The following is a 72,089-nucleotide window of genomic DNA, read 5'->3' on the forward strand; positions in this document are numbered from 1 at the left end:
AAACAAAGAACTCGCAACCAACGCAATAGAGGGGTTGTCAATCCCTTCACGGCCACTTGCGAAAGTGAGATCTGATAGAGATAATATGATAAGATAAATATATTTTTGGTATTTTATAATATAGATGCAAAAAGGTAAAGATGCAAATAAAAGTAGATTGAAAGCTTATATAATAAAAGATAGACCCGGGGGCCATAGGTTTCACTAGTGGCTTCTCTCAAGATAGCATAAGTATTACGGTGGGTGAACAAATTATTGTCGAGCAATTGATAGAAAAGCGGATAATTATGAGATTATCTAGGCATGATCATGTATATAGGCATCACGTCCGTGACAAGTAGACCAACTCCTGCCTGCATCTACAACTATTACTCCACACATCGACCGCTATCCAGCATGCATCTAGAGTATTAAGTTCATAAAGAACAGAGTAACACAGTAAGAAAGATGACATGATGTAGAGGGATAAACTCATGCAATATGATATAAACCCCATCTTTTTATTCTCGATGGCAACAATACAATACGTGCCTTGCAACCCTTTCTGTCACTGGGTAAGGACACCTCAAGATTGAACCCAAAGCTAAGCACTTCTCCCATGGCAAGAAAGATCAATCTACTAGGCCAAACCAAACTATTAATTCGAAGAGACTTGCAAAGATAACTCAATCATACATAAAAGAATTCAGAAGAGATTCAAATATTTCTCATAGATAAACTAGATTTGAAACCCACAATTCATCGGATCTCGACAGATACACCGCAAAAAGAGTTTACATCGAATAGATCTCCACGAGAGAGGGGGAGAACATTGTATTGAGATCCAAAAAGAGAGAAGAAGCCATCTAGCTAATAACTATGGACCCGAAGGTCTGTGGTAAACTACTCACAACTCATCGGAAGGGCTATGGTGTTGATGTAGAAGCCCTCCGTGGTCGATTCCCCCTCCGGCGGAGCGCGGGCGAAGGCTCCAAGATGGGATCTCGCGGATACAGAAGGTTACGGCGGTGGAAATTGTTTTTCGGTGGCTCTCTGGATGGTTTCGGGGTACGTAGGTATATATAGGAGGAAGAAGTAGGTCGGTGGCCGCTCGTGGGGCCCAGAAGACAGGGGGCGCGCCCACCAAGGAAGGGCGCGCCCTCCACCCTCCTGGCCTCCTCGATCTCTTCTTGACGTGCACTCCAAGTCCTCTAGATCATGTTCGTTCCAAAAATCACGTTCCCGAAGGTTTTATTCCGTTTGGACTCCGTTTGATATTCCTTTTCTTCGAAATACTGAAATAGGCAACAAAAACAGCAATACGGGCTGGGCCTCCAGTTAGTAGGTTAGTCCCAAAAATGATATAAATGTGTAAAATAAAGCCCATAAACATCCAAAAGGGGTAATATAATAGCATGGAACAATCAAAAATTATAGATACGTTGGAGATGTATGAAGGAGCCAGCCGAAGGGGAAGGTCACACTGCCCGTGACGTTTGGAGGAGAGTTGAACTATAGGATGGAGAGGATCGTCTTTGATGTGGCCGAGATCCCCTTGCCCTACAAAGGGATCCTCGGCCGCCCGGCACTAGCCAAGTTCATGGCGGCGTCGCACTACGCCTACAAGATGCTGAAGATGCTCGGGCCGTTAACCATCATCTCCGTCCCCTCTGACAAGAAGGACGCGCTGATTTGCACCGACCAACTCTACTGGGAAGCAGTTGCAGCAGCTGCCGCCAAGGCACTTGCTCCTGCCGCTGAAGCCCCGAGACGGAAGAAGAAGCCCGACAAGACCTCTCCCACCCACTCCGGCAAGCGCACCTCTTCGGAGTGTTGTGCTACCATCGAGGACGTGCCAGAGAGCACCATCGGCAAGAGCAAGAAATCCAGAGCTGAGCCACCGTAGACCAAGAAGGTGTCCATTAGGGAGGATGGCACGGGAGGGGCTTTCACCATAAGCTCCACCCTCGACAGCAAATAGGAAGGCGCGCTCGTCACCTTCCTGCTGGCGAATGTCGGCGTGTTTGCATGGCAAGCATCCGACATCCCCGGTGTTCCCAGGGAGGTGATTGAGCACCACCTAGCTAGCTGTCCTCATGCGCGGCCCGTCAAGCAAAAGGTCAGGAAGCAGGCTCTGGAAAGGCAGGAGTTCATCACAGAGGAGATCAGGAAGTTGGAAGCAGCAGGTTTGGTGAGAGGAGTGCTCCATCCGACGTGGCTGGCCAATCCGATGATGGTGCGCAAGGCAAATGGGAAGTGGAGGCTGTGTATTGACTACACGGATATCAATAAGGCTTGTCCCAAGGACCCCTTCCCGTTGTCGCGCATCGACCAGATTGTTGACTCCATGGCCGGGTGTGATCTGTTGTCATTCCTCGACCCCTACTCGGGCTACCACCAGATCTTCATGACAAGAGAAGATGAAGAGAAGACAACATTCATCACCCCATGTGGTACGTATTGCTTTTTACGGATGCCTTTTGGGTTGAAGAGTGCTGGCTCGACGTTTGCAAGAGCGGTCCAAATTGGTTTTGAACCCCAGCTCCATAGAAATATGGAGGCATACATGGATGACATAGTGGTCAAAACCAAGGACAGGGCAACTCTTGTACAAGACCTGGAAGAGACGTTTGCCAACCTGCGCAAGATCAACCTCAAGCTGAACCCTGAGAAGTGTGTCTTCGGCGTCCCATCCGGCAAGCTTCTTGGGTTCTTTGTGTCGCAGCGCGGGATTGAGGCAAACCCAGACAAGATCAAGGCTACTGAACAGATTGAGGCGCCCAAGTGGACCAAGGATGTGCGTCGGCTCACTGGCTGCGTTGCCGCCATGAGCCGATTCATCTCCAAGTCCGCCGAGCGCTCTCTCCCCTTTTTCAAAATGTTGAAGAAGGCAGGCCCAATGGAGTGGACCCCAGAAGCCGAGGCGGCGTTGCAGGATCTGAAGAAATACCTTTCCTCCACGCCAGTACTGGTTGCGCCTAAACCACAAGAGCCATTGCTGCTGTATCTAGCGGCAACGAATCAGGTGGTCAAAGCTGCACTGGTGGCGCAGAGGGAGGTCGAGGAGGAGGCAGTGGCGATGGCAGAACCGGTGGATGGCAAGCCAGAGATTCCCCCGGCAGGGCCTGATGCCGGCAAGGCAAGGCCCCCCGCAGAGTCCGACGCCATCGGGGCAGTGCCTGCGCAGTCAAGTGAAATGGTGCAGAAGAAGAAGATGATGCAGCACCCGGTTTACTTTGTCAGCTCCCTCTTGCAGGGGGCTAGGTCGAGGTACTCCGGTGTGCAGAAATTGCTCTTCGGCCTCCTTATGGCCTCGAGGAAGCTGCGTCATTACTTCCAAGCCCACGATATCACCATCGTCACCCGCCTCCCGTTGCAACGGATACTGCACAACCCAGACGCAACCGGAAGGATTGTGGAGTGGGCCTTGGAATTGTCAAGCTTTGGGTTGAAGTTTGAAAGTACTTCAACCATCCAGAGCAGAGTCCTGGCGGAGTTCATTGCAGAATGGACCTCAACGCCTGACGAAGAGATCCCGGAGACCGCTCTCCCCGGCAAGGAAGCAAGCCGTGACTGGATCATGTACTTTGATGGGGCTTTCTCGCTGCAAGGCGCCGGTGCCAGTGCTGCTTGTCGCACCCACCGGAGAGCACCTCAAGTATGTGATCCATATGCACTTTCCCAGGGAGATGTCCACAAAGGGCTGCTTGCCAGTCTCAGGATCGTGGCGGACCTCGGGGTGAAAAAGCTCATCATCAAGGATGATTCACAGCTTGTCGTCAGACAAGTTAACAAGGATTATCAGAGTCCGTTGATGGAGGCCTATGTAGATGAGGTGAGGAAACTAGAGGAGCGCTTCGACGGTATACAAGCAGAGCACGTTCCCCGAGCGGAGAACAACATCGCTGACTACCTGTCAAAGCGCGCTGCATTCAAGCTACCTGTGGAACCAGGTACCTTTTTTGCTTCGGTTAACTCAACCATCCGTCGAGCCATCAACAGAACAGAACAAGCAGAGGAAGTCAGGCCCCGGCAAGTACTTTCCCGCCGAGCCCCCAGGGGCTGCTGGCAAGGGTGTTGTCGTGGATCCTGAGCCTGCCGAGGGACGGCTGGCTCCAGCAGGACGCCAAGCCCTGGCCGTAGAGATGGCTGCCCCCATGGCGGAAGAGATGCCTTTTGTCCTTGCCGTCGAGCCCCAGGCTCCAGCATGGGCACAACATACCGTCCATTTCCTCCAGATAGGGGAACTTCCTGAGGAGCAAGAAGAAGCGGAAAAAGTAGCCCGTCGGTCTGCCTTGTACTAGTTCGTCGATGAAGTCCTGTACAGAAGAAGACCGAACGGTGTGAAATTGAAGTGCATCCCCTGGGAGGAAGGACTGGAGCTGTTTGCAGAGATACATGGAGGAATATGTGGCTCCCACATAGGATCAAGGGCCCTTGCCGGCAAGGCCTTCCAGCAAGGCTTCTTCTGGCCCACAGCCCTTCAGGATGCAACGACACTAGTAACCAAGTGTGAAGTGTGTCAGTTCCATTCAAAGAAGCTTCATCAACCAGCTCAAGCCCTTCAAACAATCCCTCTCTCCTGGCCATTTTGGTTTGGGGGCGCGACATACTGGGCCCCTTCCCCCGTGTTGTCGGGGGCTTTCAGTACTTGTACCTTGCAATCGACAAGTTCACAAAGTGGCCGGAGGTTGAACCGGTGAGGAAGGTGACAACACAGTCAGCCGTCAAGTTCTTTAAGGGACTAGTCTGCCGTTTTGGTGTGCCAAACAGAGTCATCAGCGACAACGGCACGCAATTCACAAGCCACACCTTCATGCAATACATTCAAGATCTCGGTAGCAAGGTCTGTTTTGCTTCTGTGGCCCACCCCCGGAGCAACGGCCAAGCGAAGAGGGCAAATGCTGAAGTGTTGCTAGACCTGAGAACGAAGACTTTTGACAAGCTGCACAAGAGCGGAAGGCGCTGGATTGATGAGTTGCCGGCGGTTCTTTGGTCGGTCAGGACGACGCCAAATCGAGCCACCGGCCAGACATCCTTTGCCCTAGTATATGGGGCAGAAGCAGTTCTCCCCACGGAACTCATATACGGGTCACCTCGAGAGCTCGCTTATGATGAGCTTGAGCAAGAGCAGTTGCGGCAAGATGACGTAGCGCTCCTTGAGGAAGATCGTCTTCGGGCGGCTATGAGAGCAGCACGCTACCAGCAGGCCTTGCGCCGCTACCATAGCCGCAAGGTCCATGCCCGAAACTTTGAGGAAGGCGACCTTGTTCTTCGACGCGTTCAGTCGGCCAAGAATTCCAAGAAGTTGACGCCGAAGTGGGGAGGCCCTTATCGGGTAATACAAGTCACCAGGCCCGGCGCAGTCCGCCAGGAGACCGAAGATGCTGTCCCAGTGGGCAACTCCTGGAACATCGAGCATCTTCGCAAGTTTTACCCATAAGGCGCGGCTTGTCGGGCCTCCCGGCAAGCCACCTTTTGTACAAGATTTGCAGGCAAGGCATGTAACCCTCTGTACAAAGCCAGGCGCAGACCCTGATCATAAATAAGCGAAGCGCTGGCGCCCTAAGTTATAGCATGCATGCTAGGTTAAGTCTGTTCCTCGGTTAGGGTTGATAGTGCTTAGCGGCGACTAACCCCTAGCCTAGAGGTCGAGTGTGCGTCTTTCTGTCCTCTTTGGTTCGCAGGGCACGTGGACATATCTCTTGAGCTGCTTGGGAGGAAGAGGATGGACCGGTGCTCCGGCCCCGGCAAGCCAGACCGCCGGGGGCTAAAGACACAAGGATTCAACCACGGCAAGCCAAGGTTGCCGGGGGCTGCGGATTCAGATAAGTCTTTTATCCCCTGTTATGCACTTCCGTATAGAACTGGGACATATGAAACCTCATTTATATTCTTAAAACCACAGTGCTCCCCTTTTCCCGTACCCAAGAACTATCCCCTGGGTCGGAACTTGGTCGTAGTCGCGGTGGCAAGAGAAATGGACGAGGGGCCTAACCCTGCTTCGCCCTGCCTCCGCCAAGAGCGTGAGAATGGTCGACCAAGGCGGGGGGACGGCAAGGCCTGTTGCCGGGTAACAATGTTTATCTTAAAAGTAACAAGGATCCGTCCTTGGCATGGGCCTCGCTCACGCACAAAGAACCCAGCAAACAACCTTTTTCATTAAAAATGTCCCATACAGGTACAGTTCATACGGAATAAAAAACATGAGCAAGGGGATTACAAGTCTTAAAATTAACAAGTGCCCGTAGGCTTACAAACTAAAAAGAGATAAGGTGCCCATAATCCCTTTCTTGTTCCTCTCCTCAGGAGGTGAAACAAGACAGCAGGAGGGCGAAAGGAGCGCCTAGGCGAGGTACGAGAAGCAGAAGGCCCCAAGAGAACATCCCGGTGGCCATCCCGGAGAGAGGCTGGTGATGATGATGACGGGAGAAGAGCTGGAAGACGAGGCGGCAGGACCGGAAATACGCGACGAAGGCGTCGGTGCCCGCGTACTCCGACTTGAAGGCCCGCCACCCGCCTTCTTCGCCTTCTCCGGGCCTCCTACGCCAGCCGCCCCAGGAGGTGACTCCGAGAAGTCCAGGGGGGCCGATGCAGATACTGCTGCTGCCGACATCGCCCCGGGACGGCGAGTCCGATACCTAGTCGGACCCGTCATCCTCCCGCCTATTATCCTCGTCGTCGCTATTGCTGTCCTCCATGTCGCTCTCGCTCGAGGAGGAATCTTCATCATCGGAGGAGCTCTCCACGCAGCACTTTAGGCGAGTTCCAAGATCTCCGAAGACCTTGACGGAGAGCAGGCCGCCCTCCATTAACTTGAAGTAGAGGACGAGCCCCACCATCAGGCTGTGGATGCGAGCAAATGTCTTCCATCCACGACGGAGATACATAACATGCGGAGTGGGGAAGTCGACGTCGACCCGCGTACCGCCGGTCCCGCAGCCCCTCATGTGCAATCTGAGGGTCTGGGGCGGATCAAGCTCCATCTCCTCAGAAAAGGGGGTGGGGAGACGGAGACGACGACGCGGTGGCCGGCGCAGCCTGATGAAGATCTCGTGGGACCCCGACGTGACCCTCCATCGCGGGAGGCACCGCTGGCGGAGGCACGGCCGCCGCGCCACCTCGTCCCCCTCTCCCCTGACCGTCGCGGCGACCTCGGCTACGCCCCTCCCCCTTCCTCTCATGGCTGGCTCCGCCGCCACAGGTTCGTGGGAAGGAGGGACGCGCTGATGAGCAGCAACCCTCGATGCCACCGTCGAAGGCCCAGTGCCTCCTCTCGCCATGGCAGGTGGAAGAAAGAAGCAAAGATGAAGGAGGATGGATACTGAAGAATGTGGGATGGCGCCCTGCCTCCACTCTTTATAAAGGGGCGGGGTCAAGACTCGGCCGCCCCACTCAGCCAATCCAGCCAGCGGAGGCGCGGGGAGTTAGGACCGACCCGCTGCCCCAATCAGCGACGGCCCGGTTTCCCGCCTCCGCAGCTCGCCACTTGCATGAAGGACGCGTCGCGAGCGAGCAGGGTCGAAAGGACGGGTGACGCGACCGCTCCACGCCCCGTGATCAGGGGGCGTGGGCGCCTTGAAGACTGCGACCCGAGTCCATCCAGTAAATGAGCCGTGCCTCCATGCCTCCCTCTTTTTATGGGGAAGGTGCGAGCCGCCTCTTTACCGCGATGTGACGCATGCATGCAGAAACCGCCCCACGCATGCACCCCACATCACGCATCATCCTCCATGATGCGCGTTCAACGCGGGTCATGGAGAAGCGTAGCGGACGAAGAGTTACTGCGGTGAAAATCCGCCCCGCCTGCCCGCGCACCGTTCTGGGCCTGGCCCAATAACGTGTCGCGCTTATGTGTGGCCCAGGCCCGAGGGCTCCTGTCGGTGTACAAAAGTAGGGGCACACCTTTGTACCCCTTTACTTGTGCACGGGCAGTCGGAGCCGCATGCCACGGCCACACTAAGCAGGGCACAGGAGGGGAGCCAGAGAGAAGCCAAAGCACAAGATGGCCAAGGCAACGCCAAGACCAAAAACACCGAAAAGCAAGAGGGCGAGGTGGACTTCCCCGGCAAGGCCCTTGCCGGGGCGGCCTCCGCGGCCCCGGCAAGAGCCTTGCCGGGGCAACTTGCCTGGTGCCAGCAGAGTGAGCCACCCTTGAGCCCGCGGGTTCCAACCCAACCAACTGTGTTGGAACTAGGGCTCGGGAGGCACCTCCGTGGTGGCATGCAAATCTTTGTCAAGATCATAAACATATGAGATCAGATGAGAACCAGAAGACGGCGACCTCGGCGGGATCCTTGCCGAGGAGATCCACAAGACCCCCGGCAAGCGCCTTGCCAGGGATGACTGCGACGCCACGGCAAGACCCTTGCCGGGGCCCCGGCAAGGCCCTTGCCGAGGGCGTCAGCGGGGCCACAACTGTCACAGCCCCAGATCACCCCTTGCTTGATTTTTCTTGCCTCCATGCATCATGTTTAAATTCAAATGAAATTTGAATTGAGGAATTTTCAAAGCCTCAGAGACCTTTTAAAAAAGATCAACATTAAAATCTTCTCAAAGAAGCCTAAGAAAACGTTCCTGTTAAACCTTGAAAAATATTGGCAAGAATAAAATTCAAACCAATATTTTTGGAAGGTTTAACATATTTATTTTGGGCCTTTGAATTAATCCAATAAATATTTGAATTGGATCTATATTTGTTATATAATAAATATATGTTCAATAATTCTGGAAATTGTTGTGTAGCTTTGGATAAGTCCATTTGGTTTACACAATTATTTTCATGAATTTTGAAAATGGTTTGGTCTTTGAACTAAATCAAAACAAACTGAAAAAAATAGGAAAACAGAAAATAGAAATAAAAGAGAGAGAGAACGACTACCTGGCCCACCTACCTGTGGCCGGCCCAGCTCGCTGGCCCAGCCCACCTCCACCTCCCCTGTCGTCTTGCTCCCCAGGCCAGTAGGCAGGGCGTGTGGCCGCCGTGCGTGCACACGCGCCCCGGCCACCTCCTTCTTGCCACTCTCCCTCGACGCCCTGGCCTTCTCTGGTGACTCCACGCAGTCGCTTCGACCCTTCTCACTCTCCCTGTGCTCCTCCCCCCCTCTGTTTCTTTCTCCCGCGAATGCCCGAGCGCGCCGTCGCCACCGACGAGCACCACCGCGCCCAGAGCCACTGCCTCGCCTCGTAGATGTGCTCCGAAGCTTCGCCTCGACCCCCTCTTCCTCCCCACCGAGTCACGCCCCGCCAAACGCCCCGAAGCGTCGGCCCCGACCTCGTCTCCATCGTTCGGCTGCCGAGATCGCCGACGACCTCCCGCCTTCATCAGCTCCTCCCCGACCTCGCCGACCCGCTCGTCGTGACCGTGGTGAGCTGTTGGCCGTTTCCCCCCTCTCCGTTCTCTTCCTCGCATGCCGTGGCGACCGCACCAAGCTCGACCGCACCCGCCGCCGCTGGCGCCCGCCGCCGCTGGCGCCCGCCGCCGACGCGGCCCCGGCAACCAAACAGCCCGGGCGTCGTGTCCAACATGCTCGCCGCCTCGCGTAGTTGCCGTAGGTGCCATGAACGCGCTGCCACGGCCACTGCAGCCCCGTAGCCACAAACACCCGAACGCCAGCGCCGCCCCGAGCTCGTCTCCGGCGAGCTCCGTCCGTCCCCGCTGCTGCCGCATGCCGCTCTGGATGCGGGCGAGCCCCAGCTCCCCGCGCGTGCCCTCCTCTGCTCGATTGGGCGCCGGAGGAGCAATCCCGAGCCCTTCCGCCGCGTCTGCTGCCTCCGGCGGCTAAACGCCGGTGATTTAGCCCCGGTTGACCAGGGATTTGACCCCCCTGGGTCATTGACATGTGGGCCCCGGCCCCACTGACATTTTGGTTAGGTTTAACTTAAGGCTAATTAACTATATTAATTAGCTGAGTCGATGACATATGGGTCCCACTGTCAGGTTTGACCCGGACCAGCCCCTGTTGACTTGCTGACGTCACAGTGACGCAATGCTGACGCAGTATTACATTTTCTGGATTTATTTTTAATCAGGAAATCCCAGAAAATGTAGCAAACTTCTAAAAATCATAGAAAATAATCTATAACTCAGATTGAAAAGATTTATATATGAAAAATGATCAGAAAAATCCAATCTATCCATCTGTACTGGTTTCATGCATGTCTAGACAACTTAACCTTGCTGTTTAGTTCAAAACATGATAATGCACTATTTAAATTCATAAGATGAGTTTGGGGTTGAATCTTTGGTTCAAAATGGCTCAAACCCATCTGGTTGTAGTTGCATTAGCCCAACACACTCATTTTGCTATGTCATGATCATGCATCATATTGCGCATTGCATTGATTGTGTTTCCTTCTCTGTTGCCGGTAGTTGTCCCCTCTCGATAGCCGTGATTCCGAGATGAGTTCGATGACACCGATGAAGAACAATAATATCTTCAGAAGTGCCAGGCAAGCAAACCCCCTTGTTCATTCCGATACAATCCCACTCTCTCGCTCCTGCTCTCTTTTACTGCATTAGGACAACAACGATTCATCTGTTACTTGTTGCGGTAGTTGAACCCCTTATCCTCTGCATGACCTGTCATTGCCACAGTAAATAGATGAAACCCACTAGCATGAGTAGGAGTTGTTTGAGCCCTGATGTGCCTACTCATTCATGCTTGTTTGTCATGCCTGCTACTGCTTAGAGTTGAGTCGAGTCTGATTCATCGGGGATGAGTTGGAATGGTGATGAACATGTCCTACTGTGTGTGAACACGATTTGGTAAAGGTAGCGGTGAGAGGCCATGTAGGAGTACATGGTGGGTTGTCTCATTGAAGCCGTCCTCAGGAACTGAGTTCTGTGTTTGTGATCCATGATACAGTTACTACCATGCATTGGGCCCGAAACCAATGGACCCTCTCGGCTTCTTAATCACCCTTGTCCTCTGTCCAGGAGTTGCAAGTAGTTTCTGGTGTTTGTAGTATGCTGGAGGCCATGGGCAGCGCTGACCGGAGGGGTGGGCTCTGATGCGGTAGGCACGTGGCACGGTGTACCGGGCGCCCGTTTGGTGTCTCGGGAACCCTGCACACATCGTTTGGGGCCGTATGTGGAAACCTCGGCCGGACTCCCTGCGGATGGAACCTGAATAGGCGATAAACCTGGACTAGAGACTTGAGTATTTAGGTAGGTTGTGGCCCACACCCTCGCTGGGCTTCCGCTTGAAGGTTGCCAAGTACATGTCGTGTAAACGGCGGTAAGTGGTGAGAGCGTGTGTGTCGAAGTACACCCCTGCAGGGTTAATATGATCTATTCGAATAGCCGTGTCCGCGGTAAAGGACTTCTGGGTTGCCTATAACAGTTCATAGACAAGTGAAAGTGGATACTCTAAAATGCGCAAGATAAGCGTGAGTGCTATGGATGGCGTTCTCGTAGGGAGACGGGAGCGGATCCATAGTGGAGTATTGATATGGTGAATATGTGGACTCGTGTGCGCCACCTCGAAAGAGTTACTTGCAGTCGTAGTTTAGGATAGCCACCGAGTCAAAGCTGGCTTGCTACAGTTAAAACTCCACCACCCCTTTTGTTGATACCGATGCATATGTAGATAGTTCTGATGTAAGTCTTGCTGGGTACATTTGTACTCACGTTTGCTTATTTTATGTTTTGCAGAGAGACGTCAGTCTCGCTAGTAGTTCCGTGTGGACTTCGACGTTTAGCTTGATACCTCAGCTATGATCTTGTGCCCTCGGCAGGATCTAGTAAATAGTCAGGCTTCTCAGCCCTTTTCATTTGTACATGTCTGTACTCAGACATGTTAAGCTTCCACATGTGTTTGACTTGTATGCTCTGAATGCTGGGTCGAGAGACCCATGTTTGTAATATCTGGCTCTTCGGAGCCTAATGAATAAATACTCTGAGTCGTAGAGTCTTGTTGTGATGCCATGTTGTATTTGCACATATCGAGCATATTGTGTGTATGATTGAAATGCTTGGTATGTGTGGGATCCGACAACCTAGTTGTGTATCCTTGGTAGCCTCTCTTATGGGGAAATGTAGTCTTGTGCTCCATGAGCCATAGTAGTCCGCTACAGCCCGGTTCACCGGAGTCCTGCTAGCCCAGCACTACTGCTCCGGAACACCTTACTGGCCGGCATGTGATTCACTTCGTTCCTGTGTCTGTCCCTTCGGGGAAATGTCACGTGGTGACATCCGGAGTCCTTCCTAGCCTGCTACAGCCCGGGTTCCCGGAGTCCTGTTAGCCCAGTGCTACAGCCCGGATTCACACGCTGCTGACCGACATGCTCGATGTTGATTCATGTATGCCTGTCCCAGTAAGTTAGTGCCACTTTGGGTTCACAACTAGTCATGTCGGCCCGGGTTCTCTGTCATATGGATGCTAGCGACATTATCATATACATGAGCCAAAAGGCGCAAACGGTCCCGGGCCATGGTAAGGCGACACCCGTGGGAATACCGTGCGTGAGGCCGCAAAGTGATATGAGGTGTTACAGGCTAGATCGGTGTGACTTAGAATCGGGGTCCCGACAGCAGCCAGGCCCGCGTCGACCAAGACTCCACCATCGTCCCCAAGCAGCTGCTAGCTCAACCAGCTGGGCAAGCACCTGCGTGGCGACGGGCGGCCTCTACGCCAACTCAGCAAGCACCTACGTGGTGGCATGCAGATCTTCGTGAAGACCCTACCACCGTGCCACCTCAGCTGCCTGCCTGCCTATGTGGCTCCGCATGCTCCGCTGGCCTGGGCGCGTGTCGAAGCAAGGCGAGGCGGCAACGGACGAGACGGGCCTCGTTCCCGTCCCCAATAAAGCTAAGGGACACCTAAGCTACGCATTAAATGTGTCTTGTCCTATAACACGAGCGATAAGCTCACAGTACTGTAGGCCTTTCCACCTCCTGTGTGCCACTGTGGCAGCCCCTTTCGACTATAAAAGGAGGCCCTTGGCATAATGGAGGGGGATTCGGCTCTTTTGAACTACACGGCCACCATAGCTAGGTCGAGAGCTCAAGAACTCTCTCAAATACACACCAAAGCAGGACTAGGGTATTACGCATCCTAGCGGCCCGAACCTGGGTAAACGATCCTTGTGTTGACTGCTAATCCTGCTCTTCTTACAACCCCGCGCCCCGGCAACCGTAGTAGGGATTCTTGTGATCCCATAGGTGTCGTTTCCCACCGACATTAGATCATTGAAACTTTTTATACCAACCTAAGGCAATTCGCAATGGATCGTTTGGAAGAATTCAAAAGAATGGCATACTCAGTTTGGAAAGGAAACTACGGTTATAGGACAACTAGGCAAATGGAAGGGACATTCCAGTTGATACCAAGGATATAACCTAGTGAATGAGTGTTCTTTCAAGAACTTGAGCATTTCCATATTCATCAAGGTTTTACCAACATCTATAACAAAATCTTGGAAACACTCCATACTACCATGATGAATAGGGGTGGAGGATGCAGATACAAAGGAAGACAACACTCTCTCAGATTTCACCTTAGCGAGGCCAAGGAAACGAAATCTGGATGATCTACCGAGAGACATTTAGCACTCGCTTTTAATGTTTTCCTTGATGTACTAGATACCACGATCATGTTTAAAAACAGCAATATAGCCATCAAGTAAAGGTCGGACTTCGGGATACAAAGGATCCATAAGGAACAACTTCTAGAATAAGTCGCACGAAATCCTCATGGAGAAGATGGTCAAATAGCTAAATCAAGATACTAAAATGATAGATCTTCCGACTAGGTGTGTCGGCCAGAACATTAACCTTGTCGGGACCTACATCACAGATCTTGGAAAATTTCCAATCATCATATCTGTCTGAGATTCAGATCTGGTTGGTAACAGGATATTTCAGACAACATGTATGGAAAGGAAAGTTTGCAACACAACTCGACGAGGCGACGTTGCGAGATTCTCAGGATATGAACTATGGTATCAAGCTCCAAAATATTAGCAGGTTCTGCTACACACATGTGAACACGCTGTCCCAGACAAGCATGGCCACGTAGTAGTCGTATGATATAACATTACCGAGTTTAGGTTGGGAACCATCATCGAGGATAATGAAGTCCTAGCATAAGTCATGATTCTTAATAAAGAACTTCTTCTCCCTGAGCAAATCAATCAGTGTCTTGGTGTGCTAGGGAATACATATGGAGTGGAGGTAATTAATCTACCAAACCATATAATACATTCGCACATGCATAACTGACTTGGGATGGTTCCGAAGGAAGCAAAAATAAGCTTTCTCAAATTCACGGCGGCAACTTGCATCGAATGCACGTGAATTAGAGGAAGTCTCCTCTTTCATCCGAACATATACCTCGTGAACGGAACACAAAGGCATTGCTTACAAAGTTTCCAATGCTAGCTTTAATGTTCAACGCAAATCATGGAGGAGATAAAAATGTTGCTGATGGCTCAACAACAAGTCATCAAGATTCCTATGAAGAAGGAATTCCACAACTATGTGAACAAGGCGATAGCATTGGTCAGAACAAAAGATATAACGGAGTATGCTCTAGGAAAAACCACGAGTAAGACAACATTACGAACATCATTGGTTCTGATTTGATTTGAGGATAGCCCACAATCAAATCAAAGTTTTGATAAGACAATAGGTCCAACAACTGATCACAGGGACCAATCGATGAAGATATCATCTTTCTTCAACTAACACACAAACACAAGGATATCCCTTTGGAACGAACTAAGTTAGGCAAGCTTTTATCTTCCAACTCTCCAAGTTGTTATTTAGCTTAACCAACTAGCTCAATGGTATCGAACACAGATTCTTGAAGAAAGGGGTGGCTACAAGAAACCAACTTGATCACAAACTCAACATAGCGGTTAGGTGACAACCTGGTAACAGTTCCGAGAAGATATTCGGAAAATCACGAACCACCGATATGTTACTAAGCTCGAGAACAATCTTGATTTTCAGGGCAAGACGATGTGTCCAAGAGAGTGATGGATTGACACAATCCTATCTCATTGATCGAGGAGTGCACCAGGGAAAATGGACTAGGTAGCACGATCAATCTTAGAATGATGGTTCAGTAACCAACACGCTAAGAATGGAATTATCGTTCATTAAGTAGCAAGCAACACAGTTGCTAGGGGTATTGATTTCACACATCACGATTCACTTGTCAGCATTCCTGTTTCAATAACACGGGAACTGAGGAATGAACAATGATGGCAAGAACTATCACTGCGTCAAGAATTCATAAGAGGTGGTGCAATTCTCATGACATTCTTGACATAAGACGGTAATACTTCAGGGTAGAACAGAATCAAAAGCTGGGTTGGCATTTGATTTGCGGATTACAACTGCTTTGACCCAATCTTGGAGATGGATAAGTGTCGGAGTAAATGGCCACGGGTAGCCTAACCGACTGCCCCTGGCTCTTCCAAAAAATTATCAGGCCTTTGGGCCTTCAAGCACTCCAAGCATTGGGCCGCCTTCCCTGGCCGGCTACCTCTGAAGCCGACTCACGGAAGGCGACCCAGCCTCAGCAACCTCCCCCCAGGATAACCACGGGGTGGCCGACTCCAGGAAGCCGACCATAGAGGATGCTGACTTCCCGGAAGCCGGCCACGAAGAACGCCGACTCCAAGAAGCCGGCCAAGACCGCAACCACCAAAGATACGCCCACATAACAGTGACAAGACGGGGTGTGGCCACAGTGCGGCCCACTACCCCCGAAGCCCGAGGCAGGCATGGCCACAGGACGCCATACGGGATGGCCATCTCCCGTCCGGCTCGGCACTGTAGCCATGCTGGCCTCAAAATCACCCAGGACGGACGCCAGTACGGCCCATGGGCGGCGGGCCCCTTTAGCCAGAGAGAGGTGCGAAGGTGGCCCGGCCTCCCCCAGTCGGCCGAGGGCGTAGCCGGCCCCCAGAAGCCGGCTACCCCCTCCCTCGAAGTATGTGCCACATTAAGGAGACAAGACGAGGTAAGGCTACAGTGAGCACCCTCGAGGCGGCAAACTGTAGCCACGCTTACCTCGGCGAAGCCCTCGTCATCAGGGGCGAGGCTACAGTAAGCAGCCGCCGACAAGACCCTAGGCGGTGGGGCCGGCCTATCGACCAAGAGGCCGGCAGCCGGGGGGACCCACCAGTCGGCGGGCCCCAACAGCTGGTGGAGAAGCCGGCGAGCGTAGACACTGACGGCTGGGACCAGTGCCCAGCCGGATTACAATTGTACCCCCGGGGGGTAGGCCTATATAAACCCCCCGGGACACCCATGCAAAGGGTTGGCTCCCGAGCACTACACACACGCCAAAGGGAGAGAGAAGCAAGAGCTAGCCTTGTTCTTCTTCTCCCTTGAACCCAACAGCTCTAGGAGCGATTGTAGCTACTCTTCCTGATCCAGTGATCATGCGGAGACCCCGCAGAGCAGGACTAGGGGTGTTATCTCCTCGGAGAGCCCCGAACCTGGGTAAGATCCGCCGGCGTGCATGTCTTCGCCTCATCCCGTTTCCAGGCACCGGCGACGTCTTACTGGCACCCACTATGATAAGCCACCCGTTGGCATATGTCGCACCTACCACCCGATATTTGGTGCCCACCGTGGGTCCAGGTGCACCGTCGTCCAGAGACCTATTCTGGATGGGAACCCTCTTCGTCCCCCGCGAGCGCAGCCAGCCTGCTGCGCCCGATGGCGTTTGCTTCGACGCGCTGCAAGGCGTCGACGACGCCTGCGCAGCGAGCTGCCTCGCCGATCTTCTCGGCAAGACTCGCATCTCCGACGAGCCTATGTCCGATGCAGGCACGGCTACCCCGAGAGATGCCTCGTCAGCCTCCTCGACCAGCTTCACGTCTCTAGCGAGCTTGCTGCAGATGTGGAGTCGGTCGGCTACACCGACCCGATGCTCGTCGACTCCGACACGGCATCGCTCGATGCCTACCCCTCCGACGTGGTGGTCTTCGACGACCCTCTCCCTCGAGCTGACAGTGGCAGCAGCGCTGTCACCGAAGTGTTGGTCATCATCCACGTCGCCAACTCGGGCGAGAACGCCCACGACGCCCTGCAAGCGGCGATGCATGACCTCTCCGTCCCCATCCCGGCCGACGCCGACGCCGAGACCCTGGAGGCACGCCGCCTCGCCCTCATCGCGGAAGGCCAGAAGATAGCCTCCATGAGACGCCTCACCGAGGCCCACCAGCGCGAAGTGGACCGCGCCGCCTTCGGTACGCCGCCGCCTCGCGGCCCGAGCCGAGCCGGCTTCGTCCAGAAGCGCGGCGCGGCTATCGCTAGCATGCTGGGGGCAGATCGCCCCGTCTACGCCACCCCGCCCGAGAATCTGCGAGCCGCTCAGGCGGCTGCACAAGAGCTCAATGGGCTGGGAGCCGATGAGCTCCCTTACATGACAAGACGGATCCAGTAGCTGATCAACGCAGCTGCGGAACGGCACGAAGCCGGCGCTCGTGCTGATAGTCATCCCCCACGCCGGGAGCACGCCGCGACGTCCCGCTCGCCGACTGCGAGCGGCGCCCGCCAGAAGAAAGACAAGGAGCTGTGACACCCAAAATTTCATTTGGATTTTTCAAAAATTTTATTTGACTTGAGGGAGGTGATTTAAATTTTTCCTTCAAAAGAACCCTCCCTTTCAAAATATTTTTTTTGGCAAGAGTTTTATTTGGATTCACCCAAGACTTGATTTTTGGTCTTGGAGGTTTTCCCTTTTTATTTGTACTCAAAACCAAATGCTTTTCACTTAGGAAAATTTCTTTTGAAATCTTTTAAATGGCACTATGGTATTTTTGAGTGATCTTTCCCCCTTTTCAAAAATCCCGCTTGCCATGACCCAAGTGGAAATCCACTCTCCTAAACCTTCCCTCATCTTTGGATCATGATTTGCATCAAATCCAGCAAGTTGAACCTCCCCATATGATTATTTTTCCATTTAAATCTTATCAAAACAATTTCTGCCTTCTATTCTAGCTCTTGGAGATTTACAAAGGAGCTACCCTTTCTGTTTTGATTTTTGCCCCCTAACCAATTTCCCTTCCTAGTCCTTTGAACCCTCAACCAAGATCCATGAAGATCCACTGGGCTTCAGTTCAAATTTTTCAAACTATACTTGATGCAAGTTTGGACCAGATTTGTCAAATTTGATGAATTTCATTCAAATCTTTCTCCAAAAATTCTGAGTAAAATCAGGCAGCCTCTGGGTGCATTGAGAGGTCACCTCACCAAGTCCCAGCCCCAGGAAAAATTTTCTTCACACCAAATCATTTTGTCGAACACCTGCAGAGCATTGTCAATGTCAACTTCAGAGATTCAGAAATACAGTTCAGTGATCTACTGTCGTTTTCTTCAGAACATGTTCTCGATCTCGACAGTGTCGTGTTGACGCCTTGCTCCCCGTCCCCTCCCCCTTGTCCCTGCGCCGCACGAGCGCCTGGATGTTTGCGGGCGTCGGCGACGTGCTGGAGGAGGTGCGCCGCCCCGTGACCGACGCCAGCGGCGGCTTTGCGGCCGCCAGAGAGAGGCGCGGCGCAGACGGCGCCACCCAGCGCTGCCCAAGCCACCGGAGGCCGCCGCGTGGCCACCCACTCCCCAGTGCGCGCTGCCACCCTCGTCGTGAACCGCTGGGCGCGGAGCGCGCTCTCTGCCGCTGTCGTGCCCGTGCGGCCACCCCACCGTGGACCGGCGCCATTACGCCAAGACCGACCAGGATTAGCGGGGGAACGACACCAGTACACCTCACTGATGCTACCTGGCCACCTAAACCCCTCGCCAAGCCATTGCCTCGCCGTAATTGCTCGCCGGAGCAACCCCGTTCACGGCCACCCCCTCGATCCGCCTATAAATAGAGGTCCCGAGCTTCAACTCGAACCCACACCACCTCTGCACTCCACCAAGACCCTGCCTAGCCACTGGAAGAGCTCCGAGGGAGTCTCCTTCCTCGACTCCGGCTGCCGCGACCCGCCACGGGATCCAGCTCGATTCGCTCCCGTGCGTGCACCTCTGCCTCCCGTCTCTTGCCAGTAGCTCTCTAGTGCATCCCTCCTCCTGACCCGCGCTTCAATTCGGAGTTTGCAGCACACGACCGGAGTTCCCCACCATCGCCCGAGCCGCCGTCCGCCGGAGAAAGTGTCGCCGTCGACGTGGTGCTCCCCGTCGGTCGAGTCCACCACCCACCGACGCGGAAGGACATGCTGACGCTCTTGGTACACTCCGATCTCCCTGTCTCGCCGTGGTTCGACGCCGGCGACCACCACAGTCTTCGGGCGCCGGCGAACTTTTTAAACCTGACATGTGGGACCCCCCCCCCCCCTGTCAGCCTCTATTCTCTTCTCCCTCGAAACGTTTTCTGTTGGCGCCTTTGGGCAAATACGTTTTCCCTTTTGAGCTGGCGCGTTTCTTTCCGAAGCGTTTTCTGTTTTCTCAGTTAAGCCCCTGGAACTTTTCTGTTTCATTACAGATGAGTCCCTGGACAGAAACCCTTATAGCTTTTTAATAAAAAGTGATTTTTGAGTGATTCTTTTTCTGACAATCTTATAATTTTGTCTAGTTTTTTATGGGATTTATTTGGAAATTTTTTGGAACAACTTTTATGCACGCATTGGTTTTCACGTTAGTATGCTTCTTCGCTATACCGTAGGTTCCGGAAGAGGTGACGGAGCCGCGAACTTCGCCGAGCTAGACTCCGACTTCTCCGAACCAGGCAAGCATGTTTGAACCTTTGATATGATGGGTGTTTTGCATGTTTGCGTGAAAGGTTGTGCGTGGCATATGAGTATCGGTGAGTATCTCGTTGCTTGTGAGGCAACTACCCGTGTGTTCCAAAGTTACTGTGATCTCTGATGAGTGATGGCCTAATCATGTGGTGACATGAAGGGCAGCAAGGTGGTACTGTTGTAGCATACCAGCCTTGCTTCATCCGGCAAATTCCGACGTTAACGTGGACGGAGTCACGTTATCGTTCTTCCCCCTTCCGTGCTACCACTGGTTTTCTGCCAGAATGCGGTTTAGTAAGTTGGTAACCTCTTTCCGTGTACACACCAAACAGAGGGGCCGGGATGATGGTTCCATGGCCCTGGATTAAAGCCAGTCATCCGGTCAGGGGGCATGGGTGTTTCCGGTTGGGACCGAGAGGGGGGCACCCCTTAGAGCGCGCGTATAGAAATTTGATCCCATGCCACGCGAGGTTGTAGCCTCCCCGTCTCAAGGTTTTTCTTGAACGTTGCCGAGGGTGATTCCTGGCTTCGGAAATGTTGAATGGGTGTGTACTGGTTAGATGTGTTTCTTCCAAAACACCGTAAACGGAACTAGTCCCCGTGACTACTGAAATCCATTGGCTGTGGTTAAAGTACAAACTCTGCAGAGTCAAATCCTTCCGATTCATCGTATCCATGGTCCAGTAGCGTGATCAGCGTATCCATGTCTATGTCGTAACCTCGTGGTACATGCTTCTTTCCGGTGAGCGAGCACGAGTAGCGAACTTAGCTGAACGCTATTCCTGTGGATGGACTAACCCTGTTGTTTATCTCATGTCTGATTATTCTCTTGATATGATTTAAGATTCATGAGTTACTAAGTTATGAATATAAGCCCTTTATGTGATGTCGCTCAGACGTCTGACTGTGGCATGTTTGTCTCTTACTTTCAATATAAGCCCTTTATGTGATGTCGCTCAGACGTCCGACTGTGGCATGTCTGTCTTTTATTTTCTGTTATAAGCCCTTTATGTGGTGTCGTCCCGACGCCCGACTGCGGCATTATTATTCTTGCAGTTTCCTCTCGAGGAGTCATTCAGACCCTCGTTTGGCACCGGTATTATTATTCTTGCAGTTTCCTCTCGAGGAGTCATTCAGACCCTCGTTTGGCACCCAGTATTTATTTTGGGATTTCGGGAGGACTACCGCCCGACTTCTCTGTTATTTCCCCATGCATTATTGTCTCTATGTCTGAACGCACTTGTTATTCTGTTCATATGCTTCATGTTTACATTTGTTATATCTTACGTCCGAACTGACTTGCGAGTACTTTCATAGTACTCACCTGCCTTGTTGATTTGGCCAGATGTTGACGAAGGCGATCTCATGGATGAAGAGTTTGATAGTGAGTCCGACGCCTAGAGGAATCCCAGTCAGTCCTGTGCGATCCTGGATATTGGTCACTTGTATCATATACGCTTCCGCCACCCGCAATAAGTCTCCTCGAGCTTCACTCCAACGCTCGAAGAGTTGTTAGTTTTCAGGAGTCATATCACCCGCTCCGCTGTGATATTTCCACCACCGTTGTTATCGTGAGTTAGTAGTTATGCCACCCTATCCGCCGTTATGTTTATACGGCGTGCATGTAATAAATTGTTGAGCAGTCCCCGCTCAACCTTGTATTATATTCAGTACTCCTGGTATTTTTCTTCTGTGACCAAGATATTGTCTACCACTGAGAAGGAATTCTTCTTTACTGGTCCGTAAAAGGGATTGGTCTCTCAATAAATATTTTATTTAAAAACCAGTCGTGACAGGAGCCGGCTACCAGCCGCAGCCGGACTCGCATCACCATCGAGCGCGACGCGGAAGGCCGCCCTCGAGCGGTAGAACGCCAAGGGGATTTGCCTCCTCCCCTGCTTCGAAGAGAAAGACCTCTCACTCCGCCGCCTATCAAGCACCCGACTCTTGGCGACCGACTAGGCCGCCGAGAAGGAGTCGGCGAGAACGACGCCCGCCACCGGATCGACCGCCTTGCTCGATCCCTGGCTCTAGAAGAAGATGATGATGTCGGACCGCCATGCTTCGGCCCCCGCATCCGCGACGAGCCCTTCCCCAAAGGGTTCTCGCTCCCCAGAGACACGCCCAAGTACAACGGCTCAGTGAAGCCGGAAGATTGGCTCATCGACTACTCCACGGCTGTCAGCATAGCCAACGGCAATCGGCGCGTCGCCGTGAAGTACGTCCCCCTCATGCTGCAAGGCACGGCGCGCACATGGCTCAACAGCCTCAAGGCCTACAGCATCAACAGTTTGCTGGATTTCACGAAAGTCTTCGTCCGCAACTTCACCAGCACCTACAAGCGGCCTCCCAAGCCTCGCCAGCTCTCCCTCTGCATCCAAGGGCCCAACGAGTCGACCCACGACTACCTCACGAGGTGGGCCGAGCTCCGCAACTCCTGCGAGGGGGTGCACGAGGTTCAGGCCATCGAGTACTTCACCGCCGGGTGCCGAGAGGGCACCCTCCTCAAGAACCGTCTCCTCTGCGACGAGCCGGCTACCCTTGACGAGTTGCTGGTCATCGCGGACAAGTACGCCACGGCCGACTCCTCGATGAAGACCAAGCTTCGAGTAGACGCCTCGGGGAAGGTGATTGCTCCGGCTCCCAAGACGCCGGCTGGCGACCCCAATCGGCGCCCCTACCAGAATGATCACAAGCGCAAGGCCCCCATGCCGACTTCCACCAGTCGGCAGGTGGCCACAGTTGAAGATGAGCAGCCCGAAGAGCGGCCCGCTCCCAAGAAGAAGGGTGGCAGGCCGGCTTGCCAGCCGGCTTTCTCTTACAAGCAGACTCTCGACGCCCCCTGCAAGTTCCACAGCGGCGCGAAGCCGTCCAACCACACAACCCAAAAATGCCATTGGCTCACCCGCATCTCCAAGGGCGAAGGGTTGTTGCCGCCTCTGCCTCTCGGCCCGCCACCTCCAGCCCCTCAGCAGCCGGCGGCTCGGCCGGCAGTCGGAGCCATCCAAGACGAATTCCCTGAAGAGCACGCCGCCTACGTCGTCTTCACCAGTCAAGCCGATGACAAGCGTAGTCGGCGCCGACAGCATCAAGAAGTTAATGCAGTCGCCTCTAGCGCCCCCGAGTTCATGCACTGGTCAGAGAAGCCAATCAGCTGGAGCCAGGCCGACCACCCAGAGGTGATGCCGTCCCCTGGCTCCTATGCACTGGTCTTGGATGTTACCCTCGCGACGGAGAGGCGAGCTGCCCGATTCTCCCGCGTCCTGATAGATGGCGGAAGCAGTATCAATATACTGTACCGCGATACCATGGAGAAGCTGAACATCAAGGCGAAGCAGCTCATGCCAAGCCGAACCGTGTTCCATGGTATCGTCCCCGGCTTGTCTTGCTCCCCAATCGGCAAGATTAAAATGGATGTTCTCTTCAGAGACAAAGATCATTTTCGCCAAGAAGAAATCTGGTTCGAAGTAGTGGATCTGGAGAGCCCCTACCATGCTTTGCTTGGCCGACCTGCTCTGGCCAAGTTTATGGTTGTGCCCCACTACGCCTACCTGAAGATGAAGATGCCGAGCTCAAAGGGGATCATCACGGTAGCCGGCGATTACATGAAGTCCATCGAGTGTGCCATGGCCAGTAGCCGGCTGGCCGAGTCCCTCGTGGTGGCAGAAGAGAAGAAGATGCTGGAGCGGGTTGTGGCCATGGCCGGCAAGCAGCCGGCCCTGTCCCCCAACCCCAAAGATTGTGATGCGCAGGGCTCCTTCCAGCCTGCGAAAGAGACAAAGAAGATACCTCTGGACCCGAAGAACCCGGAGAGGTTCGCTGTCATTGGGGCGAACTTGGACAGTAAATAGGAAGGCGAGCTCGTCGACTTCCTCCGTGAGAATCGAGACATTTTTGCATGGTCCCCGAAGGACATGCCGGGTGTCCCGAAGGATTTCGCCGAGCACAAATTACATGTCCAACCTGATGCGAAGCCGGTCAAGCAACCCCTCCACCGACTGTCAAAAGAGAAGCGAAGAATCGTGGGAGAAGAGATAGCCCGGCTCCTTGCCGCTGGCTTTATCATGGAAGTGTTTTTTCCAGAGTGGCTTGCCAACCCAGTTCTGGTACTGAAGAAGAATAACAAGTGGCGTATGTGTATAGACTACACCAGCCTGAACAAGGCCTGCCCCAAGGATCCGTTTGCTTTGCGACGGATTGATCAAGTGATAGATTCCACAGCCGGATGCGAGCTGTTGAGTTTTTTGGATGCCTACTCAGGGTACCATCAGATCAAGTTGGACCCAGCTGACCGCCTGAAGACTGCCTTCATCACACCCTTTGAAGCTTTCTGCTACCTGACTATGACATTCGGCTTGAGGAATGCCGGTGCCACTTTTCAGCGTTGCATGCAGAAATGCCTCTTGAAACAACTCGGCAGAAATGCCCACGTCTATGTAGGCGACATTGTGGTGAAGACAGAGAAGCGCGGTACCCTGCTGGAAGATCTCAAAGAAACATTCGCCAACTTGCACCGATTCCAAATTAAGCTCAACCCCGAGAAGTGCGTGTTCGGAGTACCAGCCGGCCAGCTGCTAGGCTTCCTGGTCTCCGAACGCGGCATCGAGTGCAACCCCCTCAAGATCAAGGCCATCGAGAGGATGGAGATTCCCACCAAACTGCGAGATGTGCAGAAGTTCACCGGCTGCTTGGCCTCCCTGAATCGCTTTATCAGCCGACTAGGAGAGAAGGCTCTCCCCCTGTACCGACTCATGAAGAAGTCCACTCACTTCGAGTGGAATGACCAAGCCAACCAAGCCTTCCATGAGTTGAAGAAGATGCTGACCACTCCGCCTGTCCTGGCGGCGCCGACTGAGAAGGAGCCCATGCTCCTCTACATTGCCACGACCAGCCGAGTAGTCAGTACTATTGTTGTGGTCCAGCGCTTGGAAGAAGGCCGAGCCCAGCTCGTCCAGAGGCCGGTGTACTACATAAGCGAAGTGCTATCCAGCTCAAAGCAGAACTACCCGCACTACCAGAAGATGTGCTATGGGGTATACTTCGCCGCCAAGAAACTGAAGCCCTACTTCCAAGAGCACCCCATCACGGTCGTGTGCACCGCCCCGCTCGCCGAGATCATAGGCAGCCGGGATGCATCCGGCCGGGTGGCTAAATGGGCCATTGCACTGGCGCCCTACACGATCTTCTACCAACCCCGCACCGCCATCAAGTCCCAAGCGTTGGCCGACTTCCTCGTCGACTGGGCCGAGACCCAGTACCTATCGCCGGCTCCCGACTCTACCCATTGGCGGATGCACTTTGACGGGTCCAAGATGCACACCGGCTTGGGAGCCGGCATCGTCCTCACCTCTCCCAAAGGCGACAAGCTCAAGTACACGCTGCAGATCCACTACGAGGCGCTCGTACATGGGCTCCGGCTAGCCAAAGAGCTCAGCATACGCCAGATCCTATGTTACGGCGACTCAGACTTGGTGGTCCAGCAGTCGTCTGGCAACTGGGACTCCAAGGACGCGAACATGGCGAGCTATCGATTCCTCGTCCAGCAGATCAGCGGATACTTCAAAGGGTGCGAGTTCCTTCACGTGCCAAGGGCCGACAACGACCAAGCAGATGCCCTAGCACGGATCGGCTCCACCCGAGAAGCCATACCGTCTGGCGTCTCCCTCCAGCGCCTCCTCAAGCCGTCCATCAAGCCGTCTCCAGAGTCGGACTCTATCTTCGTACCGCCTGCGCCAGATGCAGCCGGATCCGACTGGAGGAACCCCGCAAGCGGCACGGGGACTTCGACAACTGGCCCGGGGACTGCGATAGTCGCACCCGGCCCGAGGACTTCAGAACCCAGCCCGGGGACTGCAACGACACAAGAAGCGGTGGCCGACTCCAATTCAACGCCACCCAACCCACCCACCCGAGTCATGGTGGCTACACTAACAGAAGAAGAAGTCACAGCTCCATCATGGGCCCAACCCATCCTCAAGTTCCTAGTCAGCAGAGAGCTACCGGCTGATGAGGTCTCAGCAAGACTAGTGCAACGACGAGCTGGAGCATATGCAATCATCAACAGAGAGCTTGTGAAGCGCAGTGTCACTGGAGTCTTCCAGCGCTGTGTCGAGCCAGAAAAAGGAGTGGCAATCCTCAAGGATATTCACCAAGGCGAATGCGGCCACCACGCAGCCTCAAGATCACTTGTGGCCAAGGCTTTCCACCATGGCTTCTTTTGGCCGACTGCCTTGGAAGATGCCAAAGAGATAGTCAAGAGCTGCAGAGGATGCCAAGTTTTCAGTTCCAAGCAACACCTGCCGGCTTCTGCACTCAAGACCATTCCCCTCACCTGGCCCTTTGCTGTCTGGGGACTGGACATGGTGGGCCCTTTCAAGACAGCCCACGGCGGCTTGACACATCTACTGGTTGCCGTGGACAAGTTCACCAAGTGGATCGAAGCGAAGCCAATCAAGAAGTTGAACGGGCCGACTGCCGTAACATTCATCACCGACATCACTACTCGGTATGGCGTGCCGCACAACATCATCACCGACAACGGCACGAACTTTGCCAAAGGAGCACTGGCACGTTTCTGCGCGACGCAGGGCATCCGACTGGACTTAGCGTCCGTTGCCCACCCGCAGTCAAACGGCCAGGTCGAGCGAGCAAATGGACTCATCCTCTCCGGCATCAAGCCTCGACTGGTTGTACCACTGGAGCGATCAGCCGGCTGCTGGCTCGATGAGCTGCCGGCTGTCCTCTGGAGTCTGCGCACTACACCCAACAAGTCAACCGGCTTCACTCCGTTCTTCCTTGTATATGGTGCCGAGGCTGTCATCCCAACCGACATCGAGTTCGACTCGCCTCGGATCACCATGTACACGGCGGAGGCCAAGGAAGCAAGAGAAGACAGCGTCAACCTACTGGAAGAAGGCCGGCTGTTAGCACTCAGTCGGTCCGCCATCAACCAGCAAGGGCTGTGCCGCTACCACAACCGCAAGGTCAAGCCAAGATCCTTCCAAGAGGGCGACCTTGTGCTCCGACTGATCCAGCGAACAGCCGGTCAGCACAAGCTCTCGGCCCCTTGGGAAGGCCCCTTCGTCGTCAGCAAGGCACTCGGCAATGACTCCTACTACTTGATCGACGCGCAAAAACCAAGAGCACGCAAGAGAGATGACTCTGGCAAGGAGTCGAAGTGACCATGGAACGCGAACCTCCTGAGAAGATTTTACAGTTGAAAGCAGTATGTGTCATGCTACCCTTTTGTATTAAGTACAAACCAACAGGCCCCCTGAACAGTACTCGGGGACTGCCTTTATTTTTCTATGAATGACGAGTGTCATATCCATGAATGTATCATTACATTTAAATTCTCGTCTGGCACCGGGTTCGACTAGTCGACCCGGGGACTGGCCGCCTTGAGCTATATTAAAAGTTCCACCAGAAGTCAGACAAGTAGTGTGCCGGCTCCCGAATCCTCTCTTGTTGAAAGTCGCAGCTCGAAGAACCGACTGTCCGACTAGCAAGAGACAAGGCAGAAAGGATGCCCACACGAAAAACGGCTAAGGACTAACGAACTTATATAGTGAAAAGACGGCCTCCAACCAGGCTTGCCAGCTGTCAGAACATTCGGCTGGCCGGCTTCCTAAACACTTAGCTCTAGTCCAGCAAAGCTAGAGTACTTGCCCCCCTCAATTGGCCAAGCACTCCTCCAGCTACAGATTGCAGAGCAACTGTTTGACTGGGGAGGCGGCAACCAAGGGAGGGCGGCAAAGGAAACAGCAGAAGGATGAAAAGCAAAGTATAAGGAAAAGCCAAATACATGCATAAGTTATATATACATATAAAAGCCCCCAACTGGCCGGCAATCGACATAGTTCGAATACACCCCCAGTGGGTGGAATTGTGCAGACTTAACAGAATATTGTTCCAAAAGTGACAAGACAGGAAAACAAAAGATGGCAGACTAGACTAGGGCGCGGTGCGGGAGACAGGCTGGTCGGTGGAGACGGCGTCGCCGGCTGAAGGAGTGGCCGCCTAGCGGGTCTCGGCTTGGTCACCACCAGTGGCAGGCGACGCACTCGCGCGTGACGTGGTGCTGGAGGCGCGGTCAGGCTGAGGCTGGTCGGCTGCTCCACCAGCCGGCTCGGCGTCTTCACCCTCCTCCTCCTCCTCCTCTTCGCCCTCATCGCTGGAGTCGATCTCCTCCGCTGAGTCTTCACCGTCTGCCGGGTTCAGCCCGAACCACTCCTCCGGCTGGGCGACACCGTTGTCATCTACCTCAGGGGCGAAGACGCTGGTGTCGGTGTAGTCGGCGATCGCCAAAGCCCGCCGGATGATAGCCGGCCGCGCCGGCTCCAGCTCCGTGTCGGCTTGCTGCCGCCAGGTAGCCAGCTGATCCAGGCTCAGGCCGGGGTACCAGGCCTTGACGCACTCCAGCGCCCGCCTGGCGCCGGACCGAGCTGCCGAGGCCTTCCAGGCTTCGAAGCGGCCGACTGCCACCTCCAGCCAGTCGGCAGTTCGACTGGGGGTGCGAGGAACCACTTGGCCGGGCCAGAGGGCGGCCAATACTTGCGCCCCGGCGCGCTGCAGCCGGCAGAGCAGTCGGTGAGCCGGCTGGAGACGGGCCTGGATCACCAAGAGCTGCTCCTCCAGCGAACGGCCAGCGGTTGGCGAAATCTCGAAGCCAGCCTGCCTTCGTGCTTGGCGGCGGGCCTCGATGATCTGGTTGGCGGCGGTAGAGTAGCCAGGGAAGTACTCTGGGCAAGAAAGAAAGAGAAAGAAGAGAAAACACCAAGTCAGAAAACGAGCCAAAAGCGGCAGATGGCAAGAAAGGACGAAGAAGTAGGCGGCTTACCGTCGACCAGATCTTTGATCTGACCATAGCCAGTGATCAGAGTTTGCCTTGCTTCAGCCCAGCCAGCCGCCTCCGTCTCGTACTCGGCCTGGAGGGCGGCTTCGCGGTCCTGCACCGCCTTCAGAGCCGCCTTGTGGCCCTCCTCCTGGTCGGCCAACTTCTTGGCCAGGCGGTCGCGTTCCTGCACCAAGGCGGCGAGCTCGGCATCCTTGGCACGAAGGGCAGTCTGAGACTCTCCCAGCTGTGCCCTCAGACCGGCGTTGGCCGCTGCAGAGATGGCAGAAAAAGAAGAAATAATAAGAGGAAGTCGTCAAGGAAGATCCGACCCGACTGCTCAGCAGTCGGCCTGAATCTCGGGGACTACACCCAGTGGGTGCGCTGACGCGCCCCCACGTGAGATAAAGAACAAAGCACTTACCCCAGCTCTCAGTAAGGCCGGCGGTCTTCTGGGTCAGCTCCCGAGCCTGGGAGTTGAAGGCGGCCGCATGAAGATTGTGGTAGTCCTGCAAGATAGACAGAAGATCGAAGTAAGAACAAGAATAGCAAAGCCAAATCCACTAAGAAGTTCCAAGCCGCCTGCTCAGCAGCCGACTCGGAACTCGGGGACTACACCCAGTGGGTGCGCTAACGCGCCCCCACGGAAGAAATCAAGATCAAGAAGAAGCAAGATAAGAAGACTAACCCGGATGGCCGCCCGCGTCGCAAGGAACTCGTCGGTGTATTGCCTCAGCGCCGTAGCCTGGGCTTGGAGCCGGGTCCGGACGTCCTGCGCGGCCACGTTCATCACGGCCGTCCCTCCACCCGGCGTCCACCCTGAGGTGGCGCTGGCCGCCTCCACATCCTGGGCCGACAAGCTGGAGCCCACGGCCGGCTGCGGCTCCGACGCCGCCTTCTGTGGCTCTGACGCGGCCTTCCCCGCGCGCCGACTCGGCGGCATCTGGACTGCCAGCTCGGTCCTCGCGGCAGGCTCGCCCCCCGCCGACTGCGCAGACGGCAGATCAGGCCGGCCGCCTTGAGCAGTCCCAGTCGGCGGGGTCAGCACCGGCGCCCTCTCCAGGATGACGACGTCGTCATCCCTCTCCAGCCCTGGCTGGTCGCCGCCGGCTCCTTCTGGCGAGGGCTCCGGGGCCCCAGGCGCTGCGACGCGCAGTGGGGTGACCAACAAGGCCCCCTCCGCCGTCGCCGCAGCTGCAGCCTCCGCTTGGGCCTTGGCTGCGGCGTCGGCGCGCGCCTTCTCCGCCTCCTCCTCCTGCGCCGCCTGGGCGGCGGCCGCCTTCTGTGCCTCCGCCTCCCGCGCCTCCTGCTCCTCCCGCGCCTCCCGCGCGTTCCGTTCTGTCGCCTCCTGAAGGTCGGCACGGGGGTCCACGCGGCGAGTGGTGCTCCCAGATCCCCTCGGCGACTCGATGACGGAGGCGGCAGCCGCCCGCTCAAGCGACAATGGAGCTCTGGTTGTTTGGAGGAAAAGACAAGGGTTCAGGAACCACCAGAGAAAAGAAAGAAAAAAGAGTACATGAAGGAGTTTGAACTTACGTCGACACCGTCTGCGGTTGCTTCACCGTCTTGCGGAAGCGAGCCGCCTTCGCGGCCGCCTCCTCCCGCCTGGTCACCACCGCCCCGCCCCTGGGCTTCTTCGTCCGACTGCCGAACAAACCCTGGGCGGCGCGACGCTTTTGCCCGCCGCCCCGAGCAGGCGGTGTAGCGGAGGAACCCACGCCGCGGCCAGATGCCGGCCGACGGCGCGGGACGACTTCGGCCTCGCCATCGTCCGGCCAGTCGTCGAAGGTGACTCCATGCCCGGAGCCGCCTGCTTCGCCACCGTCTTGGCCACCCCCCGGCTCAGTGTTGTCGTCCATGGCGGCCGCCCCCAAGTCGGGGTCCTCCAGATCGTGCTCCGTCCGGTCGGGGACGAATCGGCGCTCCGCGTCCGACCCGCTTGCGGGCCGAAGAAAAGGGCTCTGCCGAATACAAGCCGACTAGTCAGAGTTGGCCAAAGGAACTCGACGACAAAACTAAGAAAAGAGAAAGAGACAAGGAGAACATACCGTGGGCGGCGGGTTGGCCCGGCTATATGGCTCCTTGCCGAACTGCCACTCTTCGGAGAGTTTGCAGTTCGCGAGGTAGTTCACCATATAGGCCACCTCCTCGTGCGGCATGTCCTTGGTACACATCCGGCGTGGATCGAGCTGGCCGCTCATCTGACAGATCAGATGAGGGCGGCTCTGGAGCGGGAGTACCCGGCGCGTGACGAAGGCGGCCAGCAGGTCGGGCCCCGACAAGCCCTCCGACTGGGTCATCGCTTGCACTCGGGCGACGGCTGCGGATCCAGCCGGCGTCAGCGTCACGGCCCGGTAGGACCACTGGGGCCGCCTGCCCGCCGGTGGGCCGGCTACGTAAGCCGGCAGGTTGACGTAGTCGCCCTGCGGGGCGATGTTCCTGACGTAGAAGTACGACTTTTGCCATAACTTCACCGACTGGATCAGCGTGATGATGGGGAAGGGGTTGTCGGCAACCACCCTCCGCATCGTGATGAAGGCGCCAGTCTGAGCCGGCACGCCCTGCGAGCGCGTGCCCTCCCCCCAGAGCTCGAGGGTGGGGAGGACGCCGAGGTAGCCTTCGCACAAGGTGACGAAGGCAGACAACAGCACCACCGCGTTCGGGGTGAGGTGGTGCGGCTGGAGCTGGTAGAACTCGAGCCAGGAGCGAAAGAAGGCGCTCACGGGCAGGCCGATTCCGCGCAAGAAATGCGAGCGGAAGACCACCCGCTCGCCCTCCCGCGGCTCCGACGTATTCTCCTTCGCCGGCGCGAGACGGACCTCCACCTTGTCCGCGCTGGGCAGCCGCCGCGTCTTGCGGAGGAATTCGACGTGATCCTCTTGGACGTTGGAGGCGTCCCAATCCCCGCCGTACTGCTCCGTGGCGGGAGGCATGGTGAAAACGAGCGCGGCGGGGGAGGAACGAGTGGTGGAAGAGCGCGGCGGCGAGGCGCTGTTGCAAGAAAGGGCAGGAAGAAGAAGATGGTGGAAAGAGGAGGAGCGTGTGAGATCCTGCCGCTCTCCCCCCTCCCCCTACTTATAGCTTCGCCAGGTGAAGCCGGGGAGGCCGAACGTGCGGTGAGACGTGGGATTAACTGCACCCACTCCCCCCACGCCTCGCGATTATTACGCCCTAAAGGCGTGCCGAAACTGCCACAAAGAGACGTGGGGGCGGTTTCGGGCTGCAGAGAATCCGCGCCTGGGCCCGGGCGTGGACGTGGCGGGCCCCCGCCCTGCGGCAACGTCCCGTCGCGCGCGTGGGCTGGCAGGCTTTTTGGCCGAGAGAGGCCACGTGGTTCGCAGGCGGCAAGTGGCCGGCCCGCGGCCCGGTGCACGCGCTGGCGAGCTCCCGCCCTCCGACTCCGGAATTTTTGGCCAAGACGGCGCGCCTAACCAAAGCCGGCTCACAGCTGCCGACTTGTCAAGATAGGAAGCTGATCGAGCTTCTCAACTCCTACCCAACCTCGAAGCCCAATCAGCTTCAGGGACTACTGTCGGAGTAAATGGCCACGGGTAGCCTAACCGACTACCCCTGGCTCTTCCAAAAAATTATCAGGCCTTTGGGCCTTCAAGCACTCCAAGCATTGGGCCGCCTTCCCTGGCCAGCTACCTCTGAAGCCGACTCACGGAAGGCGACCCAACCTCAGCAACCTCCCCCCAGGATAACCACGGGGTGGCCGACTCCAGGAAGCCGACCATAGAGGATGCCGACTTCCCGGAAGCCGGCCACGAAGAACGCCGACTCCAAGAAGCCGGCCAAGACCGCAACCACCAAAGCTACGCCCACATAACGGTGACAAGACGGGGTGTGGCCACAGTGCGACCCACTACCCCCGAAGCCCGAGGCAGGCATGGCCACAGGACGCTGTACGGGACGGCCATCTCCCATCCGGCTCGGCACTGTAGCCATGCTAGCCTCAACATCACCCACGACGGACGCCAGTACGGCCCATGGGCGGCGGGCACCTTTAGCCAGAGAGAGGCGTGAAGGCGGCCCGGCCTCCCCCAGTCGGCCGAGGGCGTAGCCGGCCCCCAGAAGCCGGCTACCCCCTCCCTCGAAGCATGTGCCACATTAAGGAGACAAGACGAGGTAAGGCTACAGTGAGCACCCTCGAGGCGGCACACTGTAGCCACGCTTACCTCGGCGAAGCCCTCGTCATCAGGGGCGAGGCTACAGTAAGCAGCCGCCGACAAGACCCTAGGCGGTGGGGCGGCCTGTCGACCAAGAGGCCGGCAGCCGGTGGGACCCACCAGTCGGCGGGCCCCAACAGCTGGCGGAGAAGCCGGCGAGCGTAGACACTGACGGCTGGGACCAGTGCCCAGCCGGATTACAATTGTACCCCCGGGGGGTAGGCCTATATAAACCCCCCGGGACACCCATGCAAAGGGTTGGTTCCTGAGCACTACACACACGCCAAAGAGAGAGAGAAGCAAGAGCTAGCCTTGTTCTTCTTCTCCCTTGAACCCAACAGCTCTAGGAGCGATTGTAGCTACTCTTCCTGATCCAGTGATCATGCAGAGACCCCGCAGAGCAGGACTAGGGGTGTTATCTCCTCGAAGAGCCCCGAACCTGGGTAAGATCTGCCGGCGTGCATGTCTTCGCCTCATCCCGTTTCCAGGCACCGGCGACGTCTTACTGGCACCCACTATGATAAGCCACCCTTGGCATATGTCGCACCTACCACCCGACAATAAGGTACTGGAGTTTGTTTCTCCTAGTCATTCCGAGATAGAATGGCTTGACGGAACACAAGAATAATAGGCATCGCTGAACGAATGCACGCCTACTCTTGACTATCAATTGATAGACGAAGGTCAGAAAACAACTAAAGAGGGACAACTCAAAGGTACATACGATTTTCGAAGTTGTGGGTGCATAGATTAGCATGTCGAACGAGTTCAACATATTTCTTACGGATAACCCATGTAGAAAGGTAGAACTGGTAGAGTCACAACATAGAATCAAGAACTCATCAAGAGCACTCTGGTTGTGATATATCTTTCAGTTCAACGAGGAACTTCTGCCATAAGTAGTTCATGGTATTTGGAAGAGGAAAATACCACGGACCTCGAGGACTATCACAAAGGTTACTAATATCCTAAAGGAACTAGCAAACACTATCAACACGAGGTAAGTAGAGTGAATCTCGGGTTCAAAAACCCAGGAACAGAATGCCAACTAACTAAATGGCATCACGGGATGCTTTCAAGAATAATGGCCAGAATCGTCACACGGGGAATACAAAACATGGCTAGATTACTATGTGATCCTCTAAGACGCCTAGGGTCATCATAATAGCTCCAACTTATATACTAAGGCAATGAAGCACCTCAACTCACCGATTAGTGTGGTTAAACTGGCCCAAAGGGACATCGGGAATGGGAGGAAGGGATTTTCAAATGCATCAGACTAGTAAGAAACCTGGGATGACCCAGATAGCATAACGGCTGTAAATGCTAAAAAAGATTGGGACATTCTGCAAAAATGGTGGCATAACCACTCAGAATCACAATATCAAGGTTCCGAGATCAACTATCAACATACTGAAGTAGTAGAAACTGAACTGAGGCTTGGAACCAACAATCCTATAAGAGTCTACGGACTAGTAACACGTGAACCTGATAGAAAGAATAGAAAGCCTACTTCTTAATCCTCGTAGAAGAGAAGAGGATGACTCAGATCAGAAGGGCATAAGGTAAAGGAGTAAAAAGAGCCTTACGTTCCCTTTCACTATCAATTCCCTTGTATAACTAAAGCATTTCTAGACTCAACTTCAACCAGTTTGGCTTGGTAATCCTACAGGCAGTCAGGCTCTGATACCAAAGTTGTCAGGACCCCGATCCTAAGTCACACCGATCTAGCATGTAACACATCATATCACTTTGCGGCCCCACGCATGGTATTCCCACGGGTGCCACCTTACCTGGCCCGGGACCGTTTGCGCCTTTTGGCTCACGTATATGATAGTGCCGCTAGCATCCATATGACAGAGAACCTGGGCTGACATGACTAGTCGTAAACCCAAAGTGGCACTAACTTACAGGGACAGGCATACATGTCCCAACAACGAATGTGCCGGTCATCAGTGAGTGAATCCAGGCTATAGCAGCTGGGCTAATAGGACTTCGGAGAATCGGGGCTGTAGCAGGCTAACAGGACTCCGGTAGACATCGCGTGACATTTCCCTGAAGGGACAGACACAGGAACGAAGAAGGAAACATGCCGACCAGCCTAAGTGTTCCGGAGCAGTAGCAAGATACCATGGCTCCGTGGAAGCACTAGGAGACATTTCCCCATAAGAGAGGCTACCAAGAATAAACAACTAGGTTGTCGGATCCCACACATACCAAGCATTTCAATAACATACACACAATATGCTCGATATGTGCAAATACAACATGGCATCACAACATAACTCTATGACTCAAAGTATTTATTCATTAGGCTCCGAGGAGCCAAGTATTACAAACATGGGTCTCATGACCCAACATATAGAGCATACAAGCAATAAGCACATGCATAAGCTTAACTTGTCTGAGTACATACAACTACAAATGAAAAGGGCTGAGAAGCCTGACTATCTACAAGACCCTGCCGAGGGTACAAGATCGTAGCTGAGGTAACAAGCTAAACATCGAAGTCCACGTGGAATTACTAGTGAGACTGAAGTCTCTATGCAAAAACATAAATTAAGCAAACGTGAGTACAAATGTACCCAGCAAGACTTACATCAAAACTATCTACATATGCATCAGTATCAACAAATGGGGTGGTGGAGTTTAACAGCAGCAAGCCAGCTTTGACTCAGTGGCTATCCTGAACTACGACTACAAGTAACTCTTTTGAGGTGGCGCACACGAGTCCACATATTCACCAAATCAATACACCACTATGGATCCGCTCCCGTCTCCCTACGAGAACGCCATCCATAGCACTCACGCTTATCTTGCGCATTTTAGAGTATCCACTTCAAGTTATCTATGAACTATATAGGCAACCCAGAGGTCCTTTACCGCGGACGCGGCTATTCGAATAGATGATGTTAACCCTGCAGGGGTGTACTTCTTCACACACGCTCTCGCCACTTACTGCCATGTACAGGTCATGTATCTCGGCAACCTTCAAGCGGAAGCCTGGCGAGGGTGTCGGCCATGACCTGACTAACCACACAAGTCACTAGTCCAGGTTTATCGCCTATTCAGGTTCCATCCGCAGGGAGTCCGGCCGAGGTTTCCACATACGGCCCCGAACGATGTGTGCAGGGTTCCCGAGGCACCAAACGGGCGTCCCGGTACACCGTGCCACATGCCTACCGCATCATAGCCCACCCTTCGGGTCAGCGCTGCGCACGCCCTCCAGCATACTACAAACACCAGAAACTACTTGCAACTCCCGGACAGAGGACAGGGGCGGTTAATAAGTCTAGAGGGTCCATTGGTTTCGGGCCCAACGCGTGGTAGTAGATGTTCATGGATCACAAACACAGAACTTAGTTCCTGAGGACGGTTTCAATGAGACAACCCACCATGTACTCCTACATGACCTCTCACCGCTACCTTTACCAAATCGTGTTCACACACTTAGCTCACACACAGTAGGACATGTTCATCACCATTGCAATTCATCCCCGATGAATCAGACCCGACTCAACTCTAAACAGTAGCAGGCAGGACAAACAAGCATGAATGAGTAGGCACATCAGGGCTCAAACAACTCCTACTCATGCTAGTGTGTTTCATCTATTTACTGTGGCAATGACAGGTCATGTAGAGGAAAAGGGGTTCAACTACAGCATCATGTAACAGATGAATCGTTGTTGTCCTAATGCAATAAAAAAGAGCAGGAGCAAGAGAGTGGGATTGTATCGAAATGAACAAGGGGTTTTTGCTTGCCTGGCACTTCTGAAGATAGTATAGCTCTTCATCGGTGTCATCGAACTCATCATCGGAAGACATCTATCGAGAGGGGACAAATACCGGCAAACAAGGAAGAACACCATCAATGCAATGCACAATATGATGCATGATCATGACATGGCAATATGCTATGATTTGAGCTAATGCAACTAGCAGCGATTTGAATGAAGTTGGTTTGAACCGGTGGTTCAAATTCAAACTCCACATAAGACATTTAAAATGCCATAAGTTCAAATTGTCATAAACAGTGGTTGTAAGTTGTTCAAACATGCATGAAAATGCCATAAACAGATTCTTTGGATTTTTCTGATAATTTTTCATATATAAATTATTTCATTTGGAGTTACGGTTTATTTTCTATGATTTTTCAAGGTTTAGGTTATTTTCTGAAAATAAATAAATCATTTAGATTTATGTAAAATCCAGAAAACATTACTGCGTCAGCAATACGTCACTATGACGTCAGTGGTCAACTAGGCGGCCAGGGTCAAACCTGACACATGGGACCCATCAGTCAATGACTGAGGGGTTAATTAAGGTTAAAACTAATCTTAACCAAAACTAATAATGGCCTGGGGCCCACTGGTCAGTGACCCAGGGGTGATTAGTTGGGTCATTAGCAGCTAATGGTGGCGCCACGTCAGCTGCGCCCGGTTAGACAACGGCGACGAACCAGAGCGGCGGTAGCTCGACGGAGTTGCGCTTGGGGCTGCCGCTTGCTGCGATGAGGGCATCAGAAAGGAGCCCTTGCTCGCCCGCATCCAGGGAAGCACGCGGCTGGGCGTGGGGTGGCCTGGTTCATCGGCGGCGAGCTCATCCGCGGCGGCGAGAGCACGGGGATGAGGCAGGCGAGGCTCCAAGCCACGGGGCCGTCGGATGAAGTGCTCTACGGGCTCCTGGGAACTCCAGGAGTTCGACTACGCACCCAGATGCGACTGGAACGAGCCCTGGCCGCGTCGGCGACGTCACCGGCGGCAAGGAGCTTACGGGTGCAACGGGGAGTTAAGCTAGGGGTTGAGCACGAGGAGGGGAACAGTGGGGAAACAGAGAGAGGCTCACGACGAGGAGGATGGTGCAGACGGCGGGGCCGGGGATGCGTTGGTTGCCACGAATCAATGGTGAGGTAGGTGGTGTTCGGAGGTTGAGGATCAACTCGGGGACGACGCTACAGGGCTCCCTCGGTCGAATGGGTTGGTGCAGACGACGCAGAAGGCGATGGCGGTTCCTCTGGACGCGTCGACAAGGCGAGGGGGAGGCAGTGGCTACGGCAATAGCGAGCGGCGGCGACGACTATGGTCGGACGGCGCTCGGCAGCGAGAGAGGGGGGGCTAGAGGAGGGGACGAGGACAAGTGACGAGCGAGAGGGACCGGGGTGGCGCGTGGCGGCTCCTGGAGCCTCTCCTTCGTCGGCAGAAGCAGGAGGTGGCCTTGCGAGTGGACGTGCGCGGCGAGCACGCACCCCTCATCCTCCTGGCGGGAGGTTGGGGATGACTGGCTGCGGCGGGTGGGCTGGGCCGCCAGGTGGCTGGACTGCCAGGTGGGCTGCACAAGAGGTAAGCCGAGGTAGGTTTCCTTTCTCTCTCTCTTTTCTTTTTTTTCAGTTTTTCTATTTATTTGCTCTGTTCTAATTTAGTGAAAAATACTAAATCATTTCATCAAATCCTCGAAATATTTGTGGGCACTTTTAGAATTATTTCCAACAGCCCTCAAATGATATCAAGATTATTTGGACATTTACAATACTTTATAGAATTTAATTATCCAAATTCAAATACTTATGATTTAATTCAAAAATCCAGAGTGTCCTAGAGAAGTGTGCACCATTTTTGGCAGAGGTTCTAGACCAATTCAAAAATGATGAACATTTATGAAGGGCATTTTGGGTTCATTGAAAAGATTTAATTTTGACCCTAGTTGAATTTCATTTGCTGCTAGGGTTTAATAGTCCCCATTTCAAATTCATTTGAATTTTAAACATGAGAACATGATGATCAAGCAAAGACAACAGGGGCTGAGCTAGGGCTGTGACAATCGCTCGGAGAATCGACAAACCATCCACTCGGATGACCACCATTTCACTCGGACGACAACAACCACTCGGAGCATAGCACTCCACTCGACCAACTCATTCCACTCGGAGCACCTGATCTCACTCGGATATGCGAAGACCAACAGTCGACAAGGCACTCGAAGCATCATCTTAGTAGTAGGTTGAGTTATGGCATTAATGCCCCCACTTTGTAACATAGGAGGTGAGGGGGCCGGTGGCGCACTCTATATAAGCCAACCCCACCACTAGACTGGGGGCTCTTTTTCTTCCACCTCTCTCTCTCTTTTCGCCATTAGTCTTAGGACTACGGGGATCCGTTCTCCTCTCATTGTAATCTTCGGATACATACTAAGATAAAACAAAGCCTCTCCGGAGCACGAGACGTAGGGCTGTTATCTCCACCGTGAGAGGCCCGAACTCGCTAAAACCACTGTGTCACCCATATGCATCTCGATAGATCCTGCTCCTTTATCCTACCCCTCTCTTATTGTTGGAATTGTTCCCACGACAGTTGGCGCCCACCATGGGCCATGGCGTCTATCAAGCCATGATGCAGATGGTTATTTCTTCAACCACTGGTTTCATCTTCGCGTATTAACACGTTTTTTGTATTGTTCATCTTCACGACGAGCAAAGCATGGCAAGCAGAGGAAACAGACATCCATCCAAGCACATACTAGGAGAAACATCCACCTTTAGGTTGACTTGTCTCGCGTCTGCGTGAGCTGACCACCTGAATCAGCATTCTGGACATCGCCAATAGCAGCAACGACGGCGTGTAAGCAGGAAACCGACTGCGCCTCCATACACGGCCATCGACACCGATCGCTTCATCATCGTCTCCGACCTCGGCACCACCAACTGCGCCTCCAAACACGGCCACCCGCGTCGTCCTCCTCATTGTCGTCACGCACGACCGCCGGCATCGTCATCACGCACGGCCGCCAGTGCCATTCGCCTCGTCGTCGACTTCGGCCTCGTGTTCGCGGCTGCTCGGCGGTGACCTTCGCAGTAGAGGCACAGGCCCGGCGCCGTGTAGGCGCGCAGTGGTCCTTCCTCCGGCGCCGGTCGCCGGCGCCGGTCTCGGTGGCGGGGGTGCGCTGCGGCGATGGCCTACGAAACAGCCTCGATCCACAACCAATGGCCTTTCAGAATTAAAGGAATCAATGCCTGGTAAGTGCATGCATAATGTGGGCTGTTTCCTCAATCAATTAACTGCATGCAGGAAAGAGGGAAACGGAAGAACGAGGGATGAAGGTTTCCCTAAGGTAATCACCTCATTAAGCGGCTCATCAGGTGAGTATTTCCGGCGTCAGTTTCCTAATTACTGTAGCCAAAACTTCCGTTATGCCCGCGCGAGTAATTGGTGCATGCATGTGCAACCGCCCGACCATTAATTTCGTGGCTATGCTTGCTAACTGGCTAACTTGCAAGAGTGTTGGAATAAAAAAATTATTCGTAGCTATACTTGCTACTAACTCGCAGGGTTACTTGCCCCGTCGTCGTCCACCGACTGCAGTTCACTCGAACGGACGTTTTGTTCAGGCGAATAACATGATGACAAGCAGATGAGTTTTTCATTTGGATTACTAAACGTCCAGATTCATTTAGATGCATTTTATATACGACTAACGTGCAGTGACTCGGCCTCCTGCACACCGTCGCTCAACAAGTCACGCCAGCATCACTTGGACGCCCCGCGCATTGCAAGTCCGTGGAACGCGTCTAGTTCACCCGGACGCCCCACACCTCGCCACTCCATGAGATGCCTCTAGTTCACTCAGAGGCCCCGCGCATCCTCACTCCGCGGAACATGTCTACTTCACTCAGGCACCCTGTGCGTCGCCACTCTGCGGGACGCCTCTACTTTGCTCGGAGGCCCCGCGCATCGTCACTCCGCTGGATGCGTCTACTTCACCCGGACACCCCGCACATCGCCAATCAACGGGACGCCTTGTAACGCCCCGGATCCGATGCGCCAGGTGTCTGCCAGTTATTCGCCGTACTTGCCATGTCATGTGTTTGCGTGTTGCATTTTTCCATGTCATCATCTGCATTGCATCATCATGTTTTTCAAAACTTGCATCCAAGCATTTTCCCCGTTGTCCGTTTTGCAATCCGGCACTCCCACCTCCTCCGGCGCATCCCTCTTGTTTCTTTTCGTGAGCGGGTGTTGAACGTTCTCGGAATGGACCGAGTCTTGCCAAGTGGCCTTGGTATACCACCGGTAGACCACCTGTCAAGTTTCGTTCCATTTGGAGGTCGTTTGGTGCTCCAACGGTTAACCGGGTAACCGCAAAGTCCGTTTGTGTGTTGCAGAAAACCCCCTCTCTAAACAGCCGAAAACCCCTCTAAGTCTCCGCCATGCTCTCGGTCGTTCGATCACGATCGCGTGGGCAACAACCACACCCCGTTTGGACTCTCCTAGCTCCCCCTGCATATATATTTGCACCTCCCTCCGAAATTTCGCGGATGAAACCCTAGCCTCCTTCCACCTCGCGCCACCGGACAAAACCTCCCGCCCGGACATGTCCGCCCGTCAACTGCGCCGCCGCGCCCGGCGAATCCTCCGCCGCCACGTCACCCCGCGCCTCCTCTCTCTCCTCCCCGCCGCCGCGGCCCGCGGAGCCCATCCGGGGCCCGCGCGGGCCCGAGCCTCCGCCGCCGCCCCGAGGCGCTCGCCTCCGCCCGCGCCCGAGGCGACCCGCGCCTCCTCACGCCGCCTCGCCGCTGCCACCGCCCGCCGGCGCCGCCCCGGTGCGCCTCGCCGCCGCCGCACCTCGCCTCGCCTCCATGGCCGCCGTCGCCTTGCTCGTCCGCGCCCGCGCGCGCGCGCCTCCGTCCGCCGCCCGTCGCCGCCAACCGCCGCCGCCGGCGTCCCCCCTTCTCTCCCCGCCGGCGCCCCCTCTCCCCGAGCTCCGGCCCGAGCCCGAGCCGAACCCTAGCCCGATCCAGATCGGGTCAACGCCGAGGTTGACTTTTCCCCTCCCCCTCGATTTCTCCAAGTCCAGTAATTTTTACATTACATTCCTCTGTTCATTGCATCGTAACTCTCTGCATATAGTTCCGTTTCGTGTGTGTAATATATCAAAATGTTCGCCTCGAGATGCTCTTCATTTTGTTCCATTGCACCATGTTCATTTGAGTCCATCTTGATGCCGAAATATCTGGTGCAAGAGTGCTAGTTGCTGTTATCTGCTGTTACTTATCAGAACTTGGTGATTTGTTATTTTTGTTGCATTTAATCTGTGCATCTTATGGGCATGAGCTCTACATGTGTTTTGATGTATGCCATGCCATATTTACAGAGGTGTATGCCATGTATTTTTGTGATCTCTGTGGTGACTAGCACAAGCATGCAAACTAGGCTTCGTGATGTTTCTGATTTCAGGGACTTGGTAATTTTAATAAGTCTGTGACTGCTGATATTTTGTTGCTATGTATCCATGTGGCTACAGTGAGATCCATGCTTATTTTGATGATGTTCAGTAAGGATGTTTTGTAGATATAGTTTTGATCTATCCATCCATGCCCTTGTTTGCAATTATGGAGTGACATAGCATGACTCAATCTTGCTCTACTTTTGCTATAAAATGTTCCTGGCAGATTGTTTACGTGTGATTCAATTTTGCCAAGCTTGTTGTAGTTGTTTCATACATGATAGGTATTTTCTCTTGCCATGGATAGCTTCATAAACATGCCGTCTTTCTGTAGGTATGCTTGTTTTGTAATGCATTTCTTTGTGATGAGTGCATCAAGCTCACAAATATGCCCTCATGATGTCTGTTTCTGCCATGCTCTGTTTTCTGCTAAGTCTGAAACCTGATAACAAAACTTGCTCTGTTTACATGGGTGCCATCATGTCTTATGTACCCTTTTGGCTCATGTTCAGTAAGGGAATTTTGTTATATGCAATCATTAGATTCATTCCATGCCTTTGTTTGCTATGATCTTTTCCTATAGCATGTTGTTGCATAGCACTAAACATTGCAATCTGATGTTATTTCTGCCATGTCCAGTAATTTGTGCCAAGTCTGTGAACCTGTTATTATTTGCAATCTTGCCATGTCCTTTTGAGCATGTTCTAGTGATTTCTGGAGATATCTCAGTGCTCATGTTTTGTCATGCTTTACCTGTACATCACCTACATGCCTTTTGTTATCATGTTAAGGTGCTGTAGCATATTGTTTTGATGCTTGCAAGATGCCTAGTTGCTGTTTTGAACAGATTGTTGCTATATCTTGTTTGGACTGTATGTGTTGCACCGTTGCTCCGTTTGGAGCATGCTCTATATGAAACTTGCTTAGAATTGCATTTAGTTTCATATTATCATGTTGCATCCATGCCTTGAGTGTGTTTGTTTGATGTTTGAATGCATTTTGCATCAATGCCATGTTTACCTTGTTTTGCTCATATCTTCTAGACCGTAGCTCCGAATCTAATGAACTTTATATGTAACTTGACTAGAATTTCGTGTAGATCATCTTGGTGCATCTTAACTTGCTGTTTAACAACTTGAACATAAGGTTTATTCAGATCTGGACCAATTTCGAAATTTTGCATATGAGGACTTACCGGATTTGTTATATGTTGTTTCCGGCCTCATTTAAACTTGTTTTGTTGTGTTGTTCTTGTATGCATCATCCCTTGCCATGAGTAGCTTCATCTAGCCTTGTCATGAATCATACTTGGTTGAGCATCATGCCTTGTTCTTGTGTGGTGTGTTTACCATGTTGTGTGCTTCTTCTCGATAGTTCCCGTGTCGTTGCGATCGTGAGGATTCGTTCGTCTTCGTGGCTTCATCTTCTTCATGGACACGTTCTTCTTCCTAGCGGGATTTCAGGCAAGATGACCATCACCTTGGATCTCATTACTATCATTGCTATGCTAGTTGCTTCGTTCTATCGCTATGCTGCGCTACCTATCACTTGCTCCTCAAGCCTCCCAAATTGCCATGAACCTCTAACCTTTGTCACCCTTCCTAGCAAACCGTTGTTTGGCTATGTTACCGCTTTGCTCAGCCCCTCTTATAGCGCTGCTAGTTGCAGGTGAAGATGAAGATTGCTCCATGTTGGATTATGTTGATGTTGGGATATCACAATATCTCTTATATTATTAATGCATCTATATACTTGGTAAAGGGTGGAAGGCTCGGCCTTATGCCTGGTGTTTTGTTCCACTCTTGCCGCCCTAGTTTCTGTCATACCGGTGTTGTGTTCCTTGATTTTGCGTCCCTTATGCGGTTGGGTGATTTATGGGACCACCTTGACAGTTCGCTTTGAATAAAACTCTTCCAGCAAGGCCCAACCTTGGTTTTACATTTGCCTCACCTAGCCTTTTTCCCTTGGGAGTCGCGCTCTCGAGGGTCATCTTCATTTTACCCCCCCGGGCCAGTGCTTCTCCAAGTGCTGGTCCAAACCGAGCGATGTCCAGCGCCCCCTGGGCAACCAGGGTCTATGCCAACCCGACGTCTGGCTCATCCGGTGTGCCCTGAGAACGAGATATGTGCAGCTCCTATCGGGATTTGTCGGCACATCCGGGCGGTTTTGCTGGTTTTGTTTTACCATCGTCGAAATGTCTTGTAACCGGGATTCCGAGACTGATCGGGTCTTCCCGGGAGAAGGAATATCCTTCGTTGACCGTGAGAGCTTATAATGGGCTAAGTTGGGACACCCCTGCAGGGTATTATCTTTCGAAAGCCGTGCCTGCGGTTATGTGGCAGATGGGAATTTGTTAATATCCGGTTGTAGAGAACTTGACACTTGACCGTAATTTAAAATGCATCAACCGCATGTGTAGTCGTGATGGTCTCTTCTCGGCGGAGTCCGGGAGGTGAACACGGTCTCTGGGTTATGTTTGACGTAAGTAGGAGTTCAAGATCACTTCTTGATCATTACTAGTTGACGACCGTTCCACTGATTCTCTTCTCGCTCTTATGTGCGTAAGTTAGCCACCATACATGCTTAGTCGCTGCTGCAACCTCACCACTTTACCCCTTCCAGACCCCTTTAAGCTTTGCTAGTCTTGATACCCATGGTAATGGGATTGCTGAGTCCTCGTGGCTCACAGGTTACTACAACACCAGTTGCAGGTACAGGTTTTGCGATGATCATGACACGAGAGCGATGTTGCTTGTTTTGGATTTCTTCTTCTACTTCTTCGTCGATCAGGGGATAGGTTCCAGGCCGGCAGCCTGGGCTAGCAGGGTGGATGTCGTTTGAGCTCCTGTTTGTGTTTCATCCGTAGTCGGATGTTGATCTTATGTATGATGTATTGATGTATTCTTGTGGCATGTGTATGCCTTGTATGTATCCCCATCTATTTTGTAATGTTGATGTAATGATATCCACCTTGCAAAAGCGTGTCAATATGTGGTTCTATCCTTGGTGGGACCTTCGAGTCTCTTTAGGATAGTAACGCATATTGGGCGTGACAAGTTGGTATCAGAGCCTCGACCGACCCTAGGAGCCCCCCTTGTTTGATCGTGTAGTTTGGCCGTTGTTGAGTCTAAAAAAAATTCTGAGTCTAGCTATATCGGAGAGTAGGAATTCTTTGTACTCCTCAGCCCCTTCGTCACTCTGGTGAGAAATCTTGACGTAGGTGTTTCGACTTACTTCTCTTCCCCTTCAAATTTTTCTTCAGGATCACGTGGTTAGTTTTCGTTCGTTGTCCATCCTCTTTTCAATCCGGTGCATCTCTCTTCGAGTGTTTTCGATCCTCGTCATCTTTTGCTAGATTAATCCTCATCTCTTTTCAACCGATGTCGTTTTCCCTGTCCGAAGTTGTCCTTGTTTTTCCCACCCGCCCTCCCTTTTTCTTCTCGGAACCGGAGTCCGTAATCGAGTATCCATTCTACTCGTGAGAAATCTTTGCATTCTCTCCTCAATTATTTCAACCGGTGCTTTTCTCTTCAAAGCTATTCGTCGATTTCCCCTTCCAAGTTGCCGTTGTTTTTCCCGCCCTCCCACCCCTTTTATTCCCAGAGCTTGAGTCTCTTTCGAGCATCAATTTCATTCGTACGGAGCTTCTTCAGTTTTTCCTCAATTATTTCAACCGGTGAATTTTTGCCTCGTTCGACATTCTTCATCTCTTTTCTTTTCCGGTGGACTCAATTCAAGTTTTTTCGGTGTTGATCATATTCTTTTCCTTGGATCAAGTGTTTCCCGTTGCTCGTTCCCCTCTCGTCATTTAATCGTTCCGGAGTGATGAAGACATCTCAAGAGATTCGACTGTGTTCGAATTAATTCGAGGTTGTCACCTCATTCTAATATTCCAATTGTTCCGGTGCATCATCTATCTGATCAACAATCCTTTCTTAACCGTGTTTCTTTTTAGTGGGCCCTAACCCACAGGTCTTTTCCCAGGATCTTACCTGACTCTTCTAATTTTCCAGAGCTATTCTCAAATCCTTTTAGAAGTTTGACGCAAGTATGAATTTCATCAGTCAGACGCTTTTCCAATTTCAAATTATTTTCATTGTTGGTTCAACCTCTTCGCTTTTCATTCTCCCGGAGTATCTCAACAATTTTGGTGTTCTTTCTCGTCGTCATTTTCAACATTTGAGAACCGAAGAAGAATTTCTCTTAAATCTTGTCCGTGCTCCTAGAAATTCGCGGTGCTAACTCGATGTTATCCTATCAAATTGTTTCTAGTCGTGTAATTCTTTTCATCCATCCGGAGTATTTCAGGAGTTGCATTCTCTCTCGATCATCGGAAGGCCATCTGTTCAGAAGATTTCTTCGTCCCAAGCTTTCAAATCCGTTCTCCGATTATTCTATATTCATGCCTTTTCGTTCGTCTCCATATTCTTCCGGTGTTTCATTCAAGTATGCTTCTATCAGCTCGTGATCTCTTCTTTCAATTGCATCTTGATTCCCTCATGTATATTCGTGCTTTTCCTATTTTTCCTGGTGAGTCATCCTCCTTCGTCAGTCAATTTTTGAATTCTAACGGTGGTTCATTCTAGACTCTTGTCAAGTTCGATCAAATCCTTTGCTCTTCTAGACTCTTGTTGGTTCTGAGCCAGCAATTCCCTTGCACACCCAGCGAGTGTCTATGGGTGTCACTTAAACAAATTATTTCAGCACACATCAAATTTCATCGAGAAATTATTATGTTGGCTTGTGCTATTTTTCATACACAAGTTACGCGACCACTCGATTGCCCTATGCGCCAACTCCATCGCTACTCAGACTCGGTCACCGTACCGGTCCTAGCTTACTACAACACCGACCTTGTCGCTCTGTCCACTTCAAACACATCCGGCCAACCCCTCTGTGGAATCCTCGACATGGTATCAATGATATAGACCTTGTCAGGCATGAGACTGATAAGTCCCTTTTATAATTAAACTGCACACTTCACTCCTTGCGAGTTTGCCTCTTTTGAGCATCACTCAGAAGCTTCTCCTCATCTTTACTCGAGTCCAACTCGATGAATTACAAATTATCCATTCAAAACTATATTTCTCGTATTCCGGCATGTCCGTTGTCGAAGCCTATAGTATGCTCAGGGGCTATGCCGCACTCAGGAGCTGCAGCTCATTCGGAATGACACTCTCCTAAGTGGTCGAGTACTTCATCACCAGTCAGACCCTTCACCTCAACAAGTGCATTCGATCCGTCACTTTGACAAGTTTCATAATCACCCAGACACTTTGTGCGCCATCTTTGTTCCTACTCAGACTCGGTTGTCGCCCGGTCTTGTTGTGTCGCAGCCACACTACACCGACCTCGTCGCTACATCAGCTTCGAAAGCATCTAGATAACTCCTTAGAGGACCATTAGTGCCACTTGGCTGGACACGTAGTCCTTCACTCGGCCACCTCGCACAGCATCACTCGACTGCCCCGCGCGTCGCCACTCGGTTGTGCACGTCTTCACCACTCGGCCGCCCCACGCGTCGCCACTCGGTTGTGCACATCTTAACCAGTTGTCCGCCCCGCGCGTCGCCACTCTGTTGTGCATGTCTTCGCCACTCGACCGCTTCACGCGTCGCCACTCGGTTGTGCACGTCGTCATCACTCCGCCGCCCCGCGCGTCGCCTCTCGGTTGTACACGTCTTCACCTCTCGGCCGCCCTGTGCGTCACCACTCGGTTGTGCACGTCTTCACCACTCGGCCGCCCCGCGCGTCGCCACTCGGTCGTGCACATCTTCACTACTTGTCCGCCCCGCGCATCGCCACTCCGTTGTGCATGTCTTCGCCACTCGGCCGCTTCACGCGTCGCCACTCGGTTGTGCACGTCGTCATCACTCCGCCGCCCCGTGCGTCGCCTCTCGGTTGTACACGTCTTCACCTCTCGGCCGCCCTGCACGTCACCACTCGATTGTGCACGTCTTCACCACTCGGCCACCCCGCGCGTCACCACTTGGTTGGTCACCTCATCACCGCTCGGCCGCCCCGCGCGTCGCCAATCGGTTGGTCACCTCATCACTACTCGGTCGCTCTGCGCGTCACCACTCGGTTGGTCACCTCATCACCACTTGGCAGCCTCGTGCGTCACCATCAGTTGGACATATCTTCACCTGTACACCCCCAACACAGGAACGACTAAGTTACTCATATGATCAAACCTCATATCGCACTCTGTAGCAAGCTTACCTCTTTCGAGCATCATTCGGGGGCTGCGCACAGCCGTGGGTCATACCGTCCTTAGGGGTTATGCCCATTTGATCAACCTGTTGATCACATCAGTAATATTTTTTCTGACCATACATGCTCGGTCCGCCAAAGATCTATAAGGGTAGCACCGTCCACTCAGACGATCTCCCAAATCATTACCTAGAGTCATCTTCAGGACTGCAAAAGGGTGAAAACAACGCTCCTCTACGGATACACTTGGCCCTTATTCTAGGCTCCAAGGCGTTAGTTTCGCAAACTTGGACTCAGAGATGGCATGTGCTGGTGTTCCCCCGGGATAATGAGTGGCCTCTCTCCGGAGAGTCAGCCCACACACTAGCCTCGCCACTCGGGTTTCATGGCACGTCCACGTCAGACCACTAGTCTATCTCTTCCGGGAGACATACGAGTGCCACCAAGTTTTTCCTTGCAGTGAACATACCCTGATCAGTCGGGAAGCACGTCCACTCGGACAAATATCCCTTTCATGCAAAAATGTGAAAACGAACCTCCTTACGGATACAATGTACTTTTACAAATACACCTTTCATGCAAAAGCTAACGGTCAATGTAAGAAGTACTATTACAACGATTACTCCCTGGAGTATCGAGCTTTTTTCTACAGTCGGCAGTTTCAAGGCCGAATAAATTCGTCGTGCCGAGTGCACAATGATTCACTTGATTGATCCAGTTCCAGGTTGAATTTATTTACAGTGTCAAGTGCACAAAGATCAGTCCGACTAACTCAGCTCCAGACTGAGCTTATTTGCCATGCCAAGCGCTTGAAGATCCATCCGATTGACTCAATTTTAGACTAAAAGATATTTACCGTGTCGACTGCGTGGAGGTTTACCGGGAGACTTAAACCCTCTATCAGACTCATCTAGTCCGACAGAGGCTCGGGGACTACACCCAGTGGGTGCACTTAGCGCGCCCCCACTGGAAGAGAACTCAGAAAGAAACATTTTTGCTCGGTCAAGACCAGCTCCAGATCACTCAAGTACTAAACGACATCTAAGTCGAGGAGAAACATGCTAGACCAATTGTTGGATTTCGAGTTCCGGCAAAACCCTCAAGGTTCGAACACTGGGGTGCGCACAAAGATTCCCCCTACCGAATCACGCCCTCAACCTCACCGCGATCTCTAGGCTTAGCTCGACAAACTCGCAACACAAGAGACACAAGATTTATACTGGTTCGGGCCACTGTTGTGGTGTAATACCCTACTCCAGTGTGGTGTGGTGGATGGCCTCTCGGGCTGAGGATGAACAGTACAAGGGGAAGAACAACCTCCTGAGGTGAGGTGTTGTTGTGCTTGGTGGGTGTGAGTGGGTGAGGATTGCTCAAGATAAGATGCCTCCTACTATGGTGGCTAGCCCTATTTATAGAGGCCCTGGTCCTCTTCCCAAATATTGAGCGAGAAGGGATGCCACAACGGCCAATTTGAAAGGGGACAACTAGTACAAGCTATCCTGACAAAAGTAGTCTTCGCCTGCCAAAGGCTCTGGTGGTGACGCCACCTTGGGCTCCACGGTGACCTCCATCTTTTCGTCCTGCTGGTCTTGGTATCATTGCACCGATATGGAAACCTTTGCTTGATGCCTCGGAACTCCTCGCCTGCGCTTGCCTCCTTACCACCAAAGAGGAAACAAGGACAGTGCGCGCGCCGGTGCCCGCCTGGCGCCCGCCTGGTCTCGATCGTCATGGCTCACGTCATGAGAACCTCGTGAGGTTCGTCCTGCCTTGATCTCTCCTCCCCTCGCGAGCCAGCCTGGTGAGGCCGCTCGCGAGGAGGTCTTATGTCCTCCGCCTCGCGAGGCTTGGCCCCTCACGAGGGTCTCGAATGCTTGTTGGTGAAGATGGGCTGTACGGTCCTGCTCGCAGAGCCACGCCATGGGCCGTAGGCAGGCAAGTCTTGGGACCCCCGTTCCCAGAACGCCGAGAGTAGCCCCCGGGCCCAAGGTGCGCTCGGACTTGGCTTCGAGGCGAAGCCTAAGGGCAAGTGCGGAGCGCTGCGGGCCCCAATAGCCTACGGCCTTGGTCGACGCGTGGCGGTTGATTGGACGTGGGCGTCTCCGCTTCCCCACGCTGCCTCAGCAACTGCCCAACTTGACGAGTCCCTGCTGCATGCAAAGAAAAACCATCATTACCTCTTATCGTGGGGAGTGCTGGTTGGCCTTATCCTGCTATAAATGGGGAGGGGGGCAGAGCCCCCATCGCCCATCTCTTCCCATTCTGTTTGCTTCTCCCCGTTGCTCCATTGCCCGCAGCGACACCAATGGCGCCATCGAAGAGGTTCTCCGCCGCGGAGAAGGGGAAGGGCCACCTGGACCTAGTTCACCGCCTCCCAAGAGGAGGCGCGGTCTCCCTGCAAGCGCACCGCAACCCCTACCGTGGCCCCTCGCGGCCGCGCCGGTGCCTCTTAGCGTGGTGGGGCTCGCCCCGGTCATGGCATCCCTGTCGGCGAAGGGAGGCGCACCGTGGCTGCGCGGCCTCCTCGGCCGCGCTTCCACTCGGTAGAGGCGCTGCCAGAGTTCGTCGTGTGGTCGAAGAACCCGGCCGGCAACTGGCTTCAGCTCCCGCGCTTCTTCGCCGACGAGCTGCCGGCCGCAGGTCCAGGCGGGCTATGGCTGCAAGCGGACGGCTGCTGCAGGAGAGCTTCCTGGGTCGCAGTCGAGGTCTCCGTCGCGGGCAACACAGCCCTGGCCCGCGGCTGGGAGCCGTTTGCCCGTGCGCGCGGCCTGGGCGGGCGATGCACCCTCCACTTCAAGTACGATGACGACACGACCCTCTACGTGAAGGTGTTTGGGGAAGATGATCGCCGCGGCGGGTGCTGTCCTGAGGTCAACGACGGTGACGAGGTGCTTGGCCTTGGCGATGGTCGTGACGAGGATGAAGGCGAACCCGCCCCTAGTGCCGACCGCGTGTCGTCCAGCTACGACGGCTCTTTCTCAGGCAACAGCTCCAGCAGCGGTGGTTATGACTAGCCGCCGCACCGCTGCGCCCACTTCGAGGGTGGCAGCGGGTCGTCTCGTCGCCACGCTTTTGTGAAGCGCGAGGAGAGGTCTGGCTGAGCTCGGGACGACGCCTGGGACCTGTCCTCACGGCCCGCTGTGGGGGCGCGTCTACTTTTGTTTCATTCTTCCTTTCCTTCCTACATCAAGAGAGAGACGAGTGTGGGGCCCCAGGGGGGCGTGCAACAAAACTATGATTTCCCAGTTATTATGCTATGTTTATCGTTCCTGTGTTGTGTTGCAACATCGTCGTTTTATGTAGAGATAACTTAGCTTGTCGTGCTCGAAGTAGCCTCCACCTCGCGAGGTGCTTGCCTCCCAGTGCCTGGCGAGGTTTCCCTGGCCTGGTAGACACCTAAGAGCTGCAAAAAAATCATTAGGAGGCTTGTCATTTTCCCGAGCCTTGGCCGCGGGCGCCAATGGCTTTGACTCATCGCTTTGTATCGCGGTACCCGTGGGGCACGGATTGAGAGAGGTGCACCAGCTTGCGGGCTCGAACGAGGGTGCCTCGCGAAAAGCAAAAACGAGAAAACGCTCACAAGGGCACCTGTCCAGCCCCCTCGTGAGGTATGCGAGAGAGAGTATAGGCTAAACTGAAAACAGAAATAGAGGCAGAAGTCGACGGAACCAAACCAGCAAAGAACTCCAGAAGCAAACTTCAATTAAAGAGGGGCGAGCCAACTACGGAAACCAAATGAAAAGTCGCGTTCGGTGTCGGTGTCAAAACCGGCGGATCTCGAGTAGGGGGTCCCGAACTGTGCGTCTAGGATTGAAGGTAACAGGAGATGGGGGACAGGATGTTTACCCAGGTTCAGGCGCTTTCTATGGAGGTAATACCCTACTTCCTGCTTGATTGATCTTGATGAATATGAGTAGTACAAGAGTTGATCTACCATGAGATCGTAATGGCTAAACCCTAGAAGTCTAGCCTATGTGAATATGGTAATGAATATCTCTATTCGGACTATGCTCTCCGGTTTATATAGACACTGGAGAGATGTAGGGTTACATGAGGTCAGTTTACATAAGAGGGAATCTTCATAGTCGGTCGCCAAGCTTGCCTTCCATGCCAAGTAGAGTCCAATCCGGACATGGGTACAATCTTCGGCCCTCATGTCTTCACAGCCCATCAGTCCGTCCCAACGAATAACATGTCGGATGCCCGAGGACCCCTTAGTCCAGGACTCCCTCAGTAGCCCCTGAACCTGGCTTCAATGACGAGGAGTCCGGCGCGCTGATTTGTCTTCGGCATTGCAAGGAGGGTTCCCTCCTTCCGAACTCTAGAATAGTCTTCGAATGGAGTAAGTATATCCGGACCCGTGTATGTAATCGCAGAGAATACAATATTCCATAGGCCCGACCCGCTGACAACTGTTTTTGACATTGCATTACGTCTGCCCGGTTATTATTTCCAATCGTTGGCCAGCCCCTCGCCCCACGTCTCGGGACGTGGTTTTATCGGCACGTCTTGTCAAAGCAGGGATCGTGTCCCTTATTCACGGGATTTTAAATAATGTAGGCGTGGGTAACCCAACCGTCCCCCGGGTACAACTCTTTGAGGATAGGTAAGTTTCGTGACCCAAGAGGGGACGCTCAATATTCTAGGCCTTTATATAGGGACCCCGACTTGTCTTTCTCTTCTATGCTTGCTTCTTCCTCCACCCCAGCCACCTCGAGTTCTAGCCCTCGGGTTCCAATCACCACCAGCCCCAATCATGTCCGGGTCCAACCGTTCAGGCCGGTGGGTGGCCTCTTCTTTCACGGAGGAGGATATTGCGAAGCTCCGCGTGGCGAGGTATCTAACCCCAGAAATCCTTCATCGACTTCCCGCCGAGGAGTAGGTTATTCCCACCCCCAAATATGGCGAGGGTAGTATTTGTGTCCCACTTCCTCCATGGGTTAGGGTTCGCACTTAACCCCTTCGTCCGGGGGCTCATGTTCTACTATGGGCTAGATTTTCATGATCTGACTCCGGACTCTGTTCTTCTCATCTCGACATTCATCGTCACGTCTGAGGCCTTCCTCCAGACTCCTCCGCACTTTGGTTTGTGGCTCAAGACCTTCGGCGTGAGGCCGCAAGTGGCAAAGGACGAGCAGGCAGAGTGAGGCAGTGTTATAATAAGCAAGCTTTCCGGCACGGTTTGGTTTGAAGGATCTTTCGCCAAGTCTTCCGACCTATGGCAGCAGGGGTGCTTTTACGTCAACAAGCCGCGGGGCTCCAAGTGGGTAGCTACGCCTGCGTTCCGACCTGGCCCTCCAATTCAGCTCGCTTCATGGATCAATAAGGGATTAAACTGGGGATCCGCCAATGAAGTGCAGACTCTGCAAAGTCGCATCCGAAGCCTTACCGAGAAGGGCATCGATCTTGTGAACATTGTTCAAGTAATGCTAGTCCGCCGGACCTTGCCATGTCAATGGCGGCCTCTCCGTATGTGGGAGTTTAATCCAGAAGGGCGGCGGACTCTTCAACACTTCTTCGGCACCACGCACGAAGGAATGTGGAAATTATATTTCGGGGAACGAGAGCAATGACCGGACACCACCGAAGATGTTGGCCTCGACTATAATCATCCGGACACTGCGGTAAGTATCCAATTTCCGCACACCTTCCATCCAAGCATCTCTTGACAAGATATTGAACAGTCCGTCCCTATATAGGACTGGATAATTAAAGCGGTGTTAATCTGGTCTCCGGCGCCCCTTCCCAAAGACTCTGCGACTGCCCTGCTGACGAGAATGCTGATTCCGACACCGTACCAGGTGCCTGCAGAGGGGGGCGAGAGCGGGGAGCCCAGAGGTGATACCCACCCTGTGTTCGGGGGAATCAAAACCCTTTTGCCCAAGGGCAAAGGTACATCAAAAGCCCTCCATGGCAAAAAGAGGGCCGCTTCCAGAGGTCAGGAGGGGAAGCCTCCCAAGAGAGGAAAAATGCCATCGTCGGGCGGCTTGCGCCGAGCAAGCAATGTTGCCGCAGAGCTTTATGATGAGGATAAACCTCTGGCCAAACCATAAGTGCAGCAGGGTACTTTAATCATACCTCATTCCTTTCATATTACTGAAGTAATCTTCCGACATACGTACGTCCTCGCAGGTTAACACCTGGTGTTTCTCAATCGTCCTCCTCCTCGGGAGACCTTCTTCTAGAGATGATGGAGAGTGACACGCCTTCTCCGGCCTCCTCGCCCAACAGGGCGGATGATTCTGAGGTATCGTCCTGGGGGGCTCCTCCCGGTCGACAAGTAGTGCAGGAAACAGAGAAGGCATTACCCGAAAGTGGTGCCTCTGTCACTCAAGGCTCGGGAATCAAGCATGACGGCCCCGCACTATCCGGTTTACGGCCGGAGACAATTCAGGAGCCGAGTGAGCGGATTCCTTCAAAGGAATGCCGTACTCCGGCGGCGGTCTCCGGAGACCCAGAAGCGCCGGAAGTGCTGACGGACATGCTACAACAAGCGTCCGTTTCGGAGGAACACCGTGCCTTGATGGTTACGGTGGTCGAAAAGGTTCTATCCGCGAAGAGTGGGTTGAACGAGGCCTTCATGAGCCTCCTAAGGGGTTTTGAGGTTTGTGATGTAATTTTGCCAATGGAGTTTTATTGACAGAATGCACCTGTTGTATATGCAGTAGCCCCTAAGACTCGGATTGCCTTCCGAAGGAAGCGACCGAAGGAACGAAAAGATATGCTCAGGTACTAACCATGAATTTCCTTGGAATACAGGCTGCCTCCCTTCCTGCGCCTACCCGAAATACGGAGGTGGCCGAACTGCAGCGAAAGCTGGATATTGCGGAGGATGACGTTGCATTGATCAACAGGCGTCTTGACAACTCGCAGGGTATATATTTCGAGCATTCCTTACAACAATGTGCTTGTAATTTAAGCCTGACTCTAAAAAGAGTTTGATATGAAATGTGCATGAATGCAGATGGTGCCGCCGCCGTGGATGTCCTTCGGGCGGAGCTAGCCCGGGCCAAGGAGCAGGCCCGGCTTAGCAATGCGGCTGCCGAAAAGGCATCGGCTGAGTTGAAAGCCGAACAAGTTGCACGGCGCCAAGACAAGGAGCCACCATGGCGCACGAGTTAGAGGATGCGGCTGGCCGCTGTAAACATCTTGAGAAGGAAAATAAAGCCAAAATGGCTGAATCAGCTTTGCTCTGCCAGACGTTCATAACATCTGGCGTTGCTCCTGCAGCGGGTTTGGCACCTAGCGGTGCTTCCAGGACGTAATTCTTCTGTGCAGCAATGAGCATAATCCTCAAGTTACAGACCCAGTCCGTGTAATTTCTACCATCATCTTTCAACTTAGCTTTCTCTAGGAACGCATTAAAATTCAATGGAATAACAGCACGGGCCATTTATCTACAACAGCATAGACATGCAAAAAACTATCAGGTACTAAGTTCATGATAAATTAAAGTTCAATTAATCATATTACTTAAGAACTCCCACTTAGATAGACAGCCCTCTAATCATCTAAGTGATCACGTGATCCATATCAACTAAACCATGTCCGATCATCACGTGAGATGGAGTAGTTTTCAATGGTGAACATCACTATGTTGATCATATCCACTATATGATTCACACTCGACCTTTCGGTCTTAGTGTTCCGAGGCCATATCTGCATATGCTAGGCTCATCAAGTTTAACCCGAGTATTCTGCATGTGCAAAACTGGCTTGCACCCATTGTATGTGAACGTAGAGCTTATCACACCCGATCTTCACGTGGTGGTGTCTCGGCACGACGAACTGTAGCAACGGTGCATACTCAAGGAGAACACTTATACCTTGAAATTTAATGAGAGATCATCTTATAATGCTACCGCCGAACTAAGCAAAATAAGATGCATAAAGGATAAACATCACATGCAATCAATATAAGTGATATAATATGGCCATCATCATCTTGTGCCTTTGATCTCCATCTGCAAAGCACCGTCATGATCACCATCGTCACCGGCGCGACACCTTGATCTCCATTGTAGCATTGTTGTCGTCTTGCCAACTATTGCTTCTACGACTATCGCCACCGCTTAGTGATAAAGTAAAAACAATTACAGGGCGATTGCATTGCATACAATAAAGCGACGTTTTATTACAAAACATGATCATCTCATACAATAAAATATAACATCATGTCTTGACCATATCACATCACAACATGCCCTGAAAAAACAAGTTAGACGTCCTCTACTTTGTTGTTGCAAGTTTTACATGGCTGCTATGGGCTGAGCAAGAACCGTTCTTACCTACGCATCAAAACCTAACGATTTTTTGTCAAGTGTGATGTTTTAACCTTCAACAAGGACCGGGCGTAGTCACACTCGATGCAACTAAAGTTGGAGAAACAGACACCCACTAGCCACCTGTGTGCGAAGCATGTCGGTAGAACCAATCTCGCGTAAGTGTACGCATAATGTCGGTCTGAGTCGCTTCATCCAACAATACCGCCGAATCAAAGTATGACATGCTGGTTAGCAGTATGACTAGTATCTCCCACAACTCTTTGTGTTCTACTCGTGCATATAACATCTACGCATAGACCTGGCTCGGATGCCACTGTTGGGGAACGCAGTAATTTCAAAAAAATTCCTACGCACACGCAAGATAAATCTAGGTGATGCATAGCAACGAGAGGGGAGGGTGTTGTCCACGTACCCTCGTAGACCGTAAGCGGAAGCATTATGACAACGCAGTTGATGTAGTCGTATATCTTCACGATCCGACCGATCCTAGCACCGGAGGTACGACACCTCCGCGATCTGCACACGTTCAGCTCGGTGACTTCCCGCGAACTCTAGATCCAGCTGAGGTCGAGGGATAGTTTCGTTAGCACGACGGCATGGTGACGGTGATGATGAAGATACCGGCGCAGGGCTTCGCCTAAGCACTTCAACGATATGACCGAGGTGGAAATCTGTGGAGGGGGGCACCGCACACGGCTAAACAATCAACTTGTGTGTCTATGGGGTGCCCCCCTCCCCGTATATAAAGGAGTGGAGGAGGGGGAGGGCCGGCCCTCTCATGGCGCACCCAAGGGGGGATTCCTACTCCCGGTGAGATTAGGATTCCCCCTTCCCTAGTAGGAGTAGGAGAAGAAGGAAGGGGGAGAGAGGGAGAACGAAAGGGGGCTTGGGGGGGGGGGGCGCCCCCACCTTGGCCGCCTTCTCCTCTTTCCCACTAAGGACCATTAAGGCCCAATGACTCCTTGGGGGGGTTCCGGTAACCCCCCGGTACTCCGGTAAATGCCCAACACTACAAAAAGAGACACATCCATGACATTTTGGGCCGAACGAATTTTTTTTGTCATACTTATGACACTTCTATGACGATAATTGTGACAAAACCCGGTATCACCATAGATGTGGTGGGGTCCTACTTCTATGACAAACAATCATGACAGAAAATGGGCTTTTCATCCTGGGCGGGCCGGAGACGCAGCTGCATGACATTCTTTGGGCCGTCCATGACGGAAAAAACTATGGTAGAAGCGAGGGTGAGGAAAATATCGGGGTGTTCCCGGTTACGGTGGGTGGTCGGGGCCGAGCGATGCGTGTTTCTCTCTTACACGCATGCGTGTGGGTGCGAGGCATTGGGCTCTAACTAAACCCGAGCGAGGCGTTGGGCTCTAACTGAACCCGAGCGATTGCACTGCAGGCTACGCGTTACTGAGCCCGAGCGATCTATCGATGGCTATTAACTGAACCCGATCGAGCGATTCCTTCGCTACTGCTGCTAACTGAAGCCGATCGATGCTGCCTCTGGATGAACAGTGAGCATTGCTGGGGGGTTTGGATGAACAGTTCCCGGTGGGGGTGGATGAACAGGACCCTGTGGCGTTGCCTCTGGATGAACAGGACCCCGATCAATCGAGCCGGTTGGGGCTGGATGAACAAGACCCCGTGGAGGGCTGAATGAACAGGACCACCCCGTGGAGGGCAGGATGAACAGTAGACGGTGGAGGGCTGGATGAACAGTAGCCCTTGGAGGGGTGGTTGAACAGGAGCCCGTGGAGAGGGGTGGTTGAACAGTAGCCAATGGAGTAGCGTGCGGTGGAGGCTGGATGAACAGGAGCCCGTGGATGAACAGTCGTAGGTAGAGGCTGGAGGAGGTCGACGATGGATGAACAGTAGCCCGTGGAGCCTAGAGGGGGTCGACGGTGGAGATGAACAGTATCTCGTGGAGTCCCGTTTTGCGGTACGCCACACCCCTCCCGATGAACAGGACCCCCGTTTCGACCGTAGCACTCCAACACAAGCCTGTTTCCTCCGTTTTGCGGTACCCCACACCCCTCCCGATCAACAGGACCCCCGTTTCGACCGTAGGAGGTCCGTTTCCTCCGTTTTACGGTACGCCAGACCCCTCCCGATGAACAGGATCCCGTTTCGACCATGGCCGGTCGAACACAAGGCCGTTTCCTTTTTTCTGCGGTACGCCAGGCCTCGTTTCATCGGATGTTCCGTCCAAGCCGGTTGGCTCCCACGCGTTCCGTTGCCTCCCGATGAACACGACGCATTCCGTTGCCTCCCCATTAACACGACGACGTAGTTTCTCCGTTCCGACCCAGCCATGTACACGAGCCCTGGCCGTACGTATGGTGAGTAGGCGTTCAAGACCCTGCCCGTATGTACGTACGTGGCTGTATTTTCTTTCTTGCACACTGGCCGCTGTACGTACGTGTACATGCTACATGCGCGCCTCTACTACGACACTGCGCGCCTCTAGATCGACCAGTATGTACGTACACGTTCGCGACCAGAATGACAACGCTACGTATGCTTCGACCAGGTGGGTCCCGACTATCAGGCACTTCCTTGCCTGCGAAGATGTAGCTGGTGGGTCCCAATAGTCAGGGGCGAATCGTTTTTTTTGCCTGGACGCACTTCCTTGCGTGCGAAGATGTAGCTGGTGGGTCCCAGCAGTCAGGGGAAATGTGTTTTCACGAAATACGATGGCCCGTCCGGTGGGACCCCGCTGTCAGGTGGAGGAATAATTATTTTGCGCGTAATAAGGAGGCACTTCCTTGCTGTGGCCATGGACCCAGCTGTAAGCCTCTCCACGTCTGATGCAAGCCGTTCCTTGACCACGTTGACCATGCTGCGCCGAGAGCACCAGGGCGGTGGACGACGACGAGGCCTAGGAAGGGGATGACGCGGAGCCGGGGAAGACGCGGCAGCGGAAGCCCGCGCGGAGAGGAGTACGAGGGTTCACTGGTTCGGCTGCGGTGTGAGGCTGCCGTCGCCGCAGAATAATAGGGGGTGTGGGTGAGTGGAGGGATGGCCTGGCCAGCGATGGGAGTAGTAGAGGGCGGTGAGGCCTCCGCGGCAGCATAGCCGGCCACGGGAGGCAGGAGCAGGAGGCACGACCGGCGCTGGTTTGGGCGGCTGGAGCAAGAAGACCAGAGGTTGAAGAAGCACTACGGTCGTTGGATGGACATCGTACGGCCATTGGAGCTAGAATCGTGCATATTGACTAAGTTGACAAAGCCCTCCGTCCCCGTCAACTTAGTAGGCCCACAAGTCAGCCTGCCACAAGTCAGTGACGGTAACGTTTTTCGTGAAATACAGAGGCCCTTTTCGTGGGTCCCAGATGTCAGGTGGAGGAATCATTATTTTGTGCGTAATAAGGGGCATTTCCTTGCGTGCGGCCGTGGACCCAGCTGTAAGCCTCTCCACGTACAGTCCACTTAAGATGCATGTCGGTCGTTGACCACGTTGACCAGGCCGTGCCGAGAGCATCAGGGCAGTGGACGACGGCGAGGCCTAGGAAGGGAACGACACGGAGCCAGGGAAGACAAGGCAGTTGTTTCCCACGCGTAGGGCAGTACGACTGTACGAGGGTTTACTGGTTCGTCTGCCGTCGCCGGAGAATAACAACAAGTGTGGGTGAGTAGAGGGATGGCTAGGCCAGCGATGGGAGTACGATGGGGCGGTGAGGCCTGCGTGGCAGCACAGCACAGCCGACCGTACGATGTCCATCCAATAGTCACTGCTTGTGTGTCAACCTCTTTTTTAGGAAAGCCTCAATTCTATGGAAAAAATTACATCCCATCTGCCATTATTTCTAATAAGCCCATTTGCTAATTATTAAGGTTTTTTGGAGCCCATATTATTTTTGTTAGCATTACAGCCCATATTGTGGCCACGGTTAAAAAATTATACGAAATTTTGCATATTTCAGTGCGGTCCGAACTGTTTTTAATCCCAAAATTTCGAGTCACATTCAAACTGATTTTCAAAATAAATGTATATCAATATAAAATCCAACAAATTGTCCACGCATAAAAATCAATGCAATTTAAAATCTCGAAATGAGAAAAAGAAATTTGAAACTAATTGCCGGTTTGATGTGCTTTAAAAATGTACAACCCATTTCTCATTACTGATAGGCAATTTTCTCGGCCAGCCGAATGAAGCTCTCCTCGTATTGAAAGATTTGCAGCCCAACAGGCCTGACAAAGCGACTTACTTGGCAAATCACAAAAAAACTGGGATGTGGCCGTGGACCCAGCTGTCAGCCTCTCCATGTAAAGTACTCTTCCGATGGAAGTCGGTCATTGACCACATTGACCACGCCGCGCCGAGAGCACCAAGGCGGTGGACGACGGCGAGGCCTAGGAAGGGGACGACGCGGAGCCGGGGAAGACGCGGCAGTGGATGCTCACGCGGAGAGGAGTACGAGGGTTCACTGGTTCGGCTGCGGTCTGAGGCTGCCGTCGCCGCAGAATAACAGGGGGTGTGGGTGAGTGGAGGGATGGCCTGGCCAGCGGTGGGAGTAGTATGGGGGCGGTGAGGCCTCCGCGGCAGCACAGCCGGCCACGGGAGGCAGGAGCAGGCGACACGACCGGCGCTGCTTTGGGCGGCTAGAGCAAGAAGACCAGAGGTTGAAGAAGCACTATGGCCGTTGGATGGACATCGTACGGTCACTAGAGCTAGTTCATATTGACTAAGTTGACAAAGCCCTCTGTCCCCGTCAACTTAGTAGGCCCCCAAGTCAGCCACCCACTATGGTGGGTGTCATGACCGGATTTTCGGGATATTAATTTCCCAGAAAACGGCCTTTGTGCTCACCAGCCCCAGGATTACTGTTAGCTGATGAGGCACCAACTTGATACAAGAATTCCAAGCAAAGTACAAAATATGTAGTACAAGACCATTGTGGCCTAGGAGTACAACACTTGATTTCTAGTGGTTGATGGCGGAAGCGGTTTATGGTACATCTGCGTCTATGGGACTCCATTTCCCACAAGAACAGCTGACCAGGATAACTCCTATCTTTGCGAGGCTGCTATCGTCATTGCGTAGGTTCCGGGGCTGTCATCGCAATGCTTATCTCCAAGCAAGAAATCTGGCCAAGACAATAGCCAGGGACAAGCCAGTGAGTACGTTTGAATGTACTCGCAAACATTAAGAACACGGGTATAATATAACAAGGGGTAATCATACTCCGAAATATTTTATGATGATAACGTCTGCCATGAAGTAAACGAAAATCTGAGATGCACGCATGCGGGAAAAATATGAACATGCAATACGGGAGTAGGAATAGAATGCACTGATCGAGTGTCTGAAATGACTCCTCGAAAAGGTGCAAATAAATTAACAATGCCGCAGTCGGGCGTCTGAGCGACACCACATAAAGGGCTTATAAAGACTAATTAAATAACAAGCATGCCGCAGTCGGGCGTCTGAGCGACGCCACATAAAGGGCTTATAAACAATAAGTAAATGACAAGCATGCCGCAGTCGGGCGTCTGAGCGACGCCACATAAAGGGCTTATATAAGAATAATCACAGTGAACATCCAGGAGGTAGAACCGTCCCAGGGATACTCAATAATTCAAATAAAGTAAATGGTTAGTCCACAATAATAATGATCATAATCCATATGTGCCACAGTCATAAGCAATATCTAGTCTAGCCGTTTCTCCATCCAAAGACCGTCGCTAGATTCTAGTTTAGCCGTTTCTCCATCCGAATACCGTTACTATGATCCAGTTTATCCGTTTCTCCATCCGAAAACCGTCACTAGACCCATCTCAGACTGAAGCCCTTACTCATGAACATGGCTATCCAAATAGATATAACCTCTGCAGAGGGTGTACTCTTTTCCAACGAGTAACGGATTTATTTAGTCCCTCGGGACTAATTCCGCCTACGGCCTTTTAATTGAAAACACGCCTGACCTGCACACACCAGCTTAACTTACCGGTGTTTGGAATCACCCACAACACCTGTCAAGCCAAACTCTAAGTGGGGAGGCTACAACCTCGACGTAGCATGGGATCAAATTTATATACGCGCGCTCTAAGGGGTGCCCCCCTCTCGATCCCAACCGGAAACACCCATGCCCCCGGACCAGATGGCATGCCTACCGGTGGCCTCCGGTATCTTCCACCATGGCCTCTCTGTACGGTGTGTGCTTTGGTAAGGGGTTGACAACTTACTGAACCATACCCTACCTGCGGCAGGGACCAGTGGTAGTACAAAACAAGTAGGGAAAGTCACTGAACAAGACTCGACCTACGACCGACTCAGGTGGTCCAAGTATTCTCCGAAAGATTAGCATAACCAAAATGTTTCCAATCACAGACAGAATCACCGCTCACCAAGCCTCATCATGCCATACCGGACACACTCGTCCCGACGAGGAACTAGGGACAAGCTCGTGTCTACCCAAGACCACGACTCTCCCGGCTTCCTGCCGGTATGCATGAAAAGCTCGCGAGAATGATCACTATCACCAGCATAACCATTTCTAACAGTAAAGCATCTCCAAAAATGCACTCATGCGTGTGACTTTACCGTTACATAAAAATAACATAAGCTCCAAGTCAAAGTGGTGCTGTAACCGTATCAAAACACCTCACGAAAATATTATGCCAGTGTTCAGAATGCTTGCCTTCAAGAGTGTGCAAGGGGGTGCACTATTTGAAAGTTTTCTTCACTCTCCATTTCCTATTTTGAAAAATATTCAAATAACAAATATTTCAAACACAGTACAAAAAGTTGTCTCAAATATTTTTGGAATAAATCTTAAAATAAACTAGATGAAATTTGGGAGAGGTAGGAAAAAGGATCAACTCATTTGGTGTTTTATTTTAAAAGATATAGCCAGTCAAAGTTTGGTCAAATATCTGTTTAAAAAAAAACAGAAAAGGAAAACGTTTCGGGGGAGAATACGCTTTCGCAGCATAGGAGACGTACTCCGGGGTTTTACGCAACCACTTAAGCCAGCGTGGATGGCGCGGGGTCACTGACAGTGGGTCCAGGGGGCCCACTGGTCAGGTTTGACCATTCTCCCCTCTCCCTCCTCTTCCTCTGCCCGAACGGGGCGGGGCTCCGGCGATCGCCGTCGACGAACGGCGGTTCCTCGAGGGCACTTGAGGGCAGGGATGGACCCGCCAGACCGAGGTGGTCCTCTCGGTGGTCGCTGGGTCGACGGTGGTGGGAGGAGTCGCCGACTGCGAGCTCCGCGGCGGAGAGGGCTACGGGAGTGAAGTGGGTTTTGGGCTCCGGTGGTTTCCGATCGAGGCTGAGGCGCTGGGCAGCTCCGCAAGAGCAAGGGGAAGTGAGTGGTGGCGCTGGATGGGCGAGGGAGTGCCTGGTTGCGACGAATGGCACCGGAAGGCAGCGGCCGAACCGGCCGGAGTTGGGGGAGATGGACTCTTCCGGCCAATCCACTGCTTGGGGAGCTCTAGGGGGAAGGCCTGAGGTCGCCCGAGCGCTCGGAGGGGCTCGGGGCCTCCTTTTATAGGCGTTCGAGGCTGGTCCCGCGGCGGCCGTGGATAAGAACGCCGGCGACCGCGGTGCTATAGCTGCAGGGCGACGTGGCGGCGACGAGCGCGTGCCGACGAGCTTCAGGATAAGATCGAGCTGTTCACAGGGGCAGCTGGCGCGCGCGGGTGGCTTGGGCGGCGCCGACCATGGCAGGGGCTCGCTGCCGACGATGGCGTGCCGCCAAAAGCTCTGCCAGCGGCGCTGCAGGGCGCCAGGGGTGGCGTGGAGAGTGGGCGAGGATAGTGCGTGGTTCAGCAGGCGAGCGGGGGCTAGGGACGGGACGCGACGAGGGCGGCAGTGCGACGCGGCGGCTCAGTGCACGCGCGTGCAAAACATGCGCTCTGGGCGCGCCCAGAGCACGCATGGGACGTGCTCGATGAAATGCCAGGGCAGCCTAGAGTGCGAGGGTGGGGCTGGCAATTAACAGGACTAGGATAGGGATAGCTAGGAGTTTAGTGGACAAGGTTGCTGGGTCAGTTGAACAAGATCATAGTGCAAACTAGGAAACATGCCCAAAACTGACTGTGCACACCAAGTGTTCGACAGAATGCCAAGTGCATTTAGGCAACTCTTGGAATGGCCAAAATCTCCAGATCAAGGTCTCTCTAAGTAGGTGATGAAGGTAAGATCATTTGGGCAAAACCAGAAACTTGCTAGTGCAAGTTTTGCAAAACTACAGTTTTGGACAGGAAGAAAAAGGTCTCAATGCAAGCACTTAAAATCCTCCAATGGGTCCATTCTCCTGGACTTAAGGGTTTGGTAGGGAGGGCTACCAGCAGGAAAAAGCTTAGGGGCACTAGAGCAAAATAAAATAGGGTTGTAGTACAAATCACAAAACTGGACCAGAATGAAGAAGAGGTTGTTTCACTCAAATTTTTCAAAGAACAACACTGGGTTTTTTGCATGAAGTTGAATTATATGCATCTACTGACATCTCCAAACACTTGGAAGAATTTTTAAAGAAATATTTAAATATGTAGTAGTGCAAAAATGCCTACTGGACCAGATTTGGAAAGTTGATGTAGAGCTCAAAATCTCCAATAACCAACAAATATTTTTGCATAAAAGTGATGTGGAAATCTCACATGACATCCCCAAATTTTGGTGAAATTTTTAAAAGTATTTATCAAATGGTTGCAGTGCAACAGGCTCCAATTTATGGAAAAGTCATTTTAAAAGAGTAAAGCTCAAGCAAAAGCAAACCTTGCAATTAAATCCACTGATACAGAAATGTTTTATAGAGAGAGCATGCAAGTCCAACAATATTTTTGGAAAGTTTCCACTTGAGGTAAAAACCCATAATATAAAAAGGGAGAAATCTAGACAAATGGAAAAGTTTAATTTCCTGGCAAAATTTTAATTAATAAAACAAGGTCAAAAATTTGGGGTGTCACAGTGGGTCCCAGCTAGCTGGGGGTATTCATTTTTTTGTGCGTCATAAGGAGGCACTTCCTTGCGTGTGAAGGTATAGCTGGTGGGTCTGACCTGTCAGCTGGGGAACATTTTTTTGCGAAATACAGCGTGGGTCCTAGCTGTCAGGTGGAGGAATCATTATTTTGCACGTAATAAGGAGGCATTTCCTTGCGTGCGGCCGTGGACCCAGCTGTCAGCCTCTCCACGTACAGTCCACTTCCGATGGATGTCGTTCATTGACCATGTTGACCAGGCCGCGCCGAGAGCACCAGGAGGCGGGGGACACAATGTTTACCCAGGTTCGGGCCCTCTCGATGGAGGTAATACCCTACTTCCTGCTTGATTGATCTTGATGATATGAGTATTACAAGAGTTGATCTACCACGAGATCGTAGAGGCTAAACCCTAGAAGCTAGCCTATGATTATGATTGTTGTTGTCCTATGGACTAAACCCTCCTGTTTATAGACACCGGAGAGGGCTAGGGTTACACAGAGTCGGTTACAAGGGAGGAGATCTACATATCCGAATTGCCAAGCTTGCCTTCCACGCAAAGGAGAGTCCCACCCGGACATGGGACGAAGTCTTCAATCTTGTATCTTCATAGTCCAACAGTCCGGCCAAGGTATATAGTCTGGCTGTCCGAGGACCCCCTAATCCAGGACTCCCTCAGTAGCCCCTGAACCAGGCTTCAATGACGATGAGTCCGGCGCGCAGATTGTCTTCGGCATTGCAAGGCGGGTTCCTCCTCCGAATACTCCATAGAAGATTTTGAACACAAGGATCGTGTCCGGCTCTGCAAAACAAATTCCACATATCACCGTAGAGAGTATATTATTCCACTAATCTAATCTGCTGACAACTTTTCATAATGTGACGTCCTGCCGTGGCCCGGTCATTACGAACCGTTCTTCCCTGCCTGCCACTGCACGTGTTGCGAGGCAGTTTTATTGGCACGTCTTGTCGAAGCAGAGATCGTGTTCCCCTTATCACGGGATTCTCATCAATACGGATATGGGTAACCCAACTGCGCCTTCAATCGCGGCGCTTGGGGAATAAGCGATTTTATGGAGCAAGTTGGGAGGCGCACAGTTTCTACTGCCCTTATAAAGGGACAAGGACTCTTCTGTTTCACCCACGCCTTCTTCTTCCCTTCCCATCCATTCTCGGGCACTCGAGCTCCAGCGCCCAAGTTCTCATTTGCTCCGCAAAATCATTCCAAACATGTTCGGAGCGGGAGGCAAGTGGATGGTCTCCTCCGTTACGGAGGAGAACATTACAAAGCTCCGGGAAGACGGATACCTGACCGCAGACATCGCGCACCGGCTCCCAGACGTGGGGCAGATCGTCCCTACTCCAGAACCCCACGAGAGGTTTGTATTCCTTACCCACTTCGTCCGCGGGCTGGGATTTCCCCTCCACCCATTTGTCCGCGGGCTCATGTTCTACTACGGGCTGGACTTCCATGATCTGGCCCCCAATTTCATCCTCAACATCTCGGCGTTTATCGTCGTGTGCGAGGCCTTCCTCCCAATCAAGCCCCACTTCGGCCTGTGGCTGAAGACCTTCAACGTGAAGCCGAAGGTGGTGGTCGGCCAGCAAGCGGAGTGTGGAGGCACCATGGTGGGCAAAATGCCCAACGTCACCTGGCTCGAAGGATCCTATGTGGAGACCGTGAATGGGTGGCAATCGGGGTGGTTCTACATCACCGAGCCGCGCGACACCAACTGGGTGGCGGCCCCCAAATTTCGATCCGGCATCCCCATGCGGCTCACCTCCTGGAAAGAGAAGGGCCAATCCTGGGGTTCATCGGTGGAGCTGACCGGACACCAGAACTATGTTAAAAACATGATAAGCAAGAAAATCAAGCTTATCAACATGGTCCAGGTCATGCTCTCCCGCTGGATCCTTCCGTGTCAAAGACGGGCATTCAATATGTGGGAGTTCGACCCGGCCAAGCACCAGATGCTGCGATAGCTTTTCCACACGACGCACCAAGACGTCTGGAAGGTGCTGTTCAAGGCCGTCGAGGTACCTCCTCCCCTTACCGAGGATCGCGGACTCAGCGCAAAGCGCCCTGCCAATCCGGTAAGCTCTTTATATCTCATAAGATGTTCCTTTCCCGAGTATAATCATGTGAGGGATCTGAGCCTCCACACCATTTTAACAGGACTGGGTTGTGACAGCGGAGCGGATCGATTGTCCGGCCCCACTGCCCAAAGATCCAGCAAGGGCTCTCTTAACGGAGATGCTGGTTCCGGCGCCCTATGAGGCACCGAAGAAGAAGGCCAAGAAGAGGGCCGCGGGGACCAGGAAAGTTCTCCGGCGCAAGGTTGTATCGGACTCATCATCCGATAACACCGAGGCGCCCTCCTCCCACGAAAACGAGGAGGAGGAAGAGGAAAGTTCTCCCCCCAGCCGGGGGAGACAAGAAAAGGAAGGCCGCCCCATCTGGGGAGGCCGAAAGGTCCAAGAAGGGAAGGACCCTCCTTCCGGACTACTCCACAACAGCCGCTTACAGCGACGAGGAGTGGTTGCCCAGGGACAAGCCCCTAGCGAAGTCGTAAGTATCCGGATACGATAATAGTTCTAGTATCTTTTGTTTTATTGCTTCTTATCATGCCAAACATGATCATGCAGTCCATCCAAAGCCCATATCGACGTATCCTCCTCGGATGAGTCTTTGGGCCAGTCGGTGATGAACAGCGATTCACTCCCGACCGCCACCTCCCCCCCGCCCTACGGACGACATCGAGGTGTTGTCTCATAGGGCACTGAACCAAGCGGAGTTAGTTCTGGAGGCGCCCCAAGGCGACATCCCAGACGCTGGGCGCATGGGGGCAAGACTCCCATGGGCTCTAATGACGGGAGCAACAAGTTTGGCCCCCAGTCGAATACTACGCTGGAACCTCCAGTGGTTCCGGACTCTGTTAGGCGACCCCTCGCTAAGGGGGGCGAGCCGTCTGTGCCGATGGCCTTTGTCCATCCAGAGGCATCAGTACACTTGCTGGAAGCGCTTCGCGGCGCTTCGATTGATGAAGAGCACCGCACTATCATGAGTGCGGTGGTCAAGAAGGTTCGGTCCACCAAAAGCGGACTGACTGAAGCCTGTGCCAGCCTCCTAACAGGCTTTGAGGTAAGTAATCAAATTATGAGAAAATTTTACAGCATGGACAGTAGCCCCTGATGCTTTGTTTGGTGTTCGCAAAGAAAGGCCGAACAGAGGATCAAATAATAATCACAGGAGTCTAATCAGAATATGTCCATGTGAATAAGCAGGCTTCGCTGCTGGCCGCTGCCGCTCGTACTGCGGAGGTTTCCGCACTGAAGCGGGACCTTGAGCGGTCTGAGGAAGAGCTCGGCCTTACCAAGAGGCAGCTCGAAGAGAACAAAGGTAAGTGATACCCTGTCTGTATATTGATAAAGAAAAAAAGAAGGTGGTTGTTAGATCATAGGATCATCATGAATATTGCTAGGGGCCACGACCGAAGCGGCGGCCCTGAAGAAGGCGCTGTCCGAGGCCGAAGACAAAGCGGCCAAGGAGCGCACCGAGCGTGCGAAGCAAGAGGCCCGAATCGGCGAGGTACAGCAAGAGCTCCAGGATTTTGTCAAGAAATACGAGTCCTTGGAGCGTGACTCTAAGACGCAGGGGGTCCGAGCTTGCGAAGGCCCTAGAGAACGCACAAAATGCCAAGGCCGAAGCCCAAAAGGCCCTCCAGGAGATTCATGCAGTCAAGAAGATAGCGGCTGGTAAGGCATTCATTTTGCAAAGCAAGCATGTGAAGGAAACTTTCCTTTTACTTACCCGAATTCGGAGCTCTCCAGGAGCGTTCGCAGATCTACCCAGTAGTGTATCGGATGCCGCGGAGTTCTACCAGGCCAAGGAAGGGAGCTCGACGGAGAAGTTGTTCTGGTCTCAGTATACTGGGACCGAACATCCGATGCCCTTGAGAGACCAGTTGAAGCAACTGGTTGAGCTTCACAGGGCGGCCGAACTGGCCATGAAGGGTCTCATAGTCCGGATGTGGCCTGGCGAGCCCCTGCCTGGCAGCTACTTCGGCCTGGTAAAGCGGCTTGTGAATGCCTGCCCACGGTTTGAAGTCATAAAGCGGTCCATCTGCATTGAAGGTGCGCGCAGGGCCTTTGCCCGTGCGAAAGTGCACTGGGCAAAGATGAACGCCGAAAAGCTGGTGAAGGAGGGGCTGCCGGAGGGCAAGGAGCATCGCCACCCCGAAAAGAATTATGACAGGGTCCTGAAGGGTGCTCGCCTTGTGGCGGAGGAATGTGCTAAGGATGTAATATTTGAATGAATGTACTCATGTGATCCTGTAATGTGAAAACGAGTTCATGTGCGCTATATAATGCTTGTTGATTTAAAATATTACCTTCTGTGCGGCCGTTTATAAAATCTGAGAGTTGGCTAGCCGTCCGCTTCTGCCCCCATGTAACTAGTACTGAGGTGTTCGGGATAAACCTGATCACTCTTTATCCCAGTTTTGGGTCCTTCGAAGGAGGTTTTCAGCACAACGAACCAGGCAATCGGACTATAAAGCTTTATCACTCTCACTTAGCCATAGAAGTCTACAATTTTAAATTTTGGCGAAGCCCCTAGTATTCGGAAGGCCGAACTTGGGGCGCTATGTACGCCTAAATTGGACAAGACCGACTCCTCGCCCGAAGCGGAAAAAATCTTTAAGGATTTGAGACCTCTCAAACAGCGACCAGCTCTCGCCGCATCATGACAGTCAGTTTTTGGCTTTCTCTACTGAGGTGCTGGTCCGGAAGAATCGGGACACAATCGCAGTAGTTCTCCCAGTGCTACCTTAGCCGATATAGCGGAACGTAAGGTACCAAAACATGGGAGCCGGGCAAACCCAACGATTGACCCAAGACATGATTCGGAGCTGATGCATATAATGCTATAAGTTCGGGGTGCCGCACTGTCGAAAGTGTTCAGACTTTTCATGCCGTGTTATGGGGTACACTGAAGCCCCTGGCGCACTGGACGTATCAGAATGTACGGGTGCCATTTGTCGTAAATAAGCAGACAAGGAAAAAAGATGAAGGAATGCAATAATGAGCTAATGATGTACATTGTTATTTAAATGATACGTCAAAGCGTATGGATACAAGTAGTGCAATAAGTAAAAATAGGACTATTTGACATGTCCTATCCAAGGGCAAGCTGCGTGTGGGTATGTAAAACAGGTATATCGATCGTTATCAGAAACCACCTGGGGATTCCCTTGTACGCCAAATCTTCTTGCTTCCTTGGTGTTTCTTTCCCGTGACGGGTCCGATAATCAGACGGTCGGAGAGGGCCTTCAGAGAATAGGGGCCTGAAAGGAAGAAAATGTTAAAGATATACGGGTCTTGAGGCGGTTGAGCCGCATTGTGGGACGTGCCACAGCCGTGCCTCCGCCTATGTCCATGGTATCTTGAGTGCGTAATTATGTACGCACGGCACAAATTTCCTGGCTTGACTGGGAATAGGACGGAGGCCGAATTGCTAGGTGAGCTCTGAACGTGCCGGGCGATCCTGTTGCAGGGTACTCCGGACTCGCTTGAAGGTGTCCGGGGACTTTTTCGCTGAATTGGTGGTTTGTCTCAGAAGGCTGCTTTGCAGTTCTGCTGCGAGGGCCGCAGTGTGCTCCTCCGTACGGAGCGAGCGTTCTGTGTTTCCATTAATTGTTATAACCCCGCGAGGTCCTGGAATTTTGAGCTTGAGGTATGCATAATGCGGTACCGCATTGAATCTGGCGAATGCGGTTCGTCCGAGCAGTGCGTGATAGCCACTGCGGAAGGGGACGATATCGAAGATTAACTCCTCGCTTCGGAAGTTGTCCGGAGATCCGAAGACCACTTCCATTGTGATTGAGCCCGTGCAACAGGCCTCTACACCTGGTATGACACCTTTAAAGGTGGTTTTTGTGGGTTTGATCCTTGAGGGGTCTATACCCATTTTGCGCACTCTATCCTGATAGAGCAGGTTCAGGCTGCTGCCACCATCCATCAGGACTCGAGTGAGGTGAAATCCGTCAATGATGGGGTCAAGGACCAATGCGGCAGAACCGCCATGACGGATATTGGTTGGGTGGTCCCTGCGATCGAAAGTGATTGGACAAGAAGACCTGGGTTGAACTTTGGGGCGACTGGCTCCATCGCATAGACGTCCCTTAGTGCACGCTTCCATTCCCGCTTAGGAATATGGGTTGCGTATATCATGTTCACCGTTTTCACTTGCGGAGGAAATTTCTTCTGTCCTCCTGTGTTCGGCGGCTGGGGCTCCTCCTCATCGTCGCTATGCAGCCCCTTTTCCTTGTTTTCGGCATTCAACTTGCCGGCCTGTTTGAACACCCAGCATTCTCTGTTGGTGTGGCTGGCTGGTTTATCGGGGGTGCCGTGAATTTGACACGAGCGATCGAGTATGCGGTCCAAACTGGACAGGCCCGGATTGCTTCTTTTGAACGGCTTTTTCCGCTGACCGGATTTAGAGCCACTGAATCCGGCATTGACTGCCGTGTCTTTGGCGTTGTTGCCATTGTTGCGGCGCTTGTGACTGTTGCGACGTGGCCTGCCCTTGCTATCTTTGGCATCTGGATTGCCAGGATTTCTCGATGTGTTGTTGCTGCGAGCCAGCCAGCTGTCCTCGCCCGCACAAAAGCGGGTCATGAGTGTCATGAGGGCTGCCATGGACTTCGGCTTCTCTTGGCCGAGGTGTCGGGCGAGCCACTCGTCACGGA

This window comes from Aegilops tauschii, chromosome 3 (assembly GCF_002575655.3).
Source record: "Aegilops tauschii subsp. strangulata cultivar AL8/78 chromosome 3, Aet v6.0, whole genome shotgun sequence".
NCBI lineage: Eukaryota > Viridiplantae > Streptophyta > Magnoliopsida > Poales > Poaceae > Aegilops > Aegilops tauschii.